Source organism: Canis lupus, chromosome 16 (genome assembly GCF_003254725.2).
Source record: "Canis lupus dingo isolate Sandy chromosome 16, ASM325472v2, whole genome shotgun sequence".
Lineage (NCBI taxonomy): Eukaryota > Metazoa > Chordata > Mammalia > Carnivora > Canidae > Canis > Canis lupus.
Window position 1 is genome coordinate 54,056,263 of NC_064258.1, and position 52,754 is coordinate 54,109,016.

The 52,754-nt window shown below is 39.2% G+C and overlaps 2 long non-coding RNA genes across 5 annotated transcripts; one reads left to right on the plus strand and one right to left on the minus strand.

Annotated features, from left to right (window-relative positions):
• The first annotated feature begins 922 nt into the window (after nucleotides 1-922).
• On the plus strand, nucleotides 923-39,519 carry LOC112651108 (uncharacterized). Its single transcript, XR_007402633.1, has 10 exons — nucleotides 923-1,142; nucleotides 2,962-3,086; nucleotides 3,404-3,632; nucleotides 3,959-4,018; nucleotides 6,251-10,996; nucleotides 25,461-25,588; nucleotides 35,875-36,088; nucleotides 36,610-36,848; nucleotides 37,129-37,556; nucleotides 39,317-39,519. It is a non-coding gene; the product is annotated as an uncharacterized LOC112651108 (long non-coding RNA).
• LOC112651107 (uncharacterized) lies at nucleotides 5,769-14,514 on the minus strand. Of its 4 annotated transcripts, none has more exons than XR_003130605.3 (4): nucleotides 14,366-14,514; nucleotides 13,142-13,251; nucleotides 11,031-11,155; nucleotides 5,769-6,089 (listed from the first exon to the last, which is right to left on the minus strand). It is a non-coding gene; the product is annotated as an uncharacterized LOC112651107 (long non-coding RNA). The 4 variants fall into 4 exon arrangements; XR_003130606.3 differs by lacking the exon at nucleotides 14,366-14,514 and adding an exon at nucleotides 13,599-13,700; XR_003130604.3 differs by lacking the exon at nucleotides 14,366-14,514 and adding an exon at nucleotides 13,405-13,700.
• Nucleotides 39,520-52,754: the final 13,235 nt, after the last annotated feature.

Below are 52,754 nucleotides of genomic sequence, written 5' to 3' on the forward strand. Positions count from 1 at the left end.
GCTTTTTTTTTTTTTTTAAAGGCCACATGATCTGGAAAATGTCACTGAGCAAAGCATAATGTTCCTGTGCTTTTAACTGAACAAAGGAGGCAACAGTATGTCCTTAACATATAACTTGCTTATAAGATTAGACGTAAGTATTAAACAGCTGTTGGGGAAAAAAATGCCATAATTCAGAAATAGCTATGTTGGGAATGCTCATCCATTTCTAGCAGATTTGAATTTAATTTTTTTACCCTTTCCCTCTTCAAAAGAAAATAAATTTATAGAGATCTACCAAAATACAGAGTACCTTTTATAAAAGATGAACAACAGAAGGCTCCGTCAATGTGGTTCAAAGCATAGTTTCTTGAAAAAGGTTAAAGGTGAAAGTGTAAAGTTCCGAGCACTTGGAGGAAAGGGAGGTAATAACTTTAAAACTATAAAAATCACCAGACCAAAAAGTGTGTGCACCTATAATGTAAAAATTCTAATAAGCACAACAAAAGTAAAACAGGATTTTCTATAATGTTATTAAAAAATATAAACTATCCTCCATATATATTAGCAATCCCAAGAAAGCCTAAATATGATTAACAAAATTCAACTTTCAAGTGATTGATATTTTTCTTTTACCGTAATCCTCTAACATAATCTTCCATAATGATTCCCTCCGCACTAGCTGGTTTTGGAATAAAACACCCACCTATACAAATTTTGATTAGACTATCACAAAAACCTTGCAGTCTAGATTTCAGAGTTTCCAGGTGGCTAGATATCTTTCCAAAATTCTAAGCCATCTTATTTTGGAAAAATCTCTACATATAGGAAATAGCAGTATTTTAAAACTATATTTAAATCCCCAAGCACTTTCACATATCTCATTTTGCCAACAGGAAATGCAAAAAATAGATTGCCCCAAATCAGCTCTTCTAATGGCATTTCCTTCGGTATAGCAGGAAGAGCACAGTTCAAAAAGCTGTGAGACCACATGACCGAAGCCTTAATTCTTTAATCCACCTGGTAACAGTGCTGCTGTACAGGTTCAATGCAACCGTGCATACAGAGGCCATAATAGAAGACTCTGCATATAGGTGATACTCAAACATTTATTCAATACTTGATTGTGTATGTACAGATTTTGGAATTCAGCACATCTTAAGGTAAGAACGTGTTTCATTTTCCTCATATTTGTTTACTCCTTTGCAGAAAGACTGATTTGCTGAGTCAAATTCCATAAGATCTCTCCTTTGAGAATAAGCCTTCACTTGCTTAATTTTTTCAAAAGATTTATTTATGGATTTTTAGAGAGAGAGCATGCACATGAGCAGGGAGATGGGCAGAGGGGGAGAAAGGGGAAGAGAGAGAGAATCTCAAGCAGACTCCCCACCAAGCCAAATGAGGGGCTTTATCTCACAACCTGAGATCTTGACCTGAGCTGAAATCAAGTGTCAGATGCTTCTCTGAATGACCCACTACTTGCTTTACATAGGTCCTAGGTGAGGGGGGTAAGGAGGAGGAAAGGAAGAAGAGGAAAAAAAAAAAAAAAAACCAAACTCGATTTTGAAGAGCAACTCTTAGTAGGAGAGAAGATACAAGGCTGTGGATAATGTGAAATAATAATTCATTTAAAAATATCTAATCAAAAAAAAAAAATAAAAATAAAAATAAAAATATCTAATCAGGGACGCCTGGGTGGCTTAGCAGTTGAGCGTCTGCCTTCAGCCCGGGACGTGATCCTGGAGACCCAGGATCGAGTCCGCATCCAGCCCCCTGCATGGAGCCTGCTTCTCCCTCTGCTTGTGTCTCTGCCTCTCTCTCTGTGTCTCTCATGAATAAATAAATAAAATCTTAAAAAAAAATCTAATCAAACCTATTTTGTCCACTGTCTCTATATTTCTGGAAAAAATACCATTTTACAGTAGAAGATTCAGAAATGTATACATGCAAGAAAATGAAAGTGGCCTGTTACACCATCCAAGCTTAACCGTTATGTTAGCTGTATATATTTTTATGACTATATTCATGAATTTACAAAACTGGGATCCCTTGGCTTGTACAGATTTGTTTCATGCATCCAGGGCTTAATGTTTGTGTAAACTTTTTTCTTTTACAATATCTCCATTTTGCATGACCACATATTACAGCCGAACAAAATCTCTTTGATTATTCTATTACATTTTAGCATTTAATTAACTTACACTTTTCACTCTATTACAGTTACAATCTGTAATTCTTTATGCACTTTGTCACAGCTCTACTTCCTTAAGCTAGTACCTATCTATCAAATCTATGGGTCAAACGTATTAACCTTTGAGGGACCTTGATATATAGTTCCAACATCATCCTCTAGAACCTTTGGTTCTCACACTACCATTTTTTGAGAGTGTAAGTTTCCTTGCAACCCAACAAATATTATTTTAAAAATAATCTTAGGTAATTTGTGGGTGGAAAAAGATATCTTAAATTGTTTTAATTTGTAAGTCTCTTGATCAGCAATGAGGTAGGGTATGATTTTGTGTATTATTTCTCTGTGACAATTTGTCAATTTTTATTGGGTTGCTTTACTTGTCAAAGTGTTTGAACTTTTCAAACAACAATACTAATTTAATTTTGATTATTTACTTGTTCATACATTTCTTGTTTGTTTTTAGCCTGGTAATGTAGTTTATATAGTCTGTGTATTGTGTACAAATATATATATATATATTTTATTTTATGGGTTCAAACTTTTTTTTTTTGCTATTTTTCATGTTCTATATGCATAGCCTCCTTCCATTTGCAGTAATTAGGAGGTATTTTAGAATTATGTCAATGTTGGAAAAAATGGTGTCATTCATCACAGAGAAACATCTACAAGTCTCCATAAGATTGAAGCTGGGATATGAACCTGTCTCTCTTCCCCATATGGGAAAATGCTCTATAGGCAAGTCTGTCATGCTTCTTTTCCTTTTCCACAACAATGACTTCGACTTCTTGTAGGCGCAACAGTAACACCAATGAGAATTACACTGGACGGGCTCTGTTCCTAGGATATGAAATTCATAGAGCAGTAGAGTATCTAGCATAAGGAAGTAAAATTATACAGAGAAAAAACAAACTTACAAGTAAGTTTCCTAGAGGTATGGTTTCATTTAACTTTTGCCCAAATAATTTAGCCAATTACTCTACCAATATTTATAAATAATTATTTCTTCATCTACATGTGAGTTGTGTGTGCGGCATTCTTTTTCTATGTGTGCATTATTATGTATTATTTTCTTATGAATTGTTGATTGCTTCCAAGGCCATCTGCTTTTTTTTTTAATCCATCTGTTTTTGATTCTGTCATCAGTGCTGTGATATTTTAGCTTAAATTATTTTTAATTTTTGGTAGGCACGGCAAGAACCCATCATTTCTCTTCTTTTGAATGTTTTCTCTCAGTTCCCGGAAGTCACAGGGATTCTCTCTTTTTATGACGCCATGACCGCACAATCTCCTGACTGGCAATTCCTGGAAATTATAATCTCCATATGATGTATGAAGATGGAGGAAGAGGAGAGTATTAGCCTCACCACCAATGTAGGAGAGAAGAGCAGCCTGGGCCCTTAGTGATCTCTCGAGCCACCAGTCACACTGTGGGAGCCACATTGTGAATTTTGATTTTACACAGGTATGCTTGACTGCTTCACTTCAGAAAGCGAAGGACCAGTCCATCATCAGATTTTTAAAAACTCTATTTCAACACTCTAGTTTGGACAAATTCCTCCCAGACACTACATGGCATGTGTCAGTTTGGGGGTTTAGGAGGGGAGGAGGGAAGGAGGGGCGAGGGTCTTCATAAGAATCTTGTTCCAAAGTTGGGAGAAGTAAGGGATGCCCTGCTCGCCCGGCAGGTGGCATTTTTTCCCCAAGTTCCTCTGCCTTTTGGGTCTGTGATGTTTACGGGAACACCAAGTAGTCCCATCTCACAATCTGAAAATGCTTTACACCTTTCAGTGTGGGAGAGGCTCTCGGGGAGGGTCATGCACTGACCAGCACTTGTGAGCCACCAGCCAGGTAAGCCTTCAAGAGTTCTTGCAAACATGCTTTGCACTAAGAAAAATAGAAAATTAACTTCCCTTTTAATGGCATTTTGGATTATTAGTCTTCAGATAAAAATATAAAATCTCTGTTAAAAGAAAAACAGTTTGGGTGGGAGGAGAATTGGGTGTGGAGTGAAATGTTAACAAAATCTCAACTGAGATTCTTTGCTGAATCACATTTGGCATTAAGTCAGGCAATCGGTATGGATTGTATGAGGTACTCAATTTTCACTGTCTAATATTAAAGACACTAAATTAATAAGATTCTTTAAACTCTGCTTGTGGTATAATTTGTGTCTCAAGATTAAACTCTATTGGACTGGAAGGGTCTTACCACAGATAACTAGAAGTCATAGTTGGTCACCAGTTAGTCTAAGAAGTTAAAGTGAAGATTATTAAGAATATAATCATGCTTTAAATATAAATGTTTATATGCATGTGAACTAATTCACTAGGTTGTTGTTATAGGAACAAGATCTTGTCTTTGGAATTGGCAGTTGGCTTTCTTGCATTTACTTACCAGTAGTGCTTTGTTTTTGAGTTTTTATTTCATTAAAAGGAACTGAGAAATTTAAGTCACTTATAAAGCAATCCAAAGAAATAATATTCTTCTGCTATATTTCATAGCAGACAAATATTGATAGTTAGCTTGCCTAGACCTAATGGACAACTTTTTTTAATTGACTCTCCTTGACTGAGCCTTTCACTTGATCTTCGCCAAAAGGCCAAGAAGCGATTGACTGAGCCTTTCCAAAGCATTCAGTTTTCATATATTTTCTATTAATTTTCTCACTTATTGTGGTTACTTTCAGTAGAAAGCACTGAATAAATAGCATCTATTCATTTCATCTAGTAACTTACAATCCTGAGATAACTAAGTTTGGATCACATAATTGCATAAGCTTGAAAAAAGCAATTTTTTCAGGAACCAAAATAGACACATATGTTATGAAAAGGCTTCAAAACTACGGACAATGACTTTTCAAAGCGTCACTCCTTCACTTTTCAGGAAGACTGTCCCTAAGCATGTAAGAACAAAAACTTCAAGCCAGATGTTTGCAATTCCCTAGCCTTTTTTCTCTTTTCTGACCCTATACCTCCCACCTCAACCCCTAAGTGGCAGCTCTAAACTCATCCCTAGAAAGCTTCAAAACAATGTGTCTGGTTGGAAGCTGAATGATGTCTCCTAGAAGCTTATGCTATTCGGGATTTAAAAAAATAATAAAGGAACAAGAATGTGGCCTCCAACCTCCTTGAACCAGAAATGGCCTTTCAGGTTACAATGCCACTTACAGTTTCCAAACAGATGTCAAATAAGTTGTAGGTAATGGAGTAAATTTAAAACATTATTCCTGGCAGCCTTCCATGTATTTTTCTTCACACAATGTTATGAACAATAGTACTATTTGAAAGGAAGGACCAGAAATGATCTCAAATTTTGTTTTTCTCTCTTACCTTGCTGTCTTCTTTTCGGATTTTAACCTTCCAAGAAAATTCTGAGACATCTGCCTCTTTAGAGTGCCCATTTGCTTCAAATAGTCTCAAGGGGTGAAGCCTGCTTTTAGATACCATTTTTAATACATCTCTCACCATTATTTCATTTTTGTGTGTTTGGCTCTTGGACAGACTAAAATAGTCAAAGATTAATTTATTCCATTTAGAAATATCAAACGCAGTCTGCCAATTTTTTTTTAATCACCAAAGGAATCTGATTAATTTTCTGCCTGTAAGTTTTGCAAATGAAGTTCACTTTCAGTACTTCAGACAGCACCTTTCCATCTTGCATCGCGTCAAGCCTTGGGAGGCTATGACCAGGTTGTCAGTCCTCATATTTGCCTGATGGACTTGGCTCTTTCTCGTACAGCCTGCTGACCTAGTCGGCCTTTCGGTAACAGAATAGCTGCAAGTCCCCCATGGCCTCATAAGCTTCTGCGCCACACAGTTCTATTTATGTTAAACCAGACATTTCCATGTAATTCATATTCTCTGCAATGTTTTTTTTCCATTGCCAAGTAAACTCAACAAGTGAACCTTTGAGATATTATCTTTAAAAAAAAAAAAAGAGAAAATCTCAGCTGTGGCAGACTAAAGGAATGGGTTTCATTTAAATGTTTCCTGTTTTCAATGCATTTGCCCCATAGAATCATTGTGTGGAACACAAAAGTCTGATTCAATTAGCAACTAAATGGTTACAATTGGATTTCAGCTCCAGCCAGTGGAAAGTACAAGAGAGCTGCACCACTGGAGAAAGGAGGATGGATGCCATTTGTATTCAGGACATTCACACGTTTTACATTGATGTACAGGACCTTTGTCACTGGACTGATGAGACAGTTGGAAGTACTGCTCAAGAGCCAGGTGCTTGACAAATAAAGAATTTATGAACTTATATACATATAAATTAATATAAATGTGTGTATAAACTTAAATATAAGCATATATATATAATTTATGGCATTAAATAAATTGAAATACTGGTCATAGTCATCCATTTCTATATTGGAAATATTATACTCCGAGTCACCTACCAAGTTAAAGAACATCACACCAGAATATCAAGCTACTTAGGATGAGAACAAGTGCAAAATGAAGACAAGCTGAATAGAAGCACCTGTTGCCAATTTGTGTACACAGTCAATGTAGAGTGTTAATGATCGATTTCCAGTACTGGTATAATTTCTGTCTGCTACAGGGGTGTGTTTTTAAGTAAAGTGGAATGGAAATGGTTTATACGGTATCCCCTTAATTCTGTTCAGTCTTTTTAATCTTAAGGAACTGCACTGTTTGATGTTAATATCTCTACTCTGTTATGAGTTTATAATTGCCTCTTTATTTTCAATATTTCCTGACCCACTTGTTTTAAGCTTGATTCTTAGATTTTCTCTTTTTTTTTAATTTTAATTTTTAATTTTTTAATATATTTTTTAGATTTTCTCTTCTAAGCTTTCATTTGCTTTCATTTAGTTTAATGTCCTTTATAGTTGATTTTATTTTTCTAACATGCCCTACTCTTAATTTTATGTTGTCACTTCACTGTGTTATGTTTGTTCATATGATCAACAAAATCCATTTTAACTGTCCACCCCATTTATTGTTAGGTTTTGCGTTCTCTGCTGTCATACAGAGAAGCAAGCTTTTATATGAAGACAAGATAAAAACTCCTTTCTTTAATAAAGACTGAGTATCCCCCTGCCCTTATCAATTAGATGACAACTTTAAAATAATTTATTTCTAACCTCTTGCTCATTTCCCTGCCTTTCCCCATGATTTCAGTTGACCTCCATTTCTTACCCTCATGTTTGCTAGGATCATTTAACAGCAGAGTGGATAACCTTAGTGCTCATCAACACATAGCTGCCCTTTATTTTCTATATCCCACTTCCCAGCTCCCCTGCACTCAGTTGAGGCCATGGAACATATTTGAGCCAAGGAAATGTAAGTAGAAGTCATGCGGATCATCTCTAAGCTGCGTCAGCAAAAAGCTTTTGCGCACTTTTTATAGCTTCTCTCTACCTCTCCCTGAAAAATCATGGAAAAGCACTTGTCTTAAGATGGTAGAGCCTCAGAACTTAAGTGGTTTGAAATTTGAGAGGCGTTAGAGAGGTCGGCTATCTGAGAGAGTCACCCAAGGTGAAGAGGTTTAGCATAATCAAGTGAGGACTAAGTTTTTATTATAGAAAACCACAGAAATTTTGAGGCTGTTACCAAATATGGAGGGTTCTACGCTTCCTTTATAGGAGTTCTTCTTTGACACTAGTATGGTATAGGCTCATGAACCTGCACGCTACAGAGCTTCTATTTCTTTTCTTCTTTATCTTCTCATATCTTGAATTCTGTATAACCCTTTATTTGGTTATCGGTTAATGCATTTTTCTCAATTGTTTTTCTCATGGGATAAATGAATGGTTTACATTCTAGACTCATGCTGATGTTTTATTTAGGTATGCTATCTTAGTGATCTAGAACTTTGGAGCTGTGGTCCTTTCTTCTCATTCATCTGTAGTTACCATCCCAGTCTTCTGGTCTATATTCTTACAAAGATAATTTTCTGGCCAGGTTGATGCTCTTCACTTTGTAGTAATAAATGAGTTTAATATTGTATTTCATTTTCACTTAATATTTGGCATTCAAGCCTTTTATGCAGAATATACATGTGTGTCTTCTTATCCAGCCTATAATGGAGTGAATGCTTTGAAATTTCAGATTCAAATTTCTTTCAACTCCAAAGGTGTTCCTTCTATAATTGTAGACAGCATTGAAGATGACCTCCAATGGTCCCCACCTCTTGGTATTCACAATCTTGTGGAGTCCCCTCAAAGACTGTGCCAAGGCGGATCTGTTGCAGTGTACAGCACAAATAATGGTATGTCACTTCTGAGATACAGTTGTAAGATTTTGGCTTCTCTATGGAGCACTTGCCCACTATTTCATTCTCTCTAGACCATGAATTTGCTTGAAAGAGGATGCTTCAGCAACAATCAACTTCAGACATAGCAGTCTTGGCAGATGGTTCGAGAGCAAGTCAGAACTCCACCCTGCTAAGGTTCCCCTGGGTTCCCATCCCTTAGAAGCTATAAAATAATAAAATTATGTTAAGCTACATAGTTTAGAGATAATTAGTTCTATAGCAATGGACATCTAATACAATATTATTTTATCTTCAGTGTTTTATATTTTCTTCCTTAGAAGTCTTATTAGTAACACATTTAGCTTCTTAAATCTGTCGTCCCAAATGTGTTTCCTTTTTCCATCATGATTTTCAATTTTTTTTTCAATTTTCAGTTTTTTTTCTGGGTTTTGAAATATTTTTGTACTTGATCTTCCAGTCAAACAACTTAAGCTTCAAAGGTGATTGTCTTCTCTCTTGCTATTTACCTACTGAGTCGTTTAATCGAGAAATCACATTTTTTAGAATTCTTATGGATCATTACTGGTAGGTAGGGAGTTGTTTGTGCAGAAACACTTGGAGGAATTCTACTTTCCCTAGATTCAAGACAAGGAAGATTCAGCTTCATTTTTGGCTTTTGAGAGTCAGATCAGTAATGTGGGACTAATATAGATTTTCCCACAGATCTCAGAAAGGTCGGCCATTTTCAACATGCTCTTCTTTTCACTGATTCTCCTCAAACTAAGATGCTATGTCTAGTCCATTGAGTAGCTAACAAGTACGATACCCTCATCACTTTTCTGTGTCATAATCCCCCCAAAAGCCAAACCTTATGTACATTCTATCCCATGTAGATTACCATGGTGGGTTTTTTTGTTTTTGTTTTTTGTTTTTTTGTTTTTTTGTGCCTACTAGAGGCAAAAATAGTTGGAGCTAGAAATGGGCAGAAGTGATTTTAGACCATCATTTTCACAGCCAAATTTTGGAGAAAAAAATATTTGACTAATAATGTTTCAGTCCTTGAACCAGTCATAATATATACAAAATGCTGTTCAGTAAAAGACACTAGCTTACTGTTAGCACATAATCACTCCATAAAGAGTAACAGGCTAATTCCTGCTATAACTAACTCTGAAGTCAGGAGAAGAGAACCAGAATTTTTTTGGCCTTTCAAAGCCTAATATGTATGTGGCAAATCAGTTCTTCATTTTAAGTAATATGGAAACATACCTAATCCAAGGACCTTTTCATCTCATTCAAGTTCTTACACCTTTTTTTTTTTTTTTAATGAAGTATCTACTATATCTGAGCCTTACGCTTGGCACTTTATACAATTTTTAAAACTTCTTCAGAAATCCTCATATTGTAGTTATGATTGTTCTAATTAATGGATTTGGAGAATAAGTAGCTAGTGGTTAAAAGCACATGTTTGGAAGACAAAATGACTTATTTCTCCTTCTACATCTTAGATTTTTCATCAATCAGACACAGATACCAACTGTGGTATTTCAAGGAATGTTGTAAAAATTGAAAGTGGAGGCCAAGGAAGTCAAAGTTGCCCTTGGTGATGCAGAGAATATTGTGAAGTGCGCAAAATATTTTCAGGGTCAGGGTTTTCTGTGCAGGCAGCAAGTCAAACGTCCTCAAAAGCTGAAGAGAAATGAGTTTCTATCAGTTCAGAAGTATTGACCACACTGATATCTTCACATACAGGCTTTAGTGCTCAGAGTACTAAAGCACTCTAAGGATGATGAAGCAGTATTTTGCTCAAAAAAGTCTCTTTTTTTCTAATCATTTACAATCCAGTTCAAGAATCTGCCAAATCCTGAATAATGATGTGAGAGCTCTCAACTTCCACCCGTGCCATTAAAAGTCAGAGAAAACAATGTTCAGTTTCAGCTGCACAGAGTTTTCACTGTGAGGCACACAAAGAATATCTCAAACGTCACATCGTACCCACCAACTTACGGCCATAATGATATTTGTGTCAACAAAAGAAGATAACCAGCATGTGTGTCGGGAGATGCTGTGCAAAACAAGAACACACGTGGGTGACTGCCTGGGTGAGGCCCACTGTGCAAGCAGCCCCAGCTGAAAAAAATGGTGGCTGGACCCCCCCGAGGCTGCAGCACTCCTGGCATCCTCCACTGGACAAAAGTAGCAACACTGGTGATGATAAGAAGTTTCAAAATTACCTCTGGTCACAATTCTCTTTTGTACCTATTTCACTGTGAGACTGGCAGCCATGTCTTTACAAGGATGACAAGGTGACTGATCGGTCCTGGGGGGATGACTGAGAGACTTCCACATGAGAACGCTCACGTATTCAAGGCAGTAGCAGGGATGCTGAGGAAGGGGAAATCCTTCCTCCATGAAAGGACATGGATGACATTAATGTGTCACCGTGGAGATGCTAGAGTCTGAGCCAGCCCATTATGCCACAGGTCAAAAGTCATAAGCAAACCACACATTAGTCATCCAGGGCTTGACAGTCCAAATATACACCCAGAAAACTTTGAGGCCAACTTCCTATGAAAGGAAAAGTTTCATCTAAGTGCTTAGAGAGTAAGTCCTTGTGTTTGGAAATTCTGGGGCTTACCGTGTTCCTTCTTTCTCACCCTGCACTTTTCCCCTTCAATTCCATTAGTGTGATATTCCAGGGTAATTTTTACTTTTCATTTTCAAAAGGGCTGTATGGTTTCTTGAGATGGTTCTAATTTGAGTCTGTAAAAGGAGAATTCCTTCAACTTTGCATTGAAAGACAATATTCCAAGTAAGCATCATCTATTTATGATTGAATCCCCTCTTCCTCCATGGTCAACTCTCAGTGTACTTCCCAAAGATATAAACTGAAAAATAATGATATAATAATACTCTCCAAACCCACTTTATGTGCCATGGTTCAAAAACATGAATTTAATTTCACTAATCAGTTAAAAAAAAAGATTCTAAAGAACAAATGATGGGGGGAAATTCTTTCAGGCATCTTGGCCAGTTATTTAGGTCTTCCAAAACGTTTATCTTGTAGAGAATTATTAAAGCAAAAAAGGATAACACTTGGGTATTTTTAAAATATTTCTTTTTCTGGGGTGCCTGGGTCATGCAGTTGGTTAAGTATAAGACTCATTGTTCCAGCTCAGGTCCTAATCTCAGGGTTGTGAGATCAAGCCCTGTGTTGGGATCTGCACTTAGTACAGAGTCTGCTTGAGACTCCCTCTCCCTCTATCCCCACCCCCACACTCTCTCTTCTTCATATATATAAATCTTTTAACAAAATATTTCTTTTGCCTCAGTGACTTTTCAAATTTTTTTGTCAGGCTTAGCTCTTAAATATTCATGATGCACCCAAGCTTTTCCATAACTATTTGGTTCACAAGGAACTACCAGATAGTGATTTGAGTCTTTTATGTTTTTGTGTGTTTAAGGAGGATATCTGTGTATATGTGTGGTAAGAGTATTTAAAATTGCTATGTGTGTTAAGACTATTTAAAATTGAAATCTTAGTATACACTATTATTTGCTGTTTCTTATATTGTTCGGGGTGCTTTGCATATAGGTATTAATTTAATCCCCCCAACATCATATAAGGATGGTAATGTTATCTCCATTTTAGAAATGAGGATGCGGAGGCACATAATAAATTTCCCTAGGGATGCCTGGGTGGCTTAGTGGTTGAGCACCTGCCTTCAGCTCAGGGTGTGATCCTGAAGTCCTGGGATCGAGCCCCACATCAGGCTCCCAACATGGAGCCTGCTTCTCTGCCTATGTCTGTCTCTGCCTCTCTCATGAATAAATAAATAACATTTTGAAAAAATTAACAACAACAACAACAACAAATAAATTTCCCTAAACTATAGAGCTGACACCTGCTATCAATGGGATATAACCAGGGCACCTAGTTCTCAAGTTCACTATTAACTCCCCAGCTATTGAGTGAAAACCATTTACACTGTATTCCTTTTTGACTCCTTAATGTAGCTCAGGTTGCAGCCCATGAGCTGTCTGCACATTATTTTGGTTCCTGGATCTACTCATCTACTCTATAAATGAGGGTGAACACTTGTTCACTATTAATGCTGAATCTGCTGGATTCGCCTGCCCTTTGTTCTAACAATAGGTATACTTAGATAGGAACCTAGAAATAAACAAATAAACAAAGCAGGAAAAAAAAAAAAAAAAAAACAGGATCATGACCCGAGCCAAAGGCAGACACTTAACTGACTGAGCCACCCAGGCACCCTCAATATCTGTTGTTTTAAACATCCCAGTTTGTGGCCATTGGTTACAGCAGCCACAGGAAAGTAATTGAATACCTAAAGGGTAGTGAGAAAAAGTTGGAGAGAGATTTAGGAAGTGGTTATTGCACACCAGAGGAAAGGAAACTGACAGGGATCTGTAGGGAGCTTGGCAACAGTCATCCATGGTCATGTAGAAAATAAGAAACAAACCCGTGAGCTCAATAGGCTGGGTAAGGAGGTTTCAGGACAGGAGCTGAGGTACACATGGCTTCCCTTAGCTGCCTACAGCAGAATATGAGAGCAGAGAGACTAACTAGAAATCAAACTTTCTTCAGTTTTCAAAACCAGCAATAGAAGCCTGAGGAAAGCATTTCCAGCCAGAAAAGACTTCTCAAATAAGAAAGGGTTTTTCGTATAATTATCAAAACCAGAGTGCTAGCAGAAAAATATTGTCTCAGAACACAGAGGAAACCTTTGGTTAACTGTGAAGACCATCATGAAGACATCAGAATGATGTTTGTCCGTGACCCGTAGACATGTTCAGAAAGACAAAAGCCTTCTGGTGGCCCCCAAGGTGTGTCTCTGTTAAGAGAAAAAAAAAAAAAAAAAATCAGCGTTTCTAAAAATGTTAAGGATGCTATTCCACAGAAGTCACATGGGAGGCCCAAAACAGAAATGGGTTTATCTCTAAGAGATTTGTGAATATGGATTTTATCTAAAGGGCTAAGCTCATACATTGACATATAACAAATCCACAAAGTTCTTAAAGAAACTGTCTTGCTGAGACTAAAAGGGATAGATAGAACAAAATGGGGGGGGGGGGGAATTCTTAAATCCCTGAGCTACAGATAAGATACAAGATAAAAACAAAAATAAACAAAATTCTGTTTAGCTGTCAACATAAGCTGTGGCTTATGAAAAAGTATGACTCAAGTTGAATGAAGAGCCCAGGATGGACCCAAAAGCCAAAGGAACATGTCTCAGGTTGTAAGTTTAAGCCTTATTCCAGGGACTGGAACCATAATCCCTGCTGGATTTCAGAATTGCTATGGAACAGTGGGCCTATTGTTGCATCAGAGGGTCTGCTCTGGTTATCCTAATCTGTTTATCTACTGTGTATTTGCTGCTTTGAGGACCCACAGCCTGTCTCTTCTGTTCACAGATCAGATTGAGAGATACCACACTTGAGGAACTGTATCTATGGTGTCTTATCTACATACTGCCTGGTTAAGATGACAAGATTCTGGGTCTTAAGCCTGAGGTGGAAATTAAAATAGAAGGAGATGTTTTGGGGTCTTGAGAGACAGTGACTATTTTGCATGTCATGGGATATGAATTGCTGTGGCCCAGAGGGTGAACTACGGTGTGCCATATTTCCTAAAGCAGGTCACCAAATAGATCCTGTCCAAAATGCTTTCCCGAAATGTGCTTTGCTACCCTCCCATCAAGAAGCAAAATCTATTACCCTTCTCCTGTCCTTAAATTTGGATGGATTTCTGGTTGCTTGAATCAACAAGGCACAGTGTGGGGCCGTGATAGGACTTTGGGACTGAGTATAAAACCATGCTGCCCTTATGGGCCTGGTCATTTGAAACACTCACTCTGGGCACCGCCTCTCTACTATGGTCTCTCCCAGAACCTAACCACTATGCCGCATGCATCACAGCCCCCACGGGGAGGTCATGAGTTGCTGTACCAGTCAACAGTCCCAGCTGAGTCCAGCCTTTGAGTCATATGAGCCCAGACACCAGCCATGTGAGTTAGAGAGCCTCCAGATGATTCCAGCCCTCAGATACTTGAAACTCCCTGAGCTGAGGCCCCAGACATTATGCAGCAGACACAAGCCAGCCCTGCTTTGCCCTATCTGAACTCTTGACCCACAGAATCAGTGAACATAATACAATTATTGTTATATCACAGTAGTAAAGATAGATAGTTGTATAATAAGGATAGATTACTTTTTTTTAAAGGAGGAGGGATTACAGAATGTTGCAGAGGGGGACAGACAGCAACACTGTGAATGCTTTTATTCATGTGCAGCAGTTAGGCTTCTGGAGGAGGAGAAAGTTCCTGCAAAGGCATAATGAGATCAGTTAGTGCTGTGTGCATTACACACAGCTCATGAGTTCTAACGGCAAAACCAAGTATGTGCCCAAGAGCAGCACGGAGGAAGCTTGCCCATCAACATATTTTTGTGTCAGACAGATGCTTGACAAAATGTAAGCAAGTAGTTTGTTTTTAAGTCCGCCCGATTTGCCAAAATACCAATGATGTTTTAAGCATGGGGGTTGGAGGCAGGGAGGAGGGAGAGTGGAAAGGAATTTTAAATTATCAAAGAAAGGTCCAGCCCAAACCATGTTAATAAAAACAAGACTTTACAGCAAAGTTGCCAGATATTCCAATGGATTCAAAGCATTTTTAATTCTCAACAGTACACAAGATGCTTTTCCTGCGATAAGTTTCTCCTTCACAAATACAGACAATACAGACGTGGATGGGTTTTATAGGCAGCTCTCTGCTACCACGTAGGTCTTTATGTCTCTTATTGAAAACATGGCTCGCTATTCGTGCATATAAGAAATTGTAAAAAAAAAAAAAAAAAAAAAAGAAATTGTAGGTTTTAGACCAGACTCTATTTTCTTTTAAACAATGATAAAGGAGAAAAAGACAAGCTCAGTGAATCTCCTCAGACTGAAGAAGAAAAAATTAACAGTTATCTAAGTAGGCAGTCAAGTTTGTGATTGGGAATTGTGTCAAGGGCAGTACTGGTATTTGTAAGCGCATTGTGGGTTTGACCATTCATGCAACATATTAGTTCTCTCTCACCACGGAAGTGATTACCAGAACCTGAGCATCTTACAACAATACCCACTGACCAACTTGCATTCCTACAGGTCACAAGTCCAGAGGGACCAACGACTCTGCTAGGGGCTAACAGGCCACCTTGGTGGTGTTGGCCAGCCTGGACTCCATCTGGAGGTTCTGGGCAAGAGTCTGCCTCCAATCTCCTTCACCTTGTTGGCACAATTCAGTTCCTCCTACAGGCCACTTCCAGGTCCTGGCCTCAGGGACTCTCCATCTCATCCGCAGTTAACTCTCCTCACGAAGAATCCCTCCGACGCTTAAGGTTACTCTTTAACCACATGAAGTAATTTAATAAGGCTCAGCTGGTCTGGAAATGATCAGGATGGGTGTTACTTATTTTAAGGTAAAATTATCAGTAATTCTCACACCTGCAAAATCCCCTTTGCCATATAAGGTAACATAATCAAGGGAGGAAAACCGGTGGAAGGAGGTCTTTGGGATCATCTTAGAATTTTGCCTACAACACCTCACCAACATCAATGGAACCGCATTGTTAAAATGGCAAAAAATAGAATAAAAATAAGAAATCCACTAATTTGCCTCCATCCCTCCTTATTTAGATGGCTAATTTCAACTGTTAGGAACTCTGACCTTCAGTGGGGAGTCTGAGTTTCAGAGTCACAGTGAATTTAGACTTCCACTGCTGCCCTAACCAACTCTGTGATGACACACCTATCCATTCATCAAGTTCTACATTTGGAAAGGAAAAGAAAATCATACGCATTTCATAGGGGGTTTGTGAAAATTAAATGGGCTAATAAATGTTAAAAAATCTAATTCTATGCTTTATACAGAGTGGGCACTGCAAAGAAATCCCCAAGCTCTATTTATCTTTTTTCCATGAAATTTCAGGTGGGTTATAAGCTATCACCTTAGGTGCTCAGCATCTTTTCTCAATACCCTCTTACAAAGCATCCACATGGGCCCACTTTTTGCAATACTCAACCTAAGACAGAGCGATAAGCCACCAGCAGATGAGCATTGAGAATTAACCCTGGGTATACCAATATTTATGGAGTTGGACTATACCAGTTCATATCAATGTATATTAAGTGGGAGAATTTGGTACATATAAGAAAAAAATAATAAACTTCTGGCACATTTGATTTCAAGTGTGATGCCAATAAGGTCTGGAAAAGTGCTATTAATTTTATAACAATTCTATTTTTAAGGAAATTGTAAGTTAGCATTAATCACATCTCTTTCTCTATTAACTTATAAAGTTCCTAATACCTCTATTTGTCATGGTTCAGAAAATTCCAATGATTTAAACAAGTTTATTTATGCCTACTTTGCAGATGAAATTTGAGAATAACTTAAATAGATCCTCCAGAATTGTTAAATAAATTCATGGCAGGATTAGGAAAATTCTAGAATAATTATCTCCTAAGGCAGAGCAAGCCCCAAGTCCAATACCAAGCCATGGATAATGCTACCTTCACTGTCTCTCCCACATCTTCTAAATGTTTCTACTTCCAAATGCATAAAGATCGCTTAGTGAAATGAGCACAAACCACCTCCAAACAGCAAGTTAACCCAGGTCATGGTTTCATTTGTTAAGAGCTGAGAATTGCTTGCCAATCCCAAGAGCATACTTCATGGGTTCAGAAATATCATATCCCCAAGCTTTCTTAAATTCCTGTTCTTCTGTACAGAGCATCCTAGAAAAATCACCCACTTTACAATCAGTTGTTGGTAATAACTGAGGAATGGACATGGAAAGTCAGAGACTTGAAGGAAAACAGATGTTTCCAGAGGTTTTTTTTCCACTAATACAAAAAAAAAAAAAAAAAAAAAAAACAAGAAAAAACAGAAAAACTTCCCCTGCTTAAGTACATTTTCTCCAAAAATAAAAGTGAAAAAAATCTGCATTTCTTCTGTAAATGGATTTAAAAGCACCAAGTATCAAAACTACCACAAAAGTAATTACACTAGACCAGACCAGAAAGTTGGCATTTTTTATCGACTCATCTGCAACTATTCCAGAAATTTGGAAGCACAGGACTGGTTTCTATCATTGGAGCTTGGAAAGTGGGGAAAAAAAAAAAAAAAAAAAAAAAGCTAAAAGAATTTTGGAAATACACTACTGAGGAGAAATCTAAAATTTTGCTCGATAATTAAGATTTTAAGAATTCTTTGGAAATGTTCTAACTTTTGGAAATGAAATCAAAAATTAGAATTACAATTTTTAATAAACCAATGGCCATTTAAAGACTGAGGGTCATACCCTTAACTTTAAAATTAGCCAACAAGAGGTCAATGGAAGTTGTTTTCCTGTTTGTATTACCTCGCCCAAATTGTCTTTGATGCTTGGTCACTTCTTTTAACTGACCAGTGTATTCCCAGTAAAAGAACTCGAGCTACCTCACATTCCTTTTGGACTGAGAGCTGTATTTCAAATGCCAAATCACTAATAAAGTACCAGCCACAGAAGTGTTTTGTCAATTAAAAAGTTAATACGGAAGTTTTACCAGTTCTTAAAACTAGTTTATATGACCAAGACTTTATTTAAGGAATACCTAGTATACAGAAACCAATTCATTTGTAAGTAAGGGGTTTTTATAGGGTCTACAGAGAAACATGCAGTTCTTTCATTCAGGAAGGATATAGTACACCCAGACGTTATTTATTGTTTTTCTTCTTTATCCTTGGTAAAGCCAGCTTGATTCTCAAATTAGTTTGTGTTCATGATCAAGTATCTTTTATTCCTATAAAATACCTGAGCATTCCTTTATCCAGCCTTTTCATTCCCTTGATGTAACCAATTCAAATTAAGCACCGTAAGCAGAGTAATATTCCTAAAACACTGCTTGGACTACATTACCTGCCATAGCATTTACAATGTTGCCTCCTAGATCACAAGCAGAATTCTCCTCCTGGGTTTCAAAGTATTCCACCAAAATCCCAGTAGCAGTTTTCCACTACTATCCAGATGCCAATAACTCTGCACTGGAGCCTCACGCCCCCAAAATACCCAATATCCCTTCCCTTTTCTCAAGACTATACTTTCTTGGTGCCCATCCCCTTTTAGCTGGTCCCATTCCTGTTCACTTTACTGATATTTTATCTCTACGAGTCATGGAATATTTCCTACAAAAACCGGGTTGCAAGGAATATAACTTCATCGAACATTCAGGAAATAACAAGTACATTTCAAACTCATGCTGAATCTATCACCAACTACTCTTCGTCAACATTTTGATGTAATATTCTTGAGAAACTTTATTTTGTTATGGTACGTACTTTAAAAGTGATATCCTACTGTTCATAGCATCTCACCAGCTCTATTTTCATTAGTGACTACATTACAGACATTCTAATATCTTTTCACACCTCATCCCTCTATTATTCGTCTGAAGCTGTGCGTCGCTCAGCACCTAACAGAGTTGTACCTTGCTGCACTCAACACAGTGTGACATGCACACAGGCACACAGGGCAACACACAATCAGTAATGTATTGCAACTTTTGCCTACTTACAATGATTGGAATAAAAATAAATTCGCTGATGCTTAGTGACTTTTCAGTCAAATTTTATATAACATTTTGTTTCGCATAAGAAAAACAAGTTGTCACATAAATGTATCTAGTATGTTTATATTACAGAAGTATAAATGCACAAGCATTTGTTAAGGTAAATTGAGTCAGAAAAGATTCTAAAAAGGTAGAAGGTTCCAGAGAGATACGTTTCTGTAAAGCAGATACTGATAATATCTTTAAAATGATCCTTATAACAAACAAAAAGAAGTGGGAGCAAGACGATAAAGCAACAGTATTGATACATGGAAAAAATTTTTGAAAAACTCATGTGTCTCAAACCTGAATAATGAATGGATCCGTGTAAAGCATATGGGAATTTCTTCTGGAAATGAAGCTGCATCTGTGGATTCATGGTCTCTGATTTAGAGATTAAGAAACTGATTTTAAAATGCTGGTTTACAAAGCTGGAACTCGACAGAAGCATCTGGCATGCTCTTGCCACTAGCTTTTGGTGGAGCAACAATTATGCACATTGTGATTAAGTTACCTTAAGCCTGATAGAACTGTAGGATTCTAGCTCAACTGGAGAATGGAAGTAACCTCTCCATTGCACAGGGCACCAGGCGATGACAAAACAAATCGTATTTTCAAGGGTGACCCCAAGAAGTACCCTAATTTAAACTGAAGATGAACATAGGCAAGTAGTAATTACATTCCTATGAATAAATAATATAAATTTTCTTACTTTTTTTGTTTTTTACTCCTCTGCTTTCATTTACCAATTTCCTCAAACTCTTCAGTCACTCTCTGACCCCTAGTATTTGTCTATTTAAATCACAAGGAAACCCTTGTTTGGGGGGCAGGGGTGAAGAATGTAGATTCATTCAAGAAATAGTTTATTACGAATTTGTAGACATTCACACTCTTTGCTTTCCCTTAGGTTTCCACTTTGACATTACTAGATAATATAAAATGCTAATATAATAGTTTAAGAAAGCTGCATATATAGCAAAGTCAATGAAATTACTCCCAAAGTTATGTCATAATAATTAATACAAAATAGTTTAATAGGGTTCTCAGTCACTACAGAAGTTATGAAATGGATTCTCAATAGTCCTGGTCATCCAGGTTTTCGCCTATGTCCTCTTCTAGGAGTTTTATAGTTTACATTTGGTTCTGTGACCCATTTTGAGTTAATCTTTGTAAGGTACAAGGTCCTTGTCTACATTTTCTTGCATGTGGATGTCCACTTGTTCTAGCACCATTTGTGGAAGACACTTCTTTTGCCCTATTGTTTTACCTTTGTCCCTTTGTCAAAGACCAATTGACTATACTTATGGGGTCTATTTCTGGGCCCTCTATTGTGCTCATCTATTCATTTTTTTCATCAGTACCACATTGTCTTGATGACTATAGCTTTATAGGAAGTCTCAATTCAAGCAGTGTCAGTGTTCTAATTCTCTTTTAATATTGTGTTGGCTATTCTGGGTCTTTTCGATCTCATACAAATCTTAGAATCAGATTATTGATAGCGACATAATAACTCTTTAGAGTTTTGATTGGGGTTATATTGAATCTATGGATCAAGTTAAGAAGGACTTACCTCTTGGAAATATTGAATCTTTCTTTCCTGGACCATGAAATATCTATCACTTAGTTCTTTGATTTCATTCATTAGGGTTTTATAGTGTTCTCCAAAGAGATCTTATACATTTTTTTTTTTTTTTAATTTTTATTTATTTATGATAGTCACAGAGAGAGAGAGAGAGAGGCAGAGACATAGGCAGAGGGAGAAGCAGGCTCCATGCACCGGGAGCCTGATGTGGGATTCGATCCCGGGTCTCCAGGATCGCGCCCTGGGCCAAAGGCAGGCGCCAAACCGCTGCGCCACCCAGGGATCCCTTTAATTAGATTTATACTTCATTTCATTTTCATAGTATTTCATTATTCATGGTATTTCATAGTATTTTCATATTTCAAGTATTTCATTTTCTGGTTGCTAATATAAATGGTATTTTGTTCTTAATCTCAAATTCCACTACATATTGCTACATATACAGGAAAGCAATGGACTTTTACACCTTCACCTGTATCCTGCAACCTACTATGGTCACTTACTAGTTCCAGAAGCTGATTCTTTCAGATTTCCTACTTAGGCAATCATGTCATCTGTGAGCAGTTTTCTCTTGTCCTTCCCAATTTACTTACCTTTTTTCCTTGTCCTGTCTTATTGCATTAGCTAAGGCTTCCTATGCAATGTTGAAATGGAGTGTTAAGAGGGGACATTCTTGCCCTCTTCCTCATCTAGGTGAGGAAAGCTTTGAGTTTCTTGCCATCAAGTATGATGTTAGTTGTAGGTTTTTTGCAGATGTTCTTTATCAAATTTAGGAAATTATTCCTTTATTCCTAGTTTACAATAGGTTACTTTTTAAGCATTTTTTTAAGTTATCAGAGTCTTCACAAGCAATCAACTTGAATTTGCAAAATACTAAGATGATCCACCAAAACCTTTTATTTATACAAATCATGAAGCCAAGGGAATTTTAGGTCACTTCTGAAAATGATAGTCATATAATATGTTTTCATTTATATTCAGTGCAACTACATTTTTCTGAAGTCTTCAAATTATATAAAATAACATCAAAGTACCTATACACTGATTTTTCATCAGAATTTTGGAATGTTACACATGTGCTTCATTGAAGAAAACAGTGACCCCTGATGAAAATATTCTTCTCATTCAGTCAGCAAATATTCATTGGATGTTCACTTTGTTTCAGAAACTGCTATCCCTAAGTCAGATGTTTAGTCAATCTTCCAAAATCTTTAACTGCTGTAAAATACACATAAGATTTACCATTTTAGTCATTTCTAAATGTACACAGGTCAAGAGTGCCAAGGATATTCACACTATTGTGCAAGGAATCTCCAAAGTTTTTTCATCTTGCAGGACGGGAACTTTACATTTATTAAACAACGACTTCCTATATCCCCTTCTCCCAACCCCCAGCATCCAACTTTTACCCTGTTTCTACAGATTCAACTGTTCTAGATACATTATATAAGTAGAATCATACAATATTTGTCTCCCTGTGACTGGCTATGTTGCACTTAGCATAATACCCTCCAGTTTCATCCATCTTGTAGTACATGTCAGAGTTTCCTTCCTTTGTAAGTCTGAATAATATTCCATTGTAGCTAAATTCCATATTTTGTGTATCCCTTAATCTGTCAATGGATACTTTGCTTGCTTCTACCTGGTGGCTGTTGTGAATAATGCTGCTATAAGCATTGGTGTACATATTTCTTTTGAGAGGTTGCTTCCAGTTCCTATTTATTTATTTATTGAGAGAAAGAGTACAAGCATGGGGGGCAGGTGTGTGTGTGTGTGTGTGTGTGTGTGTGTGTGTATGCAGTGGGAAGGCCAGGGTGGAGAGAGAGATAATGTTGACCAGGTTCCATGCCCAGAGCGGAGCCCCACATAGGGCTTAATCTCACAACCCTGAGATCATGACCTGAGCCAAAATCAAGAGTCAGATGCTTAACCGGCTGAGCTACCCAGGCACCCTGCAATTCCTTTTGACATATATCCAGAAGTGGAATTTCTGGATCAAACAGTAATTGTATTTTTAACTTTTTGAGGAATTGTCATACTATTTTCCAGTGGTTTCACCATTGTACATTCCCACCAACAGTACACAAGGTTTGAATTTCTCCACATCCTAATACCTGTTATTTTGTTGAGAGTAGCCATCCATATAGTGTGAGGTAATATTTCATTGTTATAGTAATTTGCATCTTTCGAAGGATCAGTGATGTTGGACATCTCATGTGCTTGTTGGCAATTTGTAAATCATTTTTTGGAGAAATATTTCTCTAAGTCCTTTAGCCATTTTTAATTTGGGCTATTTTGTTAAGTTGTAGAACTTATATATTCTGGATATTAACTGCTTATCAGCTGCATTATTTGTAAATAATTTCTCCCAGTTGGATGTGTTATGGACTAAAGTATGTCCTCCCAAAAGTCACATGTTGCAATCCTAACTTGTAGGTCCTCATAATGTGACCATATTTAGATATATGACAGGTGTCATTTTAGAAGAGGAGATCTGGACACAGATGAAAGACATTTGAAGTCACAGAGAGGAGGCAGCCATATGAAGCTACAGGGAGGGGCCATAGAAGACATCAAACCTGTAAACACCTTGATCTTGGACTTCTAGCCCATAAGATTATGAAAAAATAGATTTCCATTGTTTAAGTGATCCGGTCAATGGTACTTTGTTACAGCAGCCCCAGCAAACTAACACACTATAGGTTCCCTGTTCACTCTTTACTCTGTCATTGGTGTCCTTTGAGGCACAGATTGCAAAAATAATTTTGCATTAAGCATATAGGATTAACTTATAGTACATTATTTGGAAAGTATACCATGTTCATTATTTCTTTTGAATAAGAGGTCTCCATAATTAGGCATACCTAATTTTGATTCCTAGTTTTGCCATATATAATCAATGTGGTCTTGGGCAAGTTTTTTTAACCAAAGTGCCTCAGATTCTCAATTTAAAAAATGGGAATAAGCTTTTCTTCATAACCACTGTGGACATTAAAATAATGCATGTGTCATTGACATGAATTTCATTCCATTTATTTAGTACTGCAAAAAAAATATTTTTCTATATGATTTTATCTTTTGAGGCAATATGTGTCTGATGACAAAAATAAAGGTTGGCCAACTATGGAGGAATTCAGTCATGGCAGACTTCAATTTCAACTAAGTAACATCTTAGATGTGAGGAATTTACATAACATCTTGGCATTGGGAGAGGTCACCTGTTCCCAGATATTGACATCTGTTCACACTGAAACCTCTGAATTACTATGTTTTTCAATCCTTGGACATGGTCAACCAAACACACTGACATGTGCCAAATGCCTGTCTTCCTGGTATTCTCCGGTTGCTAGTCAGTGTGATTTACATCTTCTTTGACTTTGACCCTGCAGGACCTTATTTCCAGCCAACCTTATCCTTTTTTTTGTTTGTTTTTTTGTTTTTTTTGGAATTTTGAGAAACACAGAGATGATGAATTTGATGAAACACAGAGGAAATGAATTTTATCAAGCCTTTTTTGTCTCAATGAGTTATGTTGCCATTTTCAAACTTATTACTGCAACAGAGAGGTACAAGTCAGGAAAACTCACATTATGCTTGTTCACTTTCTTGAAACTTTAGCTTCATCTCTGCTTCCAATTTTCTCACTCAAGGCTAAGCCTAATCTGGACATGAGGTGAGGGGCATGAGTGGTTCTTATATAGATACACTCAAGGTGCGTTTCTCTTCTTTTTTTTTTTTTAATTTATTATTTAACAGAAAGAGAGTGTGTGTGCATGCATGCACAAGTGGAAGGAGGGGGCAGAGGGAGAGAGGGAATCTCCACACTTAGTGTGTGGAGTCTGACATGGGGCTTGATCTCAGGATCCTGAGATCATGACCTAAGCCAAAATCGAATCAGAGGCTTAACCAACTGAGTCACCCAGGTGCCCCAATGTGCATTTCCTCCATCTTCAATTTATCTTCCTTTTTGTAGCCCATGGAATCTCAATTATGATCTCAGTGATCAGAGGAAAAAAAAAAAAAAAAACAGCTACAACCTAGCTCTTCCTGTAGGTTGTTTATTGTTTAGGTGGGGAACCTTGGCTCTTACTATTCAACAAATACATATTAAACCTCACTACTAGGTATTTACCCAAAGAACACAAAAATGCTGATTTGAAAGGATATACACATCGACAATAGCCAAACTTTGGAGGAGTGGGGGGGGGGGGAGTGGGGGATGGGTTAATCACGTGATGAGTACCAAGGCGGGCACTGTGATGAGCACCAGGTGTTGTAAGTGATGAATCACTAATTCTACTTTCTACTCCTGAAAATAATTTCACACTGTATGTTAACCTAGTTGGAATTTAAATAACAACTTGGAGGAAAAAAAAAAACTCAAGAAAAGTTTTTTCCTCAATGACATGTGGTTTACCTTAAAGTTCAAAAGTCTATTTTAAAACAACAAAAACTCTTCAGATTGCTTGTATTACTACTGTAAGAACCCTACCCCAAGGGCAATAAGTATAGATCACCGCACACGCCCTGCTTCTTGAATTTGAGAAGTGGGTGGGGAAAGGAGACAGGGAGCTGGAAATGCCAGAAGCCAGTAACACATTTGTCTTTATAATTTTATTCAACCACACGTGTCAAGTACTCACAATGGTGCCAACTGGACAAAAGGCACTGATTTGTTTTAAATCTCTAGGAGATTAGCAGCAGAGTGTGCCTTATCCAGTTTACCCGGACCCTGAAGCAAAAAGCTTAACTTCATGGCAAACCGTCTCAGGCAACTGGAAGAGACACAACTAAGACACGGGTTCCCTGATACATTCCTGTTTTCTTTCCAGAATGTGATGTGACCTCAGGCCGTTGGATAAGAGAGATCACTTGTTCTTCATATGAGCCAAGGCAGTCGTTCATAAACCTACTTTTAAATGAAAATTCAACAGGGCTAAGATACAAATATCACTTTAAGGTATTTTGTTATAGGCTTTTCCCTAATACTCTATCAATTTTTAAGTGTATTTCTCTGCCATTGAAAAATGAACGCACAAGACCATGAAAGCTCAGTGTTTAGGTGTTTAGGTAGGCTATGGAGGAGTAATGCTTTGGGAACCTTTTTGCTCTTTTATACCCAGCTTTTTTTTTTTTAAGATTTTATTTATTTATTCATGAGAGACACAGAGAGAGAGGCAGAGACACAGGCAGAGGGAGAAGCAGGCTCCCTGCAGGGAGCCCAGTTTGAGACTCGATTCCAGGACCCTGGGATCAGGACCTGAGCCAAAGGCAGACGCTCAACTACTGAGCCACCCAGGTGCCCTTTGCACACATTTTATACATATTTCTATGTAACTCCATCTGCTTAGGAAACAGGACCTGAACAAGATCTAAGTTTGGTAAGTGTGTGACAGTGAAAGAGAAAGTATGCACTCATGAATGCCCCCAAATTAAGTTTCAGTTTAAGGAATAAAATAGAGAAACTGCAATAATACTGTTTGCTAGACAAAATTGGGGCCAAGTTTTAGGCATTTTATTAGCTCAGTAGAGTTTTCTGAAAACACCTTTAAAGGGCTCCCCACCAAAATATAATAAATGAGAATGATAACTAGATTTTCCGCAGACTCATCTCAATTTTTATAGAAAAGAAAGGAAGGGATCCCTGTGTGGCTTGGTGGTTTGGCGTCTGCCTTCGGCCCAGGGCGTGATCCTGGAGACCCGGGATCAAGTCCCACATCGGGCTCCCTGCATGGAGCCTGCTTCTCCCTCTGCCTGTGTCTCTGCCTCTGTCTCCGTGTGTCTCTCATGAATAAATAAATTAAATCTTAAAAAAAAAAAAAAGAGAGAGAGAGAGAGAGAGAGGAATATGCAGTTCAATTTAGGCAAAGTAGGTGGCAAAAAATTTCAAATTTCCAACTACTCATAAATGTGATCAGTGTATATAATATACAATTAATTTGCCTAAGGAAGGACAAAAAAAAAAAATGTCAGTGATGGAAAAAAAAAAGAAAGAGAGAATTTAATGATGAATTTTTGCCTAAGAAAACCCACCCAACTCATCTTTTTTTCTTTTCTTTGCTGTTACTAGAATGAGTTCTTATTCTGTCAAAAAAAGAAAAAAAAAAAAAAGGAAAAACCCTCAAGGTACTAAATATTTTCTTTTGTGTTTAATATAACATCATGGATAAGCACTCCATACACATACAAATTAATAATTGTTTTATTTTAGCTCTGGTTACATTAAAATTTCCAGTAATAAAAGATATTCTGAGATTACCAGTTTGAGAGCATCCATGAGCAAGTATTATCTTGAATCCTGAGAAAATAATGTATCAGACATGTCAAATATTCCATAACAGCTTGGGAAACCACAACATTACATTTTATACAAAACCACCTTTTAAAGAAAGGCTTCAAATGAACTTTGGAAACATGCTGATGATTCAGGAAGAAATGGGTCTTGTTAAACCCCAGTGGATTTGCCAAATATATGAGCAGCCATTTTGTTCTGTTTCATCTCATGTGGCTTTGCTCAATTTTTTAGAGGAACAAAAAATTAGAACTTTGGACTTCTTTTATATGTAATAGTGATTTTAGGTATATGTAGTGTGACTATTGAGATTTCAATTTGTTTTGGAGACAGTTCAAACAAATTTGAAATTTTTAATTTTTCTTTCTTTGTTGGCCAAAGGTACTATAGCTGTGAATGCAACTTTGGGAAGAGAAGAGGGCAACTGGCTTTCTTGCCTTCTTGAGGAGGCCTGAACTGGCCCCAGCACCCAATAGGTAGCTCACAAAATTGCTAGAAGTGGAAATCCAGTATTGACTCTAAGCCTCCAACACCGTGATGCCTCAGAACAGACGTATGAGTTACACAGCTACAATCACTGCCACCAAACTTCAGATACTTTGAGTTTACTCTCAAATGAAATGAGTTTGCTGCCTCCCTCCAATGTGCCAATGTCAAATTTATATCAGAATCATGACTATATAACGTTTACCCTGAAAGCCAAATGCCTCTCTCCCAAACCCTATCCTTATTCCCACAAGCAAAATGGAGTGTGTATGAACCTGTTTGCTTAAGATCTTCAGTTCCTCTGTAAAGTCTCATGCAGGTCATGCCTGTGATTGTGCTAATAAGTTTGAGAAAGAAAAAAACTTAAGACTAGAACTACCTTATGATCTGACAATCACACTACTGGATATTTATGCAAAAATATACAAAAGCACTAATTCAAAGGGATATATGCACCCCTCTGTTTATTGCAGCATTATTCACAATAGCCAAACTATGGAAGTGGCCCAAGTGTCCATCCATAGATGAATGGATAAAAATGACATGATATATATAGGGGTGTGTGTGTGTGTGTGTGTGTGTGTGTGTATGTGTGTATGACGGAATATTATTCAGCTACAAAATGGAATGAAATCTTGCCATCTGCAACAGTATGAATGGAGCTAGAGTATAATGCTAACTGAAATAAAAAAAAAAAAGAGAGAGAGAGAGGAATATACCAGAGAAGAAAAATACCATATGACTTCACTCATGTGGAATTTAAGAAACTAAGCAAGCAAAGAGAGAAAAAGAGAGAGAGAGAGAGAGAAACAAACCAAGAAACAGAGCCTTCATTACAAAGAACAAATTAGTGGTTACTGGGGGGTTTGGGATGGGGAGATAGAGGATGGAGATTAAAGCGTGCACTCACAATAATGAGCACCAAGTAATGTACAGAATTGTTGAGTCACTATATTGTACACCTGAAATTAATATAACACTGCATGTTAACTCTACTAGAATTTAAAAAAAAAAATAAAAAATAGAAAAAAGAACTTTGAGAAAGTTTTCTGTTTTCTATTTGAGGAAGCAAGACAGTGGGCAAATTCCCTTAAGTTAGCAAAAGTACTTAAATTGAGCTGGGTAGCCAGAAAATGTGACGAATAACAATAATTGGCTAATTATAGTGTGTTTTTAACTTATTTATTTTTGAATTCACGTGCAATTGTAAAAAATAACACAAACATATCCTATGTACCCTTCACCAGTTTTCTCTAAAAGTATACACTACATCACAACCAGGATACTGATCCTGATACAGTGGGGATACAGAACATTTCCATCACCATAAGGATTCCTCATTTTACCCTACTTCCCTATGGTTCCTGTCATCCCCCCTTTCCCTCGTCCATACATAACCCCTGGCAATGACTAATCCATTCTTCATTTTTCTGATTTGCCATTTTAAGAAAGTTAGCTACATAGAATCATTTAGCATATAACCTGTCAGGACTGGCTTTTTCCATTCTGGATCATTCTTTAGAGACACATACAAGTTTTCGAGCATTATTGGTTCAATCCTTTTCATTGCTCAGGGGTCTTCCATGGTGTGAATGTACTATGGTGCGTTTAACCACCTAGTCACTGAAGGACATCTGGGCCACTTCCACTTTTGGACTATTAGAGCAAAACCGCAATGAACATTGCTGTACAGGGTTTTGGTGTGAACATAAGTTTTCATTTCTCTGAGGTAAGTGCTCTGAAGTCCAATAGCTAGGTTGTATGTAGTTCACATATTTTGTGTTTAAAGGAGATGCCAAATTGTTTTCCAGAATGGCTGTCCTATTTTACATTCCACACAACAGTGTATAAGTGATTCAGTCTCTCTATATCTTTTCTAGTATTTGGTGTTGTCATATTTTTTTCGTCTAAGCCATTCTGATAGGTGGGTAGTGTCACTTCATTGTAATGGCAAATGATATGAACATCTTTGCAAGTACTTCTTTGCCATTCATGTCTATTTGTCAGTGTCTTCATGTGTTTTGCCCATTTTCTAATGGAATTGATTGTGATTTTTTTTCTGTTGAGGGTCCTTTATATACTGTAGATAGGAATCCTTTGTCAGATATATGGTTTGCAGATATTTACTATCTTTGGCTTCTCTTTCAATTCTCTTCATGTTGCTTTCATGGAGCAATTTTGATGAAGTTAAATTTATTAAATTTGCCTTGTATGGATTTCATTTTGGGTTCCAAAGTTAAGAATTCTTTGCCTAGCCTTAGATCCCAAAGATTTTATCCCCTTTTATTTCTAAAAGTTTTATAATTTTATCTTTTCCACTTAGTCCTTATTTTGAATTGATTTTTCCATAGGTGTGAAGTTTAGATAATCATTCTTTTGTCTATGAATTGTCCAATTGCTCCACCACCATTTATTGACAATTCTTTTCCTCTTCTCTTGAACTACTTTTGTATCTTTGTCAGAAGTCAGTTGGCTTATTAGTCTAGGTCTATTTCTGGTATCTCTATTCTGTTCCATTGTTCTGTGTATCTGGGGTTCCACCAATAAACAGTCTTGATTACTATAACTTCATAATATGCCTTGAAATTGGGTAGCATTGTTCCATCTAGTTTATTCTTTATAGCTTTTTCTATATTTAAAATGTTTTCAACTATTTCAACTATTATTTGCTCAAGTTCTTTTCAGTACCCCTCCCCTTTCTTCTGTCCTTCCAAAACTTCTAAGACACAAATGTTAGCTATTTTCTTATAGTTTCTAGAATCTCTTACACTCTGTTCATGTTTTTTTAACACCATTTTCTGTTTTTTTTTTCAGATTTGATAATTTCTCATGTTCTGTCTTCTAGTTCACTGATTCCTACTCCCTATTGTCTCTATTCTGCTCTTAATCCCACCTACTGAACTTTAAATTTCATTTTTTATGTTGTTTAATTCTACAACTTCCATTTGGTTCTTCTTCATATCTCCTATTTGCTGATACTTTGTACTTTGTGCTGAAGCTCTCTCTTTTTTAAAAATGTCAAGTATGCTCATACTTGTTCAGTGAAGCATTTTTACAGTAGCTGTGCTAAGTATTAGACTATTCTAACATTTCTACCATCTCAATATTGGTATGTACTGGTTGTCTTTTTTTAAATGAAATTTTAATTTTCCCAGATCTTGTTGTGACAAGTGATTTTCAGTCAAAAGCTGAACAATTTGTGTATTCTGTTATGCGACTTGGGATCTTATTTAAACCTTGTGTGTTACCTTGTTTCCTCTGATGTAGCTTCAGCGGGCAAAGTGGGGACTATTACCTTGTTACTGCCAGATTGGACTATTGGACTAGAAATCCAGGCTCTCCACTTGGCATCTTTTGGCAATAGGGCCCATGGTGGGGATGGGAGGGTGCAGGTATTCCTTGTTATTCCTCTAGGTCTCTATTGATAGCACCCTGAATGAAAGAAGTAGAAATTCCTTCCTTACTGCTCCCCATTTTCCTCCCATTTACATTATGGAATGATGACTCATTGCCCCTGGGCTGGGTTCACTGAGATCACCTCTGCAGGCAGTAGGAGTTAATGCTCAGAGATAGGATCAGAAGCTATGGATCCTCCATCAAAGCCACAGATACTGTCGAGAGGGTATGCCTCATTATCACCTGGCAGAAATAAAAGTCGCAGCTCCTAACTTGGCCTTCTCCGACACCACTCCAGCAGGTGGTTTGGGGGATCTCATTACAGTCTGAGGAGAGTGGTGGGGTACACTACCCCCTCTACCTTTATTGGCCAGAGTTGGAGGGGGACCGCAACTTTTTCTGTGATAAAGGTTTTTTGCTAGGTGGTCCCTTTCCTGGTCCTTTGACTAGAGAGAAGAGGCTTTCATTGAGGTGTTACTGCTGTTTTGTCTGTACCTGTTAGTGGCTCTAGATTGCCAACTTTTTCATCTCCAGGCCTGGGATATAGGAGGCTAAACAAAAACCCAAGGAAGACACTCCTGTGTTAATCCTTGGGCCCCAAGGTTTCTAGTTAGTCTTCCCTCTTTTCTCTACCTTTCCAAGTTTGTTTTGTGTATATGGGCTGTGATTTTTAGTTGTCCTTAAAGAGAAAAATAGGGAGAAGATCTACTTATTTCCAGAGGTGAAATCCTATGGTGTGGTTTTTAAGTGGTGCTGTTTCAAAGGCATAAGCAGAAAACTTCACATTATTAGTGATTTTATAACACAGTCTAAGCCTCAACTTTAAACTACTATTGAAAAATTTACATGAGAAAACACAATTGAAAATACTAGCACATAGTATTCTTGTGATCAAAAGCATGCTAAACATATGTAGTAATTCGATATGTTACTGTATTTCCAAGTACCTAAAATTTACTTGAAGAGCAGAACACTGTGGGCAGACTACTCCAAAATAATGATTCTCTCTCATCCTTTTTGATGGGAAAGGAGAAAGTCATATGATATGAGGAAACCTTCTGCATCACCCACCTGAACTGAATGACTTTTCCCACAGTTTTTTTAGTTTGTGATTATCATTATAATCAGACTCTGTCAACCCAGTTATTAAGGTAAAGGTCATCTGGAGAACTGTCCTTAGGGAATGAAAATGCTGAGCTGTGCACTGAGACTCAAACAAATACTTGTATTTCAGATGAGAAAACAACTTTCCATGTATTTTTACTTGGGAAGTTATCACATCATAAAATCACATTTTAAGTTATCACATATCTTTTCACTTCTTCCAAGTGGTGAAAAGAGCAATTCATTGTATAGGCTCTGGAATTTAGTATATGAAGTCTGAAAAGGGGTGGTCTAAAGGTAACATTTTGTGCCATTAGTACTTGAGGCCAAGACTCTGAATAAAAAACTCACTATAGAGTCAATCATATGGTTGTTTCTAATTATCTTGATTTTAATTTTACTTAAGCATAGTCCCTTGGTATAGAATACACTATAAATAAAAACACAGCAATACGTTAAAGAGCAAACTAAGAACAGAAATGGGAAAGGATAGTATCAAAGGAGCTCAAGCATTTTCTAAAAATATGACTTAGAATCTAACTTGGTCAAGATTGTGTATGCTTTCAAGTACATAGTTTCAACAAGAAACAGGATGTTCTCATGCTTTTTTGTTGCTTGCAGTCACAAATCTAATTGTAAGAAAAATTCCACTCTGAAGACATTTTATATTAATTGATTTGTACCTTTTTATAGTATATTGATATTTCAAGGTTATTCACAGAGGTGACAAATGCTTAGAAATAAATTTAATCAAGTTGGTAAAAGACCTGTACCCTCAAAACTTTAAAACACTGACCAAAGAAACTAAAGAAGACATAAATGAATGAAAACATATCCTGTGTTCATTGATTGGAAGAATTGTTAAAATATCCATACCACGCAGTGCGGACGCGGGCAGCAGTGTCAGAAATGTATAATAAACCACCGTGGTCCCGCCAAAAAAAAAAAAATATATATATATATATCCATACCACCCAAAACCATCTATAGATTCGATGCAATTTGGATCAAGATTATGATGTCACTTTTCATAGAAATAGAAAAAAAACCTTAAGTGTATATGGAACCACAAAAGAACGCAAGGCACCAAAATAATCTTGAGAAATAACAAAGCCAGAGGCCTCACACTTCCTGATTTCAAACTGTACTGCAAAGCTGCAGTAATGAAAACAAGACAACTGGCATAAAAACAAAGACCAATGGAACAGAATATAGAGCCCAGAAATAACCCCGTGTATATATGGCCAACTAATGCTCAATGGAGAAAAGATAGTTTCTTCAGTAAATGGTGTTTGGAAAACCAGACAGTCACATATAAAAGAGTGATACTGGGCCACTCTCTTTACATCATATAAATTATCTTGAGATAGACTGAAGGTTTAATGCAAGATCTGGAATTGTCAAACTCCTAGATGAAAACAGAAGGAATTAGCTCCTTGACACTGGTCTTGGCAATGAGTTTTTGGATATAACCCCAAAAGCACAAGCAACAAAACCAAAAATAAACATGCAGGACTGCATAGTCTAAACACTTTACACAAAGGAAACAATTCAGACAATGGAAAAGGAAAATATTTGTTATGGTGTATCTGATAAAAGGTTAATATTCAGAATATAAAAGAAACCCATACAACTCAGTAACAAAAACCAAATAATCTTATTTAAAAAATGGGTGAAGGACCTGAAGAGAGATTTTTTTCAAAGACAGAGAGCCAACTGGAGCACAAAAAAGATGCTCAACATCACTAATCATCAGGGATGTGCCGATCAAAACCACAATGTGGTATCATCTTACTCCTGATAAAAGGACTATTAGGAGGAGATAAACACTAGTGAGGATATGGAGAACAGGGAAACATTATACACTATTGCTGGGAATGTAAATTGGTAAACCACTATGGAAAACAGTATGGATGATTCTCAGAAAATTAAAAATAGAACTACCATATGATCCAGCAGTTCCACTTCTGTATTTATGTATGTGTGTGTGTGTATATATGTATATATATACATATATATGAATATATATATATACCCAAAAGGAATAAAATCATCTCAAAGAAATATCTGCACCTCAGTGTTCATTGCAGTATTTTTTATAATAGCTAAGACATGGAAACCGTGTAACTGTCCAATGATGGATCAGTGGATAAAGATATATACATACACAATGGGATATTGTTCAGTCATAGAAAAGAAGGAAACCTTGCATTTGCAACAACATGGATGAATCTTCAGGACATTAGTCTAAGTCAAACAAGTCAGACAGAGAAAGACAAATAGTACATGATCTCCAATGTGGAATCTAAAAATGAATTCACAGAAATCAAAGAGACTGGTGGTTGCTGGAGGTGGAAGACATGGGTGTAGGCCAACAAAGAGTACAAAATTCCAGCTGTAAAATAAGTTCTGGAGGTGTAATGTAGATCATAGTGACTTTATACTTGAATGTTGCTAAGAGACTGAGTCTTAAAAGTTTTTGCCATTAAAAAAAAAGAAAGAAAAGGAGAGGATGTGTTAACTTACTGTGAGAATAATTTCACAATATGTATATATCCATCATCTCATTGTACACATTAAATGATGTTATATATCAATTATATATCTCAGTAAAGCTAGGAAAAACTTGCTTCAAAAGATTTATATTTCTTGGATGACTCTCGCTCTTTCCAACTCTGTATCCAACCCCAGTATTCGTGCAGATTTAATACTCTGTCTTCTCAATTCCTTGAACTTGTCTACAACAAATGTTTATTACTAAATGAATAATGAATATCATACTCCATCCCATTCATCTTCTCACTCCCACTGTCGTATCCTTGGCTGTGTCATTAAACATGCCCATCGTCCTTAGATAATCTCAAGTTAATGTATCCTGCTCTGAGATCCTTCCAGTTTATTTCCTCCAGAATTCTGAATACAGTTTCAGCTCCTTATCCATTAACCCAGTCACCTTCTATCATGAAAGATTATGTCCATTCTGACCATTTAAATTTCCTAGTCCATAGTTTTAATCAATTGATACAAGTATGTCACAAAAGTGGAATTTTACAATTAGATTCATAACTACAAATAAGAAATAGTTATGATCAACCCCTTGTACCTCATTACATTCTCTTGATAAAATTCCACTCCTGCTTAACCCCAATGATCTGTTCTGCATCCTTACACAACAAGTACCTCTGCTTCCTAGACGACTACTTTTATACCTTCTCCTCCATCTTCAAACCTCTACAACTCCCAGCCTTCTGCTACCCATGCATTCATCAGCTTCTGTTTTCTTATATGGAACTTAATGCCTTTTAGGTCTTTGAACCTATTTAGATTTGCCTCAAGGGTTGAACTTCTTAGGCTGAACTTCTTAGGCTGCATGATTCCAGAAATTGTACTGTATTGTACTTAACTCATGCATTAGGTCAGGTTCTACAGAGTTTGAGGTGAAGATTTGTGGGAAGTTTATTGGAGAGTGCTCTCAGAATGGCAGCTATGAGGGAACGAGGGAAGCAGGACTGGTGTGTGATACTTTTGCAAGAAAAATTCAACCAACACCAAGGCAGCTGTGGAGCAGAAATGGTCCTACAGATTAAGGCAAGAGGGCTACATCCTATGACTCTCTACTGATCAGCTATTACCTGCAGAATGCCTCCAAGAAAGAAGTATACACGGGGCCAGGCAGCTTCCTTCAGCCAAGGCCAATTCCTGGGGAGGGACCCAATGTGAGTTATCAGCAGCCAACTCTGATTCCTGCAGCTTCTGGGGGAATGAATGTCAGTGTTCCAGCATCTGGGCCTTCCAGCACAGGCTCTACTCCAGCATGCTGTGGTCTAACCAAATTCATTTACTTCCTAGAGTAAGTTCACCCCATCTTTTTTTTTTTTTTTATCAGTCCTGCAGGATTCCACGTATTGCAGGTAATTTATTTATTATTATTATTTTTTAAATATTTTATTTATTTATTCATTTGACAGAGAGAGAGAGAGGTAGAGACACAGGCAGAGGGAGAAGCAGGTTCCATGCAGGGAGCTCGACGTGGGACTCGATCCCAGGTCTCCAGGGTCATGCCCTGGGCCAAAGGCAGGTGCTTAACCCCTGAGCCACCTGGGCTGCCCAGTTCACCCCATCTTGGAAGAGTTTATCCTGGAATCTGATTGGTCTTTGTTGGGGGAAAACCAACAGGGGAAGGTGAGTTGAACAAGCTTCAGCCCCTTTTACTGTATGTAGGGCCACTACAGACACCCCCTTACCCCATCTCATTCTGTACTACTCATTGTAGATTCTCTCACCCTGGACTGGCATCCACACTCAACTAGGTGGCTTATCTGGTAGGGTGTCCCAAATCTCATGCTTAGGGGAATTCTGCTTCTGAATTCCGTAACTTGCTTGGGTGGGAGTATAGCACTTCTCCATCTACAATCACAATCGGTCAAGGAAGTGACCATGAAAGGCGCCTAGGTGGTATAGCAGCAGCCTTAATTCGTCCCGGTGAACAGGCTCAAGTGCCTGGCCAGGCTGGTGACTCCTCTCTGTGCCTGCTTATCTCTGCCATGGAAGTGCAAAGGTCACCATACAACAGTCATAAACAATCTTATGAAAGCTTATACTTGGGCTTTCAATGACTTTGGGATGAGTGCAGCCAAGGAGATGCTTGGTCACACTTCTACTTAAACTGGAGATGAATATCGTTTCTCATTTTCTTTCTCCAGCCATCCATGGACCTCAAGAGCAGCCATCCAAGTCCACTGTTGTTACAATCACTCCTCACCCCTGTTTCAAACACCTGTGATACTGCCCTGCTCCAGCCACCAGTGCAGAGCCTTCCACCACATTCCATCACACCTCGCCAGCAGGCAGCCGCAGTAACTGCAGGTCTACACAGGCCTGATTCCATGAGTACTTCGCCTACCAACTGGATGGAGTAGTCCCTGCCCACATCCCGTTAGTGGTGGGTAATCAAGTTCCTAGGCTTGTATTGCAGTCTGATGCTTCCTGGCTCACCCTATCTCTTGAGAAGTGTGCCTTCAGTCAAGAGACTGTGTGCCTCTCTCATGTCCTCTCCATTTGGGAAGATCAAGTTAGTAGCTTGAAACCTTCTGAGATGGGAGTATTTATACCATGGAGGTTGACTAATGCTACAAATTAAGGTGTTCCCCACCCCACCCACCCACCCACCCAGAAAGCCAGTTGCTAAACATTTGCCAACCCACCACTGGTTTTGTCTTCAGTCCACTTCTGGCACCAACTCTTCTTCAGTTGGAGGCCTGAGAAAGACTTTGAAATGGAGATTTGTCTGCATGAAGTCTACTGGGGAACTGAAAGCAATGCCTGTGAGGCAGTGAAGAAGGAAGAAAGACTGGCCACCGGGGAAGTGAAAACATAACGCGGTCTTGTCAAAGGTCTCGGACAATCCCTGGAGTTCCAGAGTTGGGACTGTTCCCCAAAGTGACCCAGAATTGAAACAGCAAATCAGGCCTTTCTATGCCTCTCCTGACGAGTCCAAGATGCCAGCCATCCCCAGCTGCGTGTGTCACTTTGGGTGAGGCAGTTACTTCCTGGGGAGGAATTCAGCCGTGAACCCTAAGTGGCCAAAAAGAATTCCTGCAACACACCGGGGATTGAGTGTTTGGGCCCTAACAGTGGGCTGTGAACAACTGTGAGTTCCTTCTCTACCAGTAAATATTTATCTCACTGTCTTTCTTAGGTACATCATGTACTACACAAACCTACTTTTCCTATTATAAAATTCTCCAAAGAATTTTCTTATAGATAGTATTTGCATACCCTGGTATTTTAATAGGGAAATTCCTAAGAAATATGTTTTTTTTAAAGGATTTTATTTATTTATTCATGAGAGAGGCAGAGGCACAGGCAGAGGGAGAAGCAGGGGGGAGCCTGATGCAGGACTCGATCCCAGGACCCCTCACACCCTGAGCCAAAGGCAGACATTCAACTGCTGAGCCACCCAGGCATCCCAGAAATATGGTTTTTCAATGGGCTGGACTTACTGATGGTTTCATCAGCCAGCACTTCACTGACACTCGTTTTTAGTATTTGCAAATATGACAGATGAAAAATGTATTCAAGTTTAGTTAAACTGGCACTTGTTAATAATGCAATTGGACATATCACACATATCCAATGACTATATTTCTAAAACTGTCAACTGTCCTATTCTCATTTTTTTCACTGATTTTTTTTTACTTATTGAATTGAAAGAGCTTTTGAAAATATATATGTATTTATTTAAATTCAATTTGCCAACATATAGTATAACACCCAGTGCTCATCCCATCACATGCCCTCCTCAGTGACCGTCACCCAGTTTCCCCAACCCCCTGCCTGTCACCCAGTTACCCCATTCCCCTACTCTCCTCCACTTCCTCAACCCTTTGTTTCCCAGAATTGGGAGTCTCTCATGGCTTCTTTTCCTAATTTCCCCACTCAGCTTCCCTCCTTTCCCTTAGGGTTCCTTACACTATTTCTTATATTCTCCGTATGAGTGAAACCATACAATGATTGTCCTTCTCCGATTGACTTACTTTACTCAGCATAATACCCTCCAGTTCCATCCACGTTGAAGCAAATGGTGGGTATTTGTCATTTCTAATAGCTGAGTAATATTCCATTGTATACATAAACCACATCTTCTTTATCCATCATCTTTCGATGGACACCAACGCTTGTTTCACAGTTTGGCTATTGGGGACATTGTTGTTATAAACAATGGGGTGCAGGTATCCTGTGAAAGGGCTTTTAAAAATATAATTAGGGGGTGCCCAGGCCTCTCAGACAGTTAAGCATCTGCCTCCCACTCAGGTTGTGATCCTAGGCTCCCTGCTCATCAGGGAGCTGCTTCTCCCTCTTCCTCTGGTCCTGCTCATTCTCATTCTCATTCTCTTTCTCTTTCTCTCTCAAATAAATAAATAAAATCTTTAAAAATGTTTTTTAAATAATAAAAATACAATTAGAATTGTAGCCCCATTTATTGTTTCACATTTAGAATATTTTCTCCATTTTTAAATACATACATTTTTGGCTACTAAGAAGTTGTTTTACTACATAACCAACATTTGTGGTATTTTTTCTAATGGGTTCTCACCTTGTCATGACACTTGAAAATACATGCACGACTTTTGAGCATGTATAGTGATCAGTATATAGGAGACCTTCAACAAATATTATCAGTTGAGTGATATGGAAAAGGACTCTAAGAAAGAAGCAGGCTGAATTATGTAAAATTGGGCATAAAACTAAATCATGAAAGCAAAGATAATTGACGAAAGAAGTCTATAAACCTTCATCTTTAAAATGTCTGGTATCGTCTATATTAAAGATCATCCTGTGAGGGGCATCCTGGCTCATTAACTAGTTTTTTTGTTGTTATACTTTTTCTTTCTTTCTTTCTTTTTTAAGACTTTATTTATTCATGAGACACCAAGAGAGAGAAGCAGAGACACAGGCAGAGGAAGATGCAGGCTCCCTGTGAAGAACCTGATGCGGGACTCGATCCTGGGACTCTGGGGTCACGCCCAGAGCTGAAGGCAGACGCTCAACTGCTGAGCCACCCAGGGGTCCCTCCATTAAGTAGTTTTTAAGTATTAAATATTTCATTGCCATTAACTAGCATAGATTCATTTATAAATTATATTACCATCTATTTATTAAATTGAAATGAATTAGTGGATACTGTTTTGAATTAATGATTCCTTAAGATCAATCTCTTTGGGATTTTCCTCATTCTCTTAGCTTTTTATTATTTTCATTTCTCTCCATGTCTCAACCGCTATATATTCACTGAAGGCAAGAATTAGATCTTAATCAGTTTCTTACAGCTCCTGAGTAATTTAACCAAGTATCTTCTTGCTCATTACAATTATCACTGTTGATGAAGCTAAATTTTTTGTTATTGGTAAAATGTAGGCACCATTTTAAGCATCTTCGATTATAATTTATATAATCTTTATAATAACACTACAAAGTTCGTATGCTATTACTTATATTTATCATATGAAGAAACTGGAGAACAGAAAAGTGAAGTAATTTGCCAAAGGTCATATATTTGTGCGCTGGAGAAAACAGTCTGACCCAGGCGGTCTTACTCCTAACCTCACATTTGGAAGAAATTATATATTTAAATTATTCACGACAATAATATTGCATCACATATATTTAATAGGCCAAGAATGTGCATTGCTATATTGCAATGAGTACCTGTAGCATTTGATGTAATTGGACGAGGGCTTATTTTCACGATAAAATTAAAGTTTGACAACACTGGGTTTCAGGATATTTTAATTTACCTGTATTTTCTAAATATTCTAGAATATCCTTAACTAATGCAATAATAGAAAAAAGAATACGATAACATTTGGTTTGGAGTGAAAAAGGAGAAAAATGTCACATTCACTAACTGACCAAATCAGCTAATAGTCTGAATGGGAAAGGAGTGGTGAGACCCTTCTCCTAGCCCTATTCTCCTGTTGTTCCTCTCCTCAAAGAGCAGCTTAAAAGAGGGGCCCCTGGGTGGCTCAGTGGTTGAGCACCTGCCTTCAGCTGCGTGATCCCAGAGTCCCTGCATCCAGCCCCCTGCAGCGAGCCTGCTTCTCCCTCTGCCTGTCTCTGCCTCTCTCTGTGTCTGTGTCTCTCATGAATAAATAAATAAATAACATCTAAAAAAATAAAAATAAAAAAGAACTTAAAAGAACACATTTATTTGGATCACTCAACCTCATATTAATAATAGTTCCAACAACGTACTCATTTTATTTTTTTAATTAAAAAAAATTTTTTTTTAAGATTTTATTTATTTATTCATGAGAGACACAGAGAGAGGCAGAGACACAGGCAGAGGGAGAAGCAGGCTCCATGCAGGAAGCCCCATGTGGGACTCGATCCTGGGACCCCAGGGTCATGTCCTGGGCCGAAGGCAGGTGCTAAACTGCTGAGCCACCCGGGCTGCCCCAACATACTCATTTTAGCTAAATCCAATGAACCCTTGAGATAATTTATGTTTCTAATTTATATTATAAATTGTATTATAATTTATATCTAATTTTTTGCTGTTACTCTGATCACTTAAGCATAGGGCCAAGCCCCTGAAGTGAGGATGTCCCCAGGAGAGTTTAATGAGCTACTAGGACTGACGACACGGGGTCGGGGGACAAAGTGAGCATCACCTTGTCATTGACAAGAAAGGCCAACCTCACCAGCTGCTGAAGTCCGGCTCTGTATTTCTGGCCTGGAAGCAACAGAATTGTGCACACTCCGCGCGCTCAGGGAATCTTCCTCTGTTACAATTATTTTTGCTTTAAAGATCTTATTTATTTATTTATTTATTTATTTATTTATTTATTTATCTATCTATTTACTTATTTATTTATTTATGAGACACACAGAGAGAAGCAGAGACCCAGGCAGAGGGAGAGGCAGGCTCCATGCAGGGAGCCTGACGTGGGACTCGATCCCAGGACCCCGGGGTCAGGCCCTGAGCCGAAGGAAGACGCTCAACCGCTGAGCCACCCAGGCATCCCTGGGTCCTTCATTTAAAGTCTTCCTCTTCTCTGATCTATTTAAAGTAATATAAGTGAAATATGAAATTTATGAAATAGACATGGGAATAGGAAGAAGGAATTCAGCCTCAAGCCCACAGCATAGAAACCTGGCCTGAGTTCCACTCTGCGTGGCCTGCTCCACAGACTTCAGACTCGAGATTATCATTTCAATGCTGAGCTGAATTTGCAGCCTGGACTTGCCCGGTGGGTTTCAGACATGCCAGCCCCCACCATCATCATCGACCCCTGCACCAAGAGCTACATGGTTCCCCAGAAAGATGTGGGAGACAGACCTTGGGCTCTGAGGTACCACCCAGCAGCCCCAATGACCCAGCCCCGATGACCGTCTCCAGTGCTTGGGAAGCCAGCTCCCAGCACCACGCTGCCTGGCTCCCTAAGGTCTCACTGCTGGAATGCCCTGGAAGAGGAGCATCCTTGAACTGCACTCAGGCAGCCCCACATCCTTCCCGGGGCCACCGTTTTGTGTCTGCAGCAGGTCCAACCAGTGTGAGCAGAAAATACCCCCAGGACTGGGTTGTGGCAGCCGTGTTCCCTCCAGAGGGGACATCTGAGAGGGTGACCCTGCTGCACGGACCCTCCAAGGCCTTGTTCTGACTCACAACGACAGAACACAGAAGAGGGATTCCTGGGAGCAGACCTGGAGATACAGTTCCAGGCTGGTGACCAGCTGTGGGGAAGGACTGCTGTCACAAAGACGTCATCCCAGCATGGCCCTTGGAGCAGCCACAGGTGCTCTGCTGGTGTCCCCAGGTCCGGGACAAGTCCCAGGTATCTCTGGGTTTCCTGGTAGATCCTGGTATGTACTGCTATGGTTGTTTTTATAGGAAAGTGCTGAGCCACTTTAGCTGTCTATCACCTTAACCACTCGGCCACCTCGTCCCTCTGACCCGCTTTAAAGAGACAAAAAGAGCTAGCCAAAACATTCCTGCTTGAGCTGAAGAATATCACGAAGTGTTTGAGAACACTGGACTCATTTTACAAGCCTGTGGGACCCTCACTCCCAAGTCATGGGCACATCAGTCCTCTACAGTTACAAACTCTGGTGTTTGGCAGCACTGATAAAAATCCACACAGCTCTTCACCTGAGGACACAGTACACTTGCTGCCACCACCGCCTGTGCACAAAGCCCTGTTGCCACCGCCACCACCACCTGCATCCCCCCCAAGCTTCAAGGACAGGGTGCAGGGTCGCAGAAGCGGGCAGGTGCGGGGGCACAGAGAGACTTGGTCTGACCCCACCACTACCACCACCCACCACCCACCACCCCCAGGACCTCCAGACACTGCCCCCAGGTAGGCCAGCTGAGGAGGCCCCACCCCTCCTGGAGTCCTGGCCTGAAGACTGGCTCTCTGCCTCTGGGGCCAACAGTGGACCACCCCCCACCCCAAAATGTAGTGGCTAATTGGTGGGACTGAGTGGCCTACAGGGAGCCCAGGGACCAGGGAACCTACCCGAGCTAGAAAATCCTCAGTCCTCAAGACAGTGTTCAAGGCCCATCCAGGTCCACCAGGTACTGGGCCACCCCTACCCTCACCCCCACCCTCACCCTTATCCCCACCCCCAGCCTCACCCTCACATCCACCCCCACCCTCACTCTCATACCCATCCTCATCCCCACCCCCATCCTCATCCCCACTCTCACTGGGTCCACCCAGACCTGGCCTACCTACCTGCAGGTGAAGAGCTCTGCTGGTCCCCAGCTGTAGGACTAGTGCCAGGAACAGGCCACAGGCCATGACCTCTCGGTGACCTGCCTATTGGGTGGGAATTTGTGCCTTGTGAGCAGACGCATGCCACCCTCAGGGCCCAGGTATCCAGGCATCCAGGGCATCAGGATGCTGGGCTGCAACAGTACCACCTCCGGGCAGGACCCACCTGCCCCACCTGTGAGGTGTTCTAGCCTCCACTTGACTGGCACCCTCTTGTCCCAGCATCTGCCACTGAGAGTCACCCGCTTACCAAGTAAAAGAGATTAAAACAAAACAAAACAAAAAACCTCATGGGGAGGCTGCTGATGGCTCACCTTCATGAACAGGCATAGTCTCTGGAAGAGTCATAGATATTTTTCTAATTCCAAGTGACTAATGTAAAAAAAAAAAATCCTAAAGCATCTCAGAAGAATGTAGAACCACCTCAGAAAACTGTAGGGTAAAAAAAAAAAAAAAAAAAAAAAAAAAGAAAACTGCAGGGTTTGAGTGAAAACCCTTCAGGAAAGTCTAAAACTGCTTGTCTAAGAAATCTGCTTCTTGGAAGCCAAGAGTGTATGTCCACTTGGAGGACCAAAACAACGTGCCTGAAAATGTTTACAAACAGGTTGTGAATGAGGAGGAGAGCCAGTTCACAGCCCTGACCAGAACTGTGCTGAAGATGGTAAGTTTCTAGGCCTCTTCGGAGAAGGTTCCATGGATGACAGCACTTGGCATTAGAAAGAAAGAGTACATTAGGGGCACCCGGGTGGCTCAGTGGTTGAGCATCTGCCATTGGCTCAGGTCTGACCCTGGGGTCCTGAGATCGAATCCCACATCGGGCTCCCCACAGGGAGCCTGCTTCTTCCTCTGCTTGTTTCTCTGCCTCTCCCTGTGTCTCTCATGAATAAATAAATACAATCTTTAAAAAATAAAAAGAAAGGATGCATTAGAAAAATGGAGGTCTTCTGGTCATTGATGCTATTAGTGTGGATGCTTCTCTTAAAAAGCTTGAGGGAGAAAAAGAAGAAATATGCAAAGACATATTTGAAGAAAATCCAATGAATGAAGAACCTATAGGAGAAATTAAAAAAAAAAAAAAAAACCTTCAAAACTGAGTGAGCGTGTTTGTACTCTGAAAATGCACAGCTTGGAAGAAATTGAGCTGAAACTTCAAGTTCTGCCTAAATCACACCAAAAACATGCCACACGACTTCAGAGAATGTGGACAGAGGAGGAAATGTGCTCAATAGAGAATGAGAATGCCAAGTGCATGGAAGAGCACCCACACAGGTCAGAAGGTCAGAAGCTCCACTTCTACAGGGACAGGTGAAGACATGGACACAGAAACAGAGAGAACCACTCTGTTCCATCACGACCAGATTCTCCACTACAGGAAAAGAGCCCATGGAGCCTGATGGCAGCTCTGTCAACCAAGAGAAAGCTCAGAGATGACGCCAACAGATAGATAGTGGCTAAAGCGGACTTCAATTCCAGCCTTCCTAGTGGCTCTTTTCCTCTTGCTCTTACACCCGTGGCCACAAAGACCAGAATGTAAGGGTGGGGGACGGTGTCCATGGATCATCAGTCCCCAAGGAAGGAGGAGTTCTAGTGCAACAGCTCAGAGATCCACAGGCACGTGCAGGTTCGATTCAGCTTCCGCAGCAACAAACTCCTGAACACCCACAACCATGACAGAAGAGCTGCCTGTCTGTATTTTCTCTCTTTAAAACTAATTTTAGGGGATCCCTGGGTGGCTCAGCAGTTTGGCACCTGCCTTCGGTCCAGGGCATGATCCTGGGGTCCCGGGATCGAGTTCTGCATCAGGCTCCCAGCATGGACCCAGCTTCTCCCTCTGCCAGTGTCTCTGCCTCTCTCTCTCTGTGTCTCTCATATGAATAAATGAATAAAATATTTAAAAACAAAACAAACTAATTTTGTAAAAAGTTAAAAAAGGAATACAAACAAAAGTAATTTTGATTTACCTCTTTTTAGTTGAACTGCCATTATTTAAATCATGCTACAGCTGCTCCTATTAAAGTCTGATAGCATTATAATTTTCACGGAAATGTTTTTCAAATATGGATGTTTAATGCAAGTCTTAGGAATACATTCTTTCCACTTCCTTGGGCCCTCTAGAATTAATATATGTATTTTGTATTTTGTTTTAAATTAAAAGACCACTATGGCCTAAACCATCATTGAAATTGAATATGAATAGAGCGTTTAAGACAATAAAGACCATTTCTGTGTGGCAAAATAATATATTTCTTTTTTGGTTTTGTTTTGTTTTGTTTTGTGTGCTTTTTTTTCTTATTTTTTTTCAAAATAATATATTTCACACAAAATTTGGTTGTAGGCTCAATGCTACAGGATGCTTCTACCTTCAAGAATATCCTAGTCTTCTGAGATTTGCATACACAGCAATTCAGTTAAATTTTATTTAGAGAAGAGAGGGATTATTAGAATTCTTCTCTGCTGAGAGACATAGTCAACGAAGAAGGAATAAGAAGTGGAACATCTTATTCCAGAGCAAGTTAAGGACGTAGTAGTGGTTTCTGAGTTGTCCACCTGCTGTCCTCATGCTGACTGAGCATCCCTTGGCTGTCAGACGCTCCACAGGAGGCCAGGCTTCCAGGGGTCTCACATCCTACTGCACACCTGGGAAGGCTCAGGGGCCAGAGACAGGCTGAGAGGGCAGTGCTCTGGGAATGTCAAGAAGCAAACCAGCCCTTCCTCAAATGGAGAGGAGACTTGAAGGGACAGCAGCAATTGGCGAGGGAGATGAGAGAAGAACATGCTAGCTGGAAGGGAGAAGAACAAATATGAGAACAAGAGTGACTGTGCCCACCAGCGTAACACAAGCATCTGTGGCAGGAGTTGAAGACCCACCAGATGATGAAAGCTCTTGCCCACCATACTTGGGGGTTTGGCTTCATCTTACACTTCCATGGAAAGGTCTGAGGGGGGGCTAGTGTAGAGTTTCGAGTTAGAAAGTGATGGATGCTCTAGAATATAAGCCCTGGAGGCAAGAAGGGCAGTGGAGAGGTCGCTTCCTGGCCTATGAGGTGGAGAATGAGGAGGACTGTGGGAGACCGTTAGAAGGGAGCAGATGTAGGGTACAGCATAGATACACAGGATGGCAGAGGGGGAGTGACAGGATAGTGTGAGGTTGTTCTAAGATTTTCTGAAGAGTCGTGGTGGCTTTAATAAGACCCACAGAAGAACATCCAGGAGGGTCAGGAAAAACGAGTTACGTTTTCTGGTTCTGGTCCCCACATGCCCAGGTGACCACATAAACTTAGAAAGAGACTTTTTACCCAGTGTTCCAAGAAAAGGCTAATTTTGATCAACTGTTATAGGTTCTCTCTCTCTTTCTCTTTTTTTACTTGGGTGCATGAAGTTGAATTTATGATACTTTTTATGACCCACTCTCCATATTGATATATGCAAAGCCCTCTCTCCATCTCTCTCTCTCCTTCCTTTTCCCTTCTTCTCAACAATGTACTTATCACCTGCGAGTCTCTATAATGCAAATCAAACTAAAATCGTGACAGCAATCTATACCTAAGCTTGTGGTTCCTCTGGCCCCATTCTATCACTGCGCCCTCATGCAACCTGAATCCTTCACTTCCATTTTTATGTAGCTTTGTCATATATATATATATGGATATTTAAAAATTTCAACTGTTTTTAACTTTTTACTTTAACATTATGTCGCTAAGATTCATCCCTAATGTCACATGCCACTCAGTGCTTCTTGCTAATTCTCTTCTTTCTTTTTTTTTTTTTTTTTTTTTTTTTTTTTGCTAATTCTCTTCTAAGGGAACATAGAGAAGTTTATTTATCTACCCTCCTGTTGGAAGACATTGGGGCATTTCCAGATTTGAGCTTTTATACAATTTGGTTCATGCTTTTCCCCCCCAGTCTACAGGATGCTTCTACCAAGTTGGGATTCCCCATTTTCTCAGAAGAGGGAGATGACATGAACTCTTTTTACATATTTCTTCCCCATACATGCTCTAAAAACACTTACTTCAACCTAAGTGATCTATCCTTTCAACATGGACTATTGATCCTGAATCCACAAATAGTCTCTGTTTATGTAACGCCAAAATGACAAGCCAGTTTGCCTCGTTTCAACTACTAGTTGACTCCATGGAAAAATAAATCACACGGGTTATTGAAACCTACCAGTCCAATGAGTGCAGCTAGTGTACAAGTGCACACAGAAGCCCCATAAATCCTCAGCAATGCTAGATTGGAGTGTTTTATTTAATTTTCAGCTTAGAAGTTGGTAGTAACATGGATTCCTATCCCTTAAGATCCTATCCCTGTTCTTGACTGGGACAGAGACTATATATATAGTCTCCAGTATAATAGGGACTTAAATCAAGGAAACACGGCTTGTACCAATAGACAAAACGTCATTCATTAGTTTCAAAGCCCCGAGGGCTAGCATTTTCACTGCTGGGCTATCAGAGCTTCTCCTTCAACAGGTTCATTCTCCAAAGTCATAAGCCACAGACCTCCTGGTGGCTTCCCCGGCCTGGGCATATCTGTAGCAGGTATACCTGGACAATGCTGGGGGCTGCACAGAGAAGGAAATGAGGACCTCAATGCTTTCGACAAGATACCACCTTCTAGCCTTGCAGACGTGAACACTCCAAAAGTGGTGCAGAATCGAAAAATGTTTCACTGTTTAAGACACTTGCATCGTGGGAGTTTGGAGGGTTGGGTAGTACTTCTGGGATAAGCATAAGGTGATTTTACCCACCTAATGTTTCTAGAATTTCTGTCTCAATCAAGTTTGGACAATATATTCACAGAGAGTCTTACTCTCTACGCCTTTCATTTCCTAAAATCTGTCTGGAATTAAGGACTTTTTCTCTCTCTCCAACAAAGTATATAGTAATCATCTCCTTTGCTGGTCCAACAAATAGGTATTGAATCAGAATGATGTGCCAGGCAATCTGCTAGATCCCAGAGCTATGCTTCTGAAAAAAGAAAAAAAGGAAAAAAGAAAAACAGAAAAAGTCCTTGCCCTTAAGAATTGTAACTAATCACTGTGATGTGTCGTAAAGATGACAGCAAGGAGGCAGGGGTGGACCCTGATCCATTCTGGGTGGTGTGAGAGGAAAGTCCTTAAAGAGGTAATATCATGTGAAGGTGAGACCTGAATGAGCACCAGCAAGTAGTAGAGACGATGCATTTCCTAAGGCTGCTTCTCTTCTGTCTCTCCTGCCTCCACTCTCACACAGAGCACGGTATCACCTGCTGACCACTGCACCACCAGCTCAGAGACTGCTCTTCCCACCTCCATCCTGCCTAGTCTAATCAATTTTTTTTCTCAGTAAGCTTGGATTTTTTTTTTCTTTTGAGAGGGAGAGAGAGAGAGAAAGAGAGAAAGCAGAGGAGAGGGGACGGAGAGGGAGAGAGAGAATCTTAGGCAGGTTTCACGCCAGTGCGGAGCCCAACATGGAGCTCCATCTCATGACCCTGAGATCATGACTTGAGCCGAAATCAAGAGCTGAACACTTACCTGGCTGAGCCACCCAGGAGCCCACAGCTTGGAAAACTGTTTAAAAGCATGAATTAAGTTATGTCAATCCATCCCTTAACGTCCTTCCACAGCTTCACATTTGTTTCTAATTAATTCTCTTAGCTGTGATCTATCCACAAAGCCCTGCCCAGTCTCTGCACTACCTATCTTGAGACCTCACCTCCTGCTGTTTACATTGACTTGGGAAGGACTCAGCCAAAGCTCTTCTTTTTAATTTCCCCAGCATGTCAACATCCCCATGCTGGGTCTTCACGTAGGCTCTCTGCCCAGAATTCCCTGCCTCCTCTCTGTGTGATTAAAAGATTCTCCTCTTTCAGGTTTCAGCTTGATTGACATCTCCTCACAGAGTCTCTACCCTCTTCATGTGTTTCATAGAACCTATAAAAACTATGTTTTGTTTATTTTTACAATATTTCTCTCCCCTACCAGACTATAATCTCCACGAAAGGAAAAACCATATTCCCTGTTATATATCAGAGGCTGGTGTAGCGCCTGCTGTATAGCAGACCCTAAATGCATGTTTCTGCTGAATAAATGGATCAGTGTGTTAGATACACATTTTTCGTCAAACAAAATCTTTGTTACAAGATTAATTTCACAGGCAAGGGAAAAAAGTGGAAAAATTTTACATATTGAAAATGACTCGGGCACCTGGGTGGCTCAATCAGTTGGGTGTAGGCCTTCAACTCAGGCCATGATCTCAAGGTCCTGGGATCTAGCCCCACATCATGCTCCCTGCTCAGTGGGGAATCTGCCCCTCCCCCTCCAACCGCCTTTCCCCTTTCTTGCTTGGTCTCTCACTCTCTCAAATAAATAAATAAAATCTCTAAAAAAACTTATAAAAGAAGGAACTCCGTTCACTTCTGTATTAGGGTTTGTTTTTTGTTTTTTTTTGTTTTTGTTTTTTTTGAGAAACAAAACCAGTAGAAGATTTATATATTTATGTGGAATATTTGAATAATTAGCTCATATGATTTTCCAAGATGGGTCAGCAAGCTGGAGACTCAGGAGAGCCAATGGTTTAGTTATAGTTCAAATTCAAAGGCCTGAGACCCAGGAGAGGTGAGGTGTACTTCCAGTCTGGAGCCAAGAGAAACCTCTGTCCCAGTTTGAGGGCAACTAGGCAAGAGAAATTCCCTTTTATTGAAAATTCTGTTTGCTCTATTCAGGCCTTTGACGGATGGGATGAGGCCCACCCATCTTCTTACTTACCCTACCAAGTCACCTGAAAACACAGACACGCCCAGAATGATATTTGATCAAATGTGTGGGCACCCCGTGGTCCAGCCAACTTCACACATAAAGTTAACCATCACAATCTCCCATAGCATCACAACTGTGTTTCCTCTGCATGTTGTTGACCTTCAAGCTATTCAGTGGAGCTCCAGGATACACCCAGTGTGATTCCAGGGAGGAGGTCCTCATCACTCTTACCTGCTGCTCCACTAGTTTGTGCTTCTTGAGCTGGAATCCTGCACTGCAAGGGAACAGATGAACTAAAGGCAAAGCAAGAACTCAAAACTGTAGAGTCATCATCACCATCAAGTGACAGAAGACAAGACATGGAATTTGTAATAAAATAATAATAATAATGAAATTATGTAGTAATAATAAATGCTTGTCATTAATACGGAATAAGCATCATTTCTTTACTGCAAGCCAAATCCTCTTCTAAATACGTATACTTGTTTAATCAGCATAATGACCCTAGTTATTATTATTATTCCTCTTCTATAGGAGAGCAAAAGGAGGAACAGAGGGGTTAAGTAGCTTGTCATAGAACAGAGATACTAAGGGGCAAATCCAGGATCTACACCCAGGCCTGTCTGCTCTAGAACCTCCGCTACCTATTAATGCACTCAACTGCCCCTCAGAGACTTCATTGAGCACCAGCTGTCTACACAAGCTACCTCTTCAACACCCATAGCTCTGCAAATTGAAATTATTACCTGTGGAAAATGAGAAAACAAACACTAATTTACTGAGACTGAGGTTAACTGCTGAAGTGACATGCCCAAGGCTATAATGCAAGTTAGTGGAAGAAACAATTTTTCAAACCAAGTCTGTTTGAGCTCTAAACCAAGTCTCCAGTACTCCTCAGTTACCTGGTCTACGTGGATTGAATCCAAATGGATTTATCTGTCTCCAAAACCAAGCTCCCAATCACGGATGAAACATAATCTTGAATGTATAGCATGGTCAGCATCAGGGAATTTAAGTTGAGTCATATTTCTTCTCTGCAAATAGTGTGTAGGCAGTGAAACTGGATTAAGTATGACTCAGGCAAAAATAGTTTTGTATTTCTGACTTCTCTCTGTTCTGATTATTTTTGATGGTAAAAACGTATCAGTTGGAATGACAAATGCCAGCCTCTTATTTAGGGTTCAGGACACTTCTGTGGCAAATGGATCAACGTAAAATACGTTCAAACCAATCTTGTCGGGTGCTGAACAGTGAAAGAAGAGGACCGAGCCACAACCTGCTGAGAATTCTGCTTCAACCAGGTGTAGACAAAGGAGTCTCCTGGGGCAGTTTATTGAGGTTTGTCATGAGCTAAAACTCACTCCCCTGTTCTCTGTACTTCTGGAATTTTGCTTTTGTGCATGGAGACACGATAAGCTTCAGGGACCTCGATAAGCAGTCCGGAAATCTGAGGCTGCCCATATATGTCTTTAAGGCCCCTTGAACGGGGATATATCATGACTCCTTGTGCACATCGCCTCAAGGACTGTGAGGTCTGGGTTAGCGGCATGAAGCGATGCCAATGTGCCTCTCACCAAGCCCCGTGCATTAAGTGGGACATCTACAAACACTGTCACTACCCATCTGTGCCTACCATTTTCACTGTGTACAATTTGTCCTAGAATTGACTCATATTCTGTAGGTTGCTTGAGTAATAATAATTAACAATTCTAAATATTTCAACCCACTTTTCAGATGTTCATGGGTAGTATCCATTTAGTTGTTTTAAAAATAGTCCTTAGGGATAATTGTTTACTTTGAAAATATTTCTCCCAGAAAATTACATGTAATTATGATGACAGGCTTGAGTTCGGGCACTGTCTGTGCAAAATAATATCCAATACATTAAAACCAACATTACAAATAATCCACATTAGCTAAATGGGCAGCTGTGACACATGTTCTCAGAAGATATGTTCTCAGCAGATATTTCTAAACAGCCGAGATTCCCATCTGCCCATCACGGTTGCCGAGACGCTGCCTAGATGCCTAGAAGCAATATGGGCATATTTCCTCTGTTTTAAAGATACATAAACAATCTATTAGGACACAGTGATCTTTTCCTCCCATTTTTTTTCTTTCTTTAATGGAGCAAAGGCTAAAGCAGCTACAGTAGGGGAGAGCAAAGCTCATTTTGTAAATGTGCGCTTTCACTTTGAAAACCTCCTTAAGTTGGGGTTTGGTTGACAAATGCTTGAGGCTACAGACTAAAACTTTGTACAACCAATTCAGAAACAACCAGCCCACATCCTAGGATGAGCTGTAGAGTCTGACGGTGACCTAATGAACACGTACGTGGGAAAAGTCTTTGAGGACAGGTCTTGACTGCTGGCACAGCCCAGTCTGTTTGCTGCAAAAAGAAAAGTTCAGGTGGTATTGTTTACACTCACAATTTACTGTTGTGTTTATGTGAGGTGCTAAGAATAGCTCAAAGAAAACAATTCGTTCTCGGCTAAGTCCCAACAATCCTCTAAACTCTCACAGTACTGATGAGGTGAACAGAATCCTTCCTACTAGGACTGGCCTTCACTTTCAGTCCCATCGTCCTTTTTTTTTTTTTTTTTTTTTTTTAAGAGTCTATGAATGATGTGAATACAGTGTGCCAATGAATATAATTCAGTGATTGTAACTCAATGAGGCATTTGCTTCATTTCCCTATGGAACGTTCTACAGATCTTTCTCTCCCTCAAGAAACTGATGGAGTTGTACCTGTCAAGAACGACATGCTGCTATGCTTGGCGTTTCCCCAAGTTGTGCTAGGAAGACCTTGAATTTGACTCTGTTATCT